We start from the raw sequence: 72,089 nt of genomic DNA on the forward strand, positions 1-72,089 counted from the left end.
GAAGGTTGTAGGACATACCCTTTAGGATATTTTTGTTGTTGGCAAATGAAAAACGAACATCTAAAAAAGTCATGTGATTGAGCTGAGATTCACAAAGTATAAACTGCTAGAGGTTCTTGCACAACCAAGATGGTGCACCCTTTATTTTGGGTTATGCAGAAGGGTACATGTTGAGTCACAGTCACATTAATACTAGGTGGCATTTCCCTTTGCTTTGAGACAGACTGCTGCTCTGTCATGGCAACAGTTATACAGATGCTGGATGTCCTCATGTGATATGTCAATCCATACTTTCTGACCTTGGACTCCATACTTTTTGAACATGGTTCAGCCAAGGTGGATATTGACTACTGTGCATGGGAGATCCATCAGCACACCCAGTCCCAGACACTCTCATGGAGGAAACATCTGTCAATTGAGCTGGCCACGGTAACTGGATACCCTGAAGAGCAGACAGTGTCTGGGCAGGCGTTATCCTGTTGGAACACCACGTCTAAAGTAAAAAAAAAATGCATTAGGACTGGCTCCACAATGTCCTGGAAATACTGAAGGCTGGTCAATGTTCCTTCCATGAATAACAGATGGAAATGACCATGGTAGCTAATAGCATCCCACACTACTCCTGGTGTTAGTCCCGATATCGGACGCTTTAACTTCCTCTTAGCTTGGACTTTTAGCACAGCAGGCAGTCTCACACCACTGTGGGCATCTTTATTTAGGCCTGTCACACTGCCACCCTAAATGTACACCTACTGTTATGATGATGATTACCTTGCAGAAACATCATCCCCTCACAGCAGCAGTAAACTGACAATGGATTATGAGGGTCATTTATTAAGATCAGCGTTTTAGATGCCGGTCTTAATAAAGCCCCTATGCTGGCGGTGGATCTCATAAATGTAAGCCAGCTTTCTAAAACAGGCGTAGAAAATGGTAAATGAGACAGGCCTCCGGGTCCATCGCCTTCCCTGCCAATGCCACACCCACTTTTTTAGATCTGTCGTGAGTGGGAGAAAAGTCACCTAATATAGGAGGATTTTAGGTTAATAAATGACCCCCTATGTGTCTATATAGGACACTCTCTTGTGCTGACTGCTGCAGAATTTTTAATTGCACAGTACTGCCAAAATTAAACAAGCAGCAAAAAATTTAAACAGATTTGTTTCTGTGAATATGGAGTCTAAAAAAATATACCTTCTTATGGAAGTGTACAAACCGGATTCCCAAAAAGTTGGGACACTAAACAAATTGTGAATAAAAACTGAATGCAATGATGTGGAGATGGCAAATGTCAATATTTTATTTGTAATAGAACGTAGATGACAGATCAAACGTTTAATCCGAGTAAATGTATCATTTTAAAGGAAAAATATGTTGATTCAAATTTTCACTGTGTCAACAAATCCCCCAAAAGTTGGGACAAGTAGCAATAAGAGTCTGGAAAACGTAAATTTGAGCAGAACGAAGAGCTGGAAGACCAATTAACACTAATTAGGTCAATTGGCAACATGATTGGGTATAAAAAGAGCTTCTCAGAGTGGCAGTGTCTCTCAGAAGCCAAGATGGGTAGAGGATCACCAATTCCCACAATGTTGCGCAGAAAGATAGTAGAACAATATCAGAAAGGTGTTACACAGCGAAAAATTGCAAAGACTTTGCATCTATCATCATCAACTGTGCATAACATCATCTGAAGATTCAGAGAATCTGGAACAATCTCTGTGCGTAAGGGTCAAGGCCGTAAAACCATCCTGGATGCCCGTGATCTCCGGGCCCTTAAACGACACTGCACCACAAACAGGAATGCTACTGTAAAGGAAATCACAGAATGGGCTCAGGAATACTTCCAGAAACCATTGTCAGTGAACACAATCCACCGTGCCATCCGCCGTTGCCAGCTGAAACTCTACAGTGCAAAGAAGAAGCCATTTCTAAGCAAGATCCACAAGCTCAGGCGTTTTCACTGGGCCAGGGATCATTTAAAATGGAGTGTGGCAAAATGGAAGACTGTTCTGTGGTCAGATGAGTCACGATTCGAAGTTCTTTTTGGAAATCTGGGACGCCATGTCATCCGGACCAAAGAGGACAAGGATAACCCAAGTTGTTATCAATGCTCAGTTCAGAAGCCTGCATCTCTGATGGTATGGGGTTGCATGAGTGCGTGTGGCATGGGCAGCTTGCATGTCTGGAAAAGCAACATCAATGCAGAAAAATATATTCAGGTTCTAGAACAACATATGTTCCCATCCAGACGTCATCTCTTTCAGGGAAGACCCTGCATTTTTCAACAAGATAATGTCAGACCACATTCTGCATCAATCACAACATCATGGCTGCGTAGGAGAAGGATCTGGGTACTGAAATGGCCAGTCTGCAGTCCAGATCTTTCACCTATAGAGAACATTTGGTGCATCATAAAGAGGAAGGTGCAACAAAGAAGGCCCAAGATGATTGAACAGTTAGAGGCCTGTATTAGACAAGAATGGGAGAGCATTCCTATTTCTAAACTTGAGAAACTGGTCTCCTCGGTCCCCAGACATCTGTTGAGTGTTGTAAGAAGAAGGGGAGATGCCACGCAGTGGTGAAAATGGCCTTGTCCCAACTTTTTGGGGATTTGTTGACACCATGAAATTCTGATTCAACATATTTTTCCCTTAAAATGGTACATTTTCTCAGTTTAAACTTTTGTTCTGTGATTTATGTTCTATTCTGAATAAAATATTAGAAGTTGGCACCTCCACATCATTGCATTCAGTTTTTATTCACAATTTGTATAGTGTCCCAACTTTTTGGGAATCCGGTTTGTAATTTAATACTTAATGATATATCATTTTTTTTATCTTTTTTTATCTCTGCATTTCAAAAGCCATAACTTTTTATTTTTCCATTCATGTAGCCTTCATTTCTATGAGACGAGTTGTATTTTTAAGGTACATACACTATATTGACAAAAGCATCGATACCTAGACATTACACCTAATATGGAGCTGGTCCCCCACTGGTAGCTAAAATTTCCACTTCCACTCTTCTGGGAAGGCTACAAGTGTGTCTGTGGGAATTTTTGTGCTATTCAATCAAAAGATTATATGTAAGTTCAGACTCTGATGTTGGACGAGGGACCTGGCTTACAATTTCCACTTCACTTCACCTGAAAGGTGGGGTTGAGGTCAGTGCTCTGTACAGGTTAGTCAAGTTCTTCTACACCAACCTCACCCAACCATGCCTTTAAGGACCTTGCATTGTGTATTGGGTCACAGAAAATGGCCTTCCCCAAACTGTTCTAACAAAGTTGGAAGAGTACGATTGTCCAAAATGTCTTGTATGCTGAAACATTAAGATTTCTCTTTATTGAAGCATTCATATGACATAGGCCAGCCACTGAAAAACAACCCAATAGCCTTATCCCTCCTTCACCAAATTTTACATTTAGCAAGGTCAGGCAGGTATCGCTCTTTGCCAAACCCAGACTCATTCACCAGACTGCCAGATGGTTAATTAATCCATAGAACATGTTTCCATTGGTCCAGAGTCCAGTACCGGCATGCTTTACACCATTCTAATCCCTGGCCAGTCAGCAGAAGGGTGAATCGGCGTCACCTGTGTCATCCTATGTCCTTGCTAGGACTGTACTATATGCTGTTGACTGTTGGTTATACAATAAAGTCTTCCCGCAGAAAGAAGCATGGGTGTTCAGTGGTATGAACCCTGGCCCTGCGCAGTCTTTATAAAGATAGCCAGGACAGTGAATGACAGCACCCACCGACCCTCGTGTTTCCATGGTACATACAACTTACTGATTATATTTCAATTCTCTTTTTGGAGTTTTTTTTTTTTTTGTTTGCAGTGTTTATCTTTGTGACACTTTCATAGGTCAAATAGTTACACATGAGACAATATAAAATGTGTATTTTTTCCATAATAAAGCTTTTTTATGAAGGAAATTTTATTTATTTTTAACGTAGAAATTTTAATTTTGTTCTGTAAACTATTCATTTTTTCATGTGAGGGCCATCTGATTATTTGATCACTGCTTTAATGCCAGTAATCTACTGAAAGACAGCATAGGCCTTATAGATACCTGGCCATGGCAGACCTGTGAACCAATCTTAGATCCCGATGGACACTGACGAGGGGACAAAGTAAAATCCTACCTTCTAACAATATAGATGCCATTGTCAGCACCGATGACAACATCTAAGGGGTAAAACATCCAGGATCAATGTTATTTCTGATCTCAGACATTATATAGGGGTGCCAACATTTACGGCTATGACTGTAACTACGCTGTACCATCATTTGTGGCTATATCATACACCTGACAGTTCTATATAATGTCCGACACCCTGGCACTGAGCTTCTGTTTTATGAAATGTTTTACCAACGGACATTATATAGAACTGTCAGGTGTATGATATAGCCACAAATGATGGTACAGCGTAGTTACAGTCATAGCCGTAAATGTTGGCACCCCTGGAATTTTTCAAGAAAATGAAGTATTTCTCACAGAAAAGTATTGCAGTAACACATGTTTTGCTATACACATTCCCTTTTAGTGTGTATTGGACCACTCTTCCTTAGCAAACTGGTCCAGGTCTCTCTCATTGGAAGGGCACCTTTTCCCAACAGCAATTTTAAGATCTCTCCACAGATGTCTTAAAATTCCCTTTTTGTGTGTATTGGACCACTCTTCCTTAGCAAACTGCTCCAGGTCTCTCTCATTGGAAGGGCACCTTATCAATAGAAACATAGAAACATAGAATGTGTCGGCAGATAAGAACCATTTGGCCCATCTAGTCTGCCCAATATACTAAATTCTATGGATAGCCCCTGGCCCTATCTTATATGAAGGATGGCCTTATGCCTATCCCATGCATGCTTAAACTCCTCCACTGTATTTGCAGCTACCACTTCTGCAGGAAGGCTATTCCATGCATCCACTACTCTCTCAGTAAAGTAATACTTCCTGATATTACTTTTAAACCTTTGCCCCTCTAATTTAAAACTATGTCCTCTTGTAGCAGTTTTTCTACTTTTAAATATTCTTTCCTCTTTTACCTTGTTGATTCCCTTTATGTATTTAAAAGTTTCTATCATATCCCCTATGTCTCGTCTTTCTTACAAGCTATACATGTTAAGGTCCTTTAATCTTTCCTGGTAAGTTTTATCCTGCAATCCATGTACTAGTTTAGTAGCTCTTCAATGAACTCTCTCCAAAGAATCAATATCCTTCTGGAGATATGGTCTCCAGTACTGAGCACAATACTCCAAATGAGGTCTCACTAGTGCTCTGTAGAGCGGCATGAGCACCTCCCTCTTTCTACTGGTAATGCCTCTCCCTATACACCCAAGCATTCTGCTAGCATTTCCTGCTGCTCTGTGACATTGTCTGCCTACCTTTAAGTCTTCTCAAATACAGGTCCTTCTCAAAAAATTAGCATATTGTGATAAAGTTCATTATTTTCTGTAATGTACTGATAAACATTAGACTTTCATATATTTTAGATTCATTACACACCAACTGAAGTAGTTCAAGCCTTTTATTGTTTTAATATTGATGATTTTGGCATACAGCTCATGAAAACCCAAATTTCCTATTAAAAAAAATTAGCATATTTCATCCGACCAATAAAAGAAAAGTGTTTTTAATACAAAAAAAGTCAACCTTCAAATAATTATGTTCAGTTATGCACTCAATACTTGGTCGGGAATCCTTTTGCAGAAATGACTGCTTCAATGCGGCGTGGCATGGAGGCAATCAGCCTGTTACACTGCTGAGGTGTTATGGAGGCCCAGGATGCTTCGATAGCGGCCTTAAGCTCATCCAGAGTGTTGGGTCTTGCGTCTCTCAACTTTCTCTTCCCAATATCCCACAGATTCTCTATGGGGTTCAGGTCAGGAGAGTTGGCAGGCCAATTGAGCACAGTAATACCATGGTCAGTAAACCATTTACCAGTGGTTTTGGCACTGTGAGCAGGTGCCAGGTCGTGCTGAAAAATGAAATCTTCATCTCCATAAAGCTTTTCAGCAGATGGAAGCATGAAGTGCTCCAAAATCTCCTGATAGCTAGCTGCATTGAGACTGCCCTTGATAAAACACAGTGGACCAACACCAGCAGCTGACATGGCACCCCAGACCATCACTGACTGTGGGTACTTGACACTAGACTTCAGGCATTTTGGCATTTCCCTCTCCCCAGTCTTCCTCCAGACTCTGGCACCTTGATTTCCGAATGACATACAAAATTTGCTTTCATCCGAAAAAAGTACTTTGGACCACTGAGCAACAGTCCAGTGCTGCTTCTCTGTAGCCCAGGTCAGGCGCTTCTGCCGCTGTTTCTGGTTCAAAAGTGGCTTGACCTGGGGAATGCGGCACCTGTAGCCCATTTCCTGCACACGCCTGTACACGGTGGCTCTGGATGTTTCTACTCCAGACTCAGTCCACTGCTTCCGCAGGTCCCCCAAGGTCTGGAATCGGTCCTTCTCCACAATCTTCCTCAGGGTCCGGTCACCTCTTCTCGTTGTGCAGCGTTTTCTGCCACACTTTTTCCTTCGCACAGACTTCCCACTGAGGTGCCTTGATACAGCACTCTGGGAACAGCCTATTCATTCAGAAATTTCTTTCTGTGTCTTACCCTCTTGCTTGAGGGTGTCAATGATGGCCTTCTGGACAGCAGTCAGGTCGGCAGTCTTACCCATGATTGCGGTTTTGAGTAATAAACCAGGCTGGGAGTTTTTAAAAGCCTCAGGAATCTTTTGCAGGTGTTTAGAGTTAATTAGTTGATTCAGATGATTAGGTCAATAGCTCGTTTAGAGAACCTTTTCATGATATGCAAATTTCTTTAGATAGGAATTTTGGGTTTTCATGAGCTGTATGCCAAAATCATCAATATTAAAACAATAAAAGGCTTGAACTACTTCAGTTGGTGTGTAATGAATCTAAAATATATGAAGTCTAATGTTTATCAGTACATTACAGAAAATAATGAACTTTACCACAATATGCAAAATTTTTTTAGAAGGACCTGTAATGATCCCTAAATCCCTTTCCTCAGATACTGAGGTTAGGACTGTATCACTGATTTTATATTCTGCTCTTGGGTTTTTACGTCCCAGGTGCATTATCTTGCACTTATCAACATTAAATTTTAGTTGCCAGATTTTTGACCATTCCTCTAGTTTTCCTAAGTCCTTTTCCAATAGAAAAGGACTTTCCCAACAGCAATTTTAAGATCTCTCCACAGATGTCTTAAAATTTGTGTATTTACTTGGTAAAACATTATATAGAACTGTCAGGTGTATGATATAGCCACAAATGATGGTACAGCGTAGTTACAGTCATAGCCGTAAATGTTGGCACCCCTGAAATTTTTCAAGAAAATGAAGTATTTCTCACAGAAAAGTATTGCAGTAACACATGTTTTGCTATACACATTCCCTTTTGTGTGTATTGGAACAAGACCAAAAAAGGGAGGAAAAAAAGCAAATTGGACATAATGTCACACCAAACTCCAAAAATGGGCTGGACAAAATTATTGGCACCCTTACTGTAATATTTGGTTGCACACCATTTGGAAAAAATAAGCTTCTGACACCTCTCACCCGGAATTTTGGACCACTTTTCCTTAGCAAACTGCTCCAGGTCTCTCTCATTGGAAGGGCACCTTTTCCCAACAGCAATTTTAAGATCTCTCCACAGATGTCCAATGGGATTTAGATCTGGACTCATTGATGGCCACTTCAGAACTCTCCTGCGCTTTGTTGCCATCCATTTCTGGGTGCTTTTTGACGTATGTTTGGGGTCATTGTCCTGCTGGAAGACCTCGGACGCAAGCCCAGCTTTCTGACACTGAGCTCTACAGTGCGACTCAAAATCCATTGGTAATCCTCAGATTTCATGATGCCTTGCACACATTCAAAGCACCCAGTGAGAGGGTTATACAACCAAGCATGCTCTTTAGGGCTCTGATACATACTGTGGACTAAAGTGTCATGCAGGTTATGACTTCGACGATTTATTCCCTATTAACATATTACTATGTAGCGCTAGTGTGCTTTCTCCTGAGCACATCTTCGTTCGTCCTATTCGTCAGCTGACCGGCTCGATATGAGTGTTTCTTCAGCCGGGTTGGCTGGTGATGGGAGGTGCGCTCATGGGGGTGTTGTGTCTGCCCTTGAAATCACTGCGTTTTGCTGGCCGCTTCGCAGCCATCACAGTGCTGGGGCTATGTTTGTTGATGAAGCGCGCCGTCTCCCACACTAGAGTTTCGGCTTAGGCAGATTCAGGTGTACTGCTACTTTGGCTTCTGACGAAGTGCACGAGATATGTGCACAGAAACGCGTTGAGCCGTAGCTAAGTGTTGTTAGGGACTGCTGGTAGCTGGTGGCACAATAGCCAGACCAGCAATCACCTTTTATTGTTGTGCACCACACGAGTGTCAGTGTTTGATGGGCGGTATAGTGCACAGCCATCCCTCTTGCTGACTACAACTGCCCAGTGACTGACTATGTACTGGACAGTTTGGTAATGCTGCAAATGTTACCCCACTGGGTTCCTCTTTGTGAGATACCACATCTCTCTGAGAACACCTGTCAATGCCAGTGGTGATACTATTCCATTTATTCCACTATCCCACCATCTCACTATTAGTGCAGTGGCATATATTCTGCGCTTTGGATATCCAATCACTAGTAGCGGTGGGATTTGTATATTTTAAGATCTGGGTCCTTATCAATTGCAGGGTGTTCACAGTGTTCCCCCATATCACACACTAAGTGGGGACCTTGACCATATTTCTGTGCACCCTATTGAGCATTACTGGACCATTTATTGGCCCAACACTACCATATTTAGGTAATTCACCTTATATGTTTTTCTACCTTACGCAATGAATAAAACGTTTTCTTTTTTTTGCTCATTTTAATGTCCCTTCATATATTTGCTCTCATTGTAACCAATGTCTAGGGACGTATTCCTTCACTATCTTTTGGGCTGTGGGCTGGCATGAGGAAATTCAATTACACGTGGTCGTCAAAGGTGTTGAATTACTCCGAGATCCATGCCTCATTCATTTTTAGAGATAGTCCACACTGTCGTGAGCTAGGCGAGTGCGCTTATCGATCATGATCCCCCATGCTGCGCTAAACGTCCTGTCGGACAAGACACTCAACGAGGGACAAGCCTAGAGTTCCATGGCAAATTGTGCCAGCTCTGGCCACAGGTCAAGCCTGCACACCCAGTAGTCCAGTTCGGAGATTCCTTGTTTCTCAGAGCGTCTAGATCGGCCGTTAACCCAATGTAGTCGGACACCTGTCGGTCTAAGCATTCCCTGAGGCTGGATCCGTAGGGCGGCTGTCGATGGGTTGGTTGCAAGAATGATCTCATATCCAAAGTGACCAACACATTTTCAAACCGCCCTCTTCTTGCAGGCGCGGTAGGATTGGTACCGACACCTATTCCGCTGTGGGTGGAAAATCCTCTGCCAACATCCGCAACAACAGAATGCAGCATCTATCGCAGCAAGGCCTGTAAATGTTGCATTCTGACAACCCTCTGTGATGCTGGTAACATTTCCGCCATTTTGTGTTTGTACCGGGGGTCTAAGAATGTTGCCACCCAGTACTGGTCCTTGCCCTTTATTCTTTTTAATTGGGGGTTCCTCTTCAAACACTGGAGCATGAAGGCCCCCATTTGCACTAAATTGGAAGCAGTGGAGCGCCCTGGCTCCTGCTCATTAACCAGGAGAAAGTCCTTCTCGGTCTCCTCCCCCCAGCCATGGACAACACCAGGGATCCCCAAAAAGTTTAAAGTCCCCCTCAAAGCCTTCTCTTCTTGCTCCTCCTCCCCCAGCCACCATCCTCCTCTGACTCCTCTTCAGACTCCTTCTGACTTGTCTCAGATGGAGTATCCCCCCTGGAAATTCATTCAGCATTGCAACTTCCTCATCTTCCAGCTCCTGCTCTTCACCTGAATCAATATTTGGTGGAAGAGGGCATATTGAACCCCTCAATCTATATTTTGTGGAAACAGGTATATCAAACCCCATAATCAATATTTTGCGGAAGCAGGTATATCGCACTCCTCAATCAGAACTTGTGGAAGAAGATATATACAACCCCTTAATTAGTATTTTGTAGAAGCAGGTATATCGCACCCCTCAATCAGTATTTTGTGGAAGCTAGTGTATCGCAGGCCTCAATCAATATTTAGTGGAAGCAGGTATATCGCATCCCTCAATCAGTATTTTGTGGAAACAGGTATATAGAACTCCTTAATCAGAATCTTGTAAACGCCCTTAAACGACACTGCACCACAAACAGGAATGCTACTGTAAAGGAAATCACAGAATGGGCTCAGGAATACTTCCAGAAACCATTGTCAGTGAACACAATCCACCGTGCCATCCGCCGTTGCCAGCTGAAACTCTACAGTGCAAAGAAGAAGCCATTTCTAAGCAAGATCCACAAGCTCAGGCGTTTTCACTGGGCCAGGGATCATTTAAAATGGAGTGTGTCAAAATGGAAGACTGTTCTGTGGTCAGACGAGTCACGATTCGAAGTTCTTTTTGGAAATCTGGGACGCCATGTCATCCGGACCAAAGAGGACAAGGACAACCCAAGTTGTTATCAACGCTCAGTTCAGAAGCCTGCATCTCTGATGGTATGGGGTTGCATGAGTGCGTGTGGCATGGGCAGCTTGCATGTCTGGAATGGCACCATCAATGCAGAAAAATATATTCAGGTTCTAGAACAACATCTGCTCCCATCCAGACGTCATCTCTTTTAGGGAAGACCCTGCATTTTTCAACAAGATAATGCCAGATCACATTCTGCATCAATTACAACATCATGGCGGCGTAGGAGAAGGATCCGGGTACTGAAATGGCCAGTCTGCAGTCCAGATCTTTCACCTATAGAGAACATTTGGCGCATCATAAAGAGGAAGGTGCAACAAAGAAGGCCCAAGACGATTGAACAGTTAGAGGCCTGTATTAGACAAAATGGGACAGCATTCCTATTTCTTAACTTGAGAAACTGGTCTCCTCGGTCCCCAGACATCTGTTGAGTGTTGTAAGAAGGGGAGATGCCACACAGTGGTGAAAATGGCCTTGTCCCAACTTTTTGGGGATTTGTTGACACCATGAAATTCTGATTCAACATATTTTTCCCTTAAAATGGTACATTTTCTCAGTTTAAACTTTTGTTCCGTGATTTATGTTCTATTCTGAATAAAATATTAGAAGTTGGTACCTCCACATCATTGCATTCAGTTTTTATTCACGATTTGTATAGTGTCCTAACTTTTTTGGAATCCGGTTTGTATATCACACTCCTCAATCAGTATTTTGTGGAAGCAGGTATATAGAAACCTTTAATCAGTATTTTGTAGAATCAGGTATATCACACCCCTCAATCAGTATTTTGTGGAAACAGGTTTTTAGCACCCCTGAATCAATACTTGGTGGAAGCAGGTATATCGCAGGCCTCGATCAGTATTTGGTGGAAGCTGGTATATCGCACCAGTAAATCAGTATTTTGTGGAAACAAGTATATGAAACCCCTAAATAATTACTTGTTGGAACCAGGTATATCGCAGGCCTCAATCAGTTTTTGGTGGAAGCCGGTATATCGCACCCCTTAATCAGTATTTTGGAGAAGCAGGTATATCACTCCCCTCAATCAATATATTGTGGAAATAGGTAAATATAACACCTTAATCCATATTTGGTGGAAAAAGGTATATTTCACCCTTCAATCGATATTTTGTGGAAGTAGGTATATCAAACCCCTCAATCAGTATTTTGTGGAAACAGGTATATAGAACCCCTGAATCAATATTTGGTGAAAGCAGGTATATCGCACCCCTCAATCTGTATTTTGTGGAAGCAGGTATATAGAACCCCTTAATCAATATTTTGTAGAAGCAGGTATATTGCCCCCCTTAATCAGTATTTTGCTGAAACATATAGCGAAATTGAGGCACACAAATTTTTTGTGTCGCAATCAAACTTTTTTATTTTTTATTTTTGCAGTAGTTTCATCCAATTGCCCAATATTTATCTTCAATGTACAAACAGAGTATCTAGACCGGACGTTTCAGTCATTTCAGACCTTCATCAGCGGTCATATTTTTTATCTGTAACAATATATAGTACAAAATGAGTTGGGATGGAAAACACAGTAAAAAAAAAAAAAATACATAGATAAATTGACACACAATAGAATATCCACAGATGTCATGGAGGGGAATTGAGTCATACAGTGTTGATGAAAGTCAGGATATATAGAAATGATATATAGAACAGAGAGTTGACAGTGGTGAATATATACAGAATATGATCAGACATATGTAGTCAGAGAATCCCAGGTGGTGTATCTATGATATGTGCATGCCATCCTTATTGGTCATAAGTGGAAACCCATAGTGTTAAAGGGAGCAATGTATAAAATTATATACTTCGTGCAATTACGTACATAGTGGGTTACTGACTACATCTATCCGTATACTGTATATAGAGTCTATCATATATGGGTAAGTGGTAGCATACCCATATCTGAACGGGATTTGCTGGATACATAGGAGAATACTATCACAGATTATCAATAGATGGCTGTAAACACATATGTAAATCTCAAAGTATTCCATGCTGGGTACATCCAAGAGAATTGCTTAGATATAGGTTGTATAAAGGTGGGTGTACCGGAGTGGTGTACATTAATTACCTCTATGGACGATGCTATGCAATAAAGTTAAGTAAATGGCTGTACATTTTCTGGACACATATGAATAATATGAACAATATATGCCAGGTACATTTTCTGAATACAAACGAACGATATGAAAAAGATATATGCTTGTTACATCAACAAGAGACAGTGCTCCATTGGGTATAACAAGTTTAGAACAGACTTGGTGCCGCATTGTATTATAGTTCCAAACTGGGGTTCACTAATGTGGAGGTGTCTAGTATTGAGGATGCCAGACTTGCTCGTCACCTAAAAAAGACATATATTTAGCCATTTACCTGTTCTGATGGAAAGATTAGGTAATCTGGGCTCGGATGTATGGCGTCTGTATCGCGCCCATCCGTACTTTAAATGTACTGGCTCTCTGTAGTTCCGGTGATGTAACTGGAAGTCACGTGGTGCCTGGGACACAGACATGCGTTCCACAGAGGCATCACGTGATCGGAAAGGAAACGGTGCGCGTTCCACTGTTGAATTCTCCGGTCACAATATACAATAGGCCATTGCAATCTACAAGGGCACTATTTATACTGCAAAGAGGACAATATATAGTATCAGGCATAGTCATCTTACCACTCTATTTATCTATAGAGACAAAGGCTATATATATCGCTATATAATATAGTATAATACAGAGCCCTGATCTATTATAGGAGATTGAGGTGAAGGGGGTATTTATAGATGGAATAGGAGGACATAGAGAGGGAACATGAAAAATTAATGATTGAAAAATTAATAATGGAAGAAAATGAAAAAGATATATGCATTTTAGGGATAAAAGAAGAGTTAGTGGAGGGGTTGGGGAAGAGATAATCTCTCCCTCACCAGATGCAGACATAATATATTCTCAGCGGGTCTGTGTGAAAAAAACAAAGTAATGTTAAGGTCATATACACCCATCATTGTCTTACAAGTTAAAATATTGATGAAAAAGTCACATTCACGGTTCAATCCATTAGGCGAAAGTGTCCCTAGTTAGGCCTCTTTCACACGGGCGTCATATTATTGGCCCGGATAAGAGGCGGGTGTATTGCGGGAAAATGCGCGATTTTTCTGCGCAAGTGCAAAACATTGTAATGCGTTTTGCACTCGCGTGAGAAAAATCGCGCATGTTTGGTACCCAAACCTGAACTTCTTCACAGAAGTTCGGGCTTGGGATTGATGTTCTGAAGATTGTATTATTTTCCCTTATAACATGGTTATAAGGGAAAATAATAGCATTCTGAATACAGAATGCATAGTAAAATAGCGCTGGAGGGGTTAAAAAAAAAAAAGTTAACTCACCTTCTCCTCTTGATCGCGTAGTTCCCGGTCTCTTTACTTCTTGAATGATGAGCTGTGGGCTAAAGGACCTGTGGTGACGTCAGATCACATGCTCCAATCACATGGTCCATCACCGTGGTGATGGAGCATGTGATCTGATGTCACCACAGGTCCTTTAGCCCACAGCTCATCATTCAAGAAGTAAAGAGACCGGGAACTACGCGATCAAGAGGAGAAGGTGAGTTAACTTTTTTTATTTATTTTTTAACCCCTCCAGCACTATTATACTATGCATTCTGTATTCAGAATGCTATTATTTTTTCCTTGTAACCATGTTATAAGGGAAAATAATACAGTGTATAGACTGTCACCTAGCAACCGTGCGTGAAAATCGCACCGCATCCGCACTTGCTTGCGGATGCTATGCGATTTTCACGCACCCCATTCACTTTTATGGGGCCTGTGCCGAGTGAAAATCGCACAATATAGAGCATGCTGCGATTTTCACTCAACGCACAAGTTATGCGTGAAAATCAACGCTCATGTGCACAGCCCCATAGAAATGAATGGGTCAGGATTCAGTGCGGGTGCAATACGTTCACCGTACGCATCGCACCCGCACGGAAAACTCGCCCATGTGAAAAGGGCCTTAATGGTAAAAAGAAAATTTACAGTGTTTTTCATCCCAACTCATTTTGTACTATATATTGTTACAGATAAAAAATTTGACCACTGATGAAAGTCTGAAATGACCGAAACGTCCGGTCTAGATACTCTGTTTGTACATTGAAGATAAATATTGGGCAATTGGATGAAACTACTGCAAAACTAAAAAATGTAAAAGTTTGATTGCAACACAAAAAAATCTGTGCGCCTCAATTTCGCTATATGTACATTGGCTGTTCTCTGCCATTGATTGGCACCAGAACCAACTGAATTGAGTGCGGTTCTTCACTCCACTACATATTTTGCAGAAACAGGTATATAGAACTACTGAATCAATATTTGGTGGAAGCAGGTATATCTTACCCCTCAATATGTATTTTGTAAAAGCAGGTATATCAAAACCCTTAATCAGTATTTTGTGGAAGCAGGTATATTAAACCCCATAATCAGTATTTTGCGGAAGCAGTTATATCGCACCCCTCAATATTTATTTTGTGGAAACAGGTATATAAAAACCCTGAATCAAGCAGGTATATGGCACCCCTCAATCAGTATTTTGAGGAAGCAGGTATATCGCACCTTTTTCAATCAGTATTTTGTGAAAGCAGGGATATAGAACACCTGATTCAATATTTGGTGGAAGCATGTATATTGCACCCCTTAATCAATATTTTGTAGAAGCAGGTATATCACACCCCTTGATCAGTATTTAGTGGAAACAGGTATATAGAACCCCTGAATAAATACTTTGTGGAAGCAGGTATATATAACCCCTTAATCAGTATTTTGCATAAGCAGGTATATCGCACCCCTCAATTATTATTTTGTGGAAGGCGGTGTATCGCTAGCATCAATCAATATTTGGTGGAGGCAGTTATATTGCTCCCTTCAATTAGTATTTTGTGGAAGGAGGTATATAGAACCGTCTTAATCAGTATTTTGTAGAGGCAGGTGTATCCCACCCCTCAATCAGTATTTTGCAGAAACAGGTATATAGAACACCTTAATCAATATTTTGTGGAAGCAGGTATATCGTACCCCTCAATCTGTATTTTGTGGAAGCAGGTATATCAAAGCCCTTAATCAGTATTTTGTGGAAGCAGGTATATCATACCCCTCAATCAGTTTTTTGTGGAAGCAGGCATATGGAACACTCTTTATCAGTATTTTGTAGAAGCAGGTATATCCCACCCCTTAATCAGTATTTTGCAGAAAACAGGTATATAGAACACCTAAATCAATATTTGGTGGAAGCAGGTATATCACACTCCTCAATCTGTATTTTGTGGAAGCAGGTATATCAAACCCTTTAATCAGTATTTTGTGGAAGCAGGTATATCGCACCCCTCAATCAGTATTTTGTGGAAGCAGGTATATTGAATCCCTTAATCAGTATTTTGTAGAAACAGGTATATCGCTCCCCTCAATCAGTATTTTGTGGAGATAGATAAATAGAACCCCTGAATCAATATTTTGTGGAAGCAGGTATATCACACCCCTCAATCAGTATTTTGTGGAAGCCGGTGTATTGTAGGCCTCAATCAATATTTGGTGGAAGCAGGTATATCAAACCATTCAATCAGTATTTTGTGGAAGCAGGTATATAAAAACACTTAATCAATATTTTGTATAAGCAGGTATATTGCACCCCTCAATCAGTATTTTGTGGAAACAGATATATAGAACCCCTAAATCAATATTTGGTAGAAGCGGGTATATCGCACCCCTCAATCATTTTTTGGGGGGGCAACAGGTATATCACACCTATTGCAAATAGTTGTTCCAATAATGCTTGTCCCTCTATATAACTGCGTTATTGCAGCAGAACAACACACAACTGCTGCACAATACACTACACTATGTTAGAAAGTATATTATAGGCATATCATACCCCTCAATAAGTCTTTTTGGGGGCAACAGGTATATCACACCAGTTGCAATTAGTTATTCCAATTGCGTTTGTCCCTCTATATAGCTGTGGTATCGCAGCAGAACCTCACACAACTGTTGCATAATACAAATGCACTATAATATACTTTAGAAAGTATACCACACCCCTTAGTATATCACACCTATCGATAGCACATCTATACCAGTCCTTAAAAGGACTTTTGTGGCGCTATTAGCTAGCGTTTGGTGTCCCTAACAGTCTACCTGCTCAACAAAGCAACCTCTCCCTACATTGGCAAAACATAGAATGTAAAATGGCTGCCAGATCGGGTTCTGTTATAGGGTGGGGCTGTGTCTATGTGTTGAAGCGTCTCAATTGGCTGTCCTGTCCCACCTGATGGATGTGTCATGAGTCAAAGTTTGGAGAAATGCAAAAGAATATGGAGCATGCGAACATCGCCATATGCTCGCATGTTCGGCGGATAGTGAACGACCAAAGCTCGTCGTGAAACGGCCGCCGAGTGAACACCAAGCCCATATCTCCCTACTAAGCCAAGACCCTTCATCAGGCGAGTTGGAATGGATTATTGTTTTTTGTTATATATTTTTATTTTTATATATTTTTATTCAATTGTCATAATTTTTATCTGACAATACAATACAAATTTTCTACTCTTTATAAGTGAGCAGTGCAACAAGTGTATTTTAGCGCGTCAACAACATTGTATGATATTATTTGGTTGTACCTAGGGGACACCCTATTGCGCCTGTGTTATTATTATTATTTTTTTTTTAAACGTGTAATTTTTCTACAGTGTCTATATGGTCAAAGAACTTAAATAAGGATATTTTAGTGCATGATCAGCAGTTTGTATATTTTGGTTGCCCCCAGGGGACGTCCCATACTGCTTTGGTTTTTAGTTTTTTCAAAACCCTGTTTCAATTTTTTTAGTTTATACTTGTGAAATAAGTATATTTTAGTTATCAGCAGCAGTGTATAGTATACTGTATTTTGGTCGCATCCAAAAATCCATGTATCAGAGTTGGACTTTGTCTAATTGAATTTTTTTTATTATTGTTGAAAATTGTCTTGTCTTCTAAAAAAATCCATATGCCTGCATACCAAAACATCGCCAAATTGTTTTCAGTTATCAGTTTAGGAACAAATGTAGGTAGTATGGCTATCCAACACATGAACCTGCATCACAAGCTCACATGGGGATATCCAGTTGTGTGTCTGACCAGCTGATTTTTGTTCCTGAAACGCTGCTGATTTTAACCTTTTCATCTGAAAGCATGAAATCTGCGATGTAAATTTGAGGTATAAATTGCAAGTGCAATTTCCGCTGGCGATTTTTTTTCTTGTACATGTGAATGAGAATTGCTAAAAACAAATTCACTTTAAGCTACATTCACACGTCAGTATTTTTCTATAATCCGAATTTCGGTCCGTTTTTTGCGGATCCGTTGTTCCTGAAAATGTTTCCGTATGTCATCCATACATGTATACATTTCAATAATCAAATAAAGTTGTTTGGATTTCTTTGAAAAAAAATAAAATAATATTTGCTATGTGTTTCCAGGAACGGATTCCGCAAAAAACAGAAGACATACGGAATGACATCCGAATGTCTTCCGTTTTTTGCGGAACCATTGACTTTGCATTGTACCAGGATCCAATTTTTCAGGAACATAATAGGACATGTTTTATATTTAAACGGACATGCGGAACGGAACAACGGAAACGGACAGCACACATTGTGCTGTCCGATTTTTTCCAGGACCCATTGAAAATGAATGGGTCCAGATCTGGTCCTGATCTGTTCCGCAAAAAACGGAACAGATCAGGAAAGAAAAAACGGACGTGTGAATGGACCCTTACTAGTAATGTACAATGCTGCAGGTTTGCCGCTTGCCGCAATCTGCAGTGGAAAATCACATGTGGATATAGCCAAAAATTGTCACTGAGTACCTTGTCTTCACCTAAATCGATACAAATTGTTTTTTTTTTTTTTTCAAAAATCTGTTCTTTCCAATGTGCCTGCATATACCAAACCATTGCTGTCCGCAAGCTCTACTTTAATTTTTTTTACTTTAAAAAAATGTATGAAAATTGATTGTCATTTTCTTGTCTTCACTAACATTAAGTAAAGTTGTCATCTTCATAAAATGTATGAAAATTTTCTTTCAGTTCCTTGTCTTCAACAATATTATTTATCATTATCTAGTCTTCCAAAACTCCATTCTCTCCAATGTGCTTACATACAACAAACCATCTTTGTCTGCAAACTCTACTTTGTCCAAATGAAAATTTCTTTAAAAAAAATTGTCTCCCATCTTTCCTCATAATAAGCTATCCGTGACTTCTAATCATGTGTGGTGGAGTACATGAGTCGCATTTTGGAATTGTCGCTGTTTGGCATAACACCATGGACTATTTGGAGCAGCTGTTATGGCCAGCGACAGTACTTGTCTTTCATGGTCCAACGGGTTAGTGTTTAGCACAGCAGTGGTGATGCTGCACCACAGCAATGAGGACAGGTCCTATTGACAACCCCATGTTTGTGACAGTCTGGTTTCCAAACCAGACACTTATTCACCTCCTCCCTCCACCTCTGTCTCATCGGGCTTCCCCCTGTCCCCAACAGTAAGAGGGCAGAGTGTTGCTTCCATTCCACCCTCATTTTGCCATATGTGTAAATTGTAGCATTTCCATGCTGTCTTAGAACTGATGAGCCTGGGTGGGAGAGATTGGTTGCTAATCTGCATCTAGCAAAAAATTTCCCAGTGGATGACGCTACACCAACAACAACTAAGCAAGGTGGTCAGCAACACAGGTAGGGACACTATAACTGCGCTGCGTTTGGGGGAAATAGCACATGCTCCATGCGTGACACACATGGTAAATTTGTTGGTGCTATGCTTTTAAAAAAAAGTATCATGCAGAAGGTGCTAGCCATGTCCAGGAGAGTGTCTGTGCATTTCAACTATTCCTATGTTACTATGCAATGCTGCATTTGGGGGAAATAGCACATGCTCCATGCGTGACAGACATGGTACATTTGGTGGTGCAATGCTTTTTTAAAAAAAGTATCATGCAGAAGGTGCTAGCCATGTCCAGGAAAGTGTCTGTGCATCTCAGCCATTCTTATGCTACTATTAATGCCCTCCTAAACTTGCAGTGATTGAACAATCTGTCTTTGCACCACTTGATCTGCAATGTTTCATTTTGCTGGACTTCCACTTTCTATAAGCTGGAGCATCTGCACAAGCCACATAAAGTGGTCAATGATTGCATCATTCACCACAGCAGGGGATATGAGTTTTTTTTAGCTCAGGCAATAGCAGCTCATCAGGGATGCATGTCACATACTGTCACATACTTAGAGGTACCAAATCAGTAAGGACAATGGCAACATCAACCATGTTATCCCACAGAAATGTATATTACAGCAGACAGTCATGCTGATGCAACAAGGGATGGAAGGAAAAAAGTTTCCACATATTACTCTCCTGACCCCAAAGACTTTTGGAGAGGCAGGTTGAAACAGTGGCTGGAACTGGCCCAGTTTGCTATGAGCACACTGGCTTCTTCAGCCTACAGTGTACTATCAAAGTGGGGTTTCACACACCGAAGGTGACAACATTGTCCTCTCCAAGTGTAGAAAATGTCATATTTGTGAAAATGAAGTATGGATCAGTGAGGATTTTCACACACTTCTGGCTGATGACAATAAATAAATCTACCATTGTCTGTCCATTATGTTCAACACTGTAATCATCCTGCTGCTGCCACCATCACAGTTGCTACCGCCCTACTACTACTCCTACACAGACACACATCTCCTGTCATGTTCCATACTGTGTAGATTCTGCTTCCAAAAAGGGGGATCATTTTAGGACCGTTTGTTCAGAACAAGCCACAGTTTTTTCACATACCATCTGCCACCAGTAAGATGACATTTTCATAACTTTATTTTTATTTTAAAAATTTTAATAAATCCAATAGCTCACTGTGTTTTTAAACAGGCTTTTTCTCTGACACTATTTATTGCTTCTCTCTTTGCGTTAAAGAGCTTGAAAGGGAAAAAAGAGAGAGGGGGGGAAATTTCATGATAGTCAAGGAAGAAAAATATGAGTCCTGGAAGAGTTCAGGGTGTCGCACACTAATCCTGGACATTTTTATTCCCTATGTAGGCAGTTAAAAAATTCACAGATAGTGATATGTGTGTGCTCATATTGTGTAGTATCATTAACATATTGTGTAGTACATTGATATATTCATAATTGGATTCTTTCTTTCTTCTATTCACTGTTAGACATACACTGAAGCCATCGTTCTCTCTTTTTTTTTCTCTCTCTCTCTCTGTTTTCCTTTTCTTTCTTCCTTTCTGTCTTTCTTTCTCATACCCTTCTTACTGATAGATGTGCACCAAATGCCTCTTTCTCTCTCTAGATAACTTTCTTTCTCACACTCTTCTTCCTGCTAGATGTGCACTGAATGCATCTTTCTCGCTCTATATTTCTTTCTCACACCCTTCTTACTGTTAGACGTACACTGAAAGCATTCATCATTTATGTTCAGATAATTCTTTATTGGTGTTTTCATTCTGTTTAAACAGTTGACAATGTTTTCTCATATAGACACATTTTGACAGTAATGACAGTTGAGATCACCAGGATAATAGATGTTTTAATCTTTTTCATTTTATGTCAATTTGCCTAATAACTGTTTTCTAATTTGACAGCTTTATAGTGCAATTATTGAAAATATAGTTTCCTATAAATCACCAACATAATAATAGTAAGATTTCTGTCCCACTGTTAAGGAGTCAGGAGGAAAATTAAACGGGGCAGTAAGATTAAATGAACCCCTCAAGAATAAACTGAAAGAGTGAAAGTAAACAGCATTTTGATAAAAAGACACACTAGGGGGCACTGTTGTTATTTAACGAAAATTCACAAAGCCCCTGATAATACAACTACTGAAATGTTTCTATAAAAATAACTAATTTCCCTTACACATTCAGACTAAGATATCACATATAAATCAAAGCAACTTAAGAAGTCAAATGCTTATTTTGTTTTGAAGGAAGTCGCTCCAATTCTAAGAAACTAAAATCCACGAGGTTGGACTAAAGTCGTGCTAGTATTCTAGTATTCAGTCTATATTTTTTCATCTGCAAAATATTAAGAGAAAGATTTATTGTATAGCAATGGCTTATTTATAATTAGTTTGTGTCGTCTTCATAACTTCAAGTGACTCTAGCTATACTAAATGAAGGAGAGCCAGGTAGTGCAGGAAAGCAATTAAGATAACACCGATGTCTGTCAAAGTTATTTACTCATGTCCATATATTGATACAGACCGAATGGATATGGTTAACATATTTCTACTCATCAGTGCACTGAATGTTTAATTTCTATCTAATCTGAAGATAACAAAAAAAAGCACACATACATAATAGGAGCTCCATAAACAAACCATAAATATGGGTGCTACCAACATATACACTCCAAAAATTGTAACACCGCACAACAATCCTAAAGGGGAAAATATCATTTTTAATTAACCATGTAAAAAACATTAAAAAAATCTTAAAAACTAGACCCATATCCACATGGAACAAGATGCCATGGTGGAAAAAATTCACACAAATATATAAAGGAATCATATGCACAGTATAAGCCAATAACAAAACAACCCTAAAGCAGCACTTTGTGAGGCAATACTACGCTAGTACCCAAGTAAGAAAAATAATGGCAACTGACACCCCAATGTTGTTTCGCTGCAGCTTTTTCTGGGGAGTACTAGCGCAGTACTGCCTCACACAGTGCTGCTTTGAGGGGGGTTTATTAGTTTATACTGTGCATGTCATTCTTTTATATACTTGTAAATGTATTTTCTACCATAGAATCTTGTTCTATGTGGATATGGGTCTGTGGTTTTTAATATTGTGTATGTTTTTAATGTGATTAAAGAAAGATAATGATATCTTTACCCTTAAGATTGTTTTATGTCATTACAATTTTTTCAAGTAAAAATAATTTAAAGGGGGTTACATAATAAAGGCAGTGAACCAGTGAACAGAAATCAGCATATAAGACGTTAAGAACTTCATAAGTGTGGTGTCATGCATGAGCCATCTTTATGAGTTTTGCTTTAGCCAAAACCAGAAGTGGATGCAGCAGGAATGAGAAGTGGAAGCCCTCACTTTACATTTCTTATTCCCTTTCAACCCACTTGTGGCTTTGGTTCAACAAATGCATCTGCATCAAAAACTGCCACAGGAACTGATACCAAAAATCCACGTGTGCCACCACCAAAAAAGAGTTGCCACTAACATTCGCTAAGTACCTGTTTATGTACCAGATCAGTAGGGACATATTTTTCCAAGCAGAAATTATCTAGGGTCTTCTGCTATCAGTTATGTTGTGATTTTTACATACCGTGCTACATGAAATAAATAAAAAATTAGACTTATGAATTCCAAATTCCCATATTTATAGACTATTACTGTAGGTGCTATGACCTACGGATGAAATATTACTTTAACAAGAACATATATTAAAAATAATAAATAACATATGACCTCAGATGTGTTGATTCTGCAATTAAATAGGAATATCAAGGCCCAAGTTTAGATCAATATCTACATCAAGTATAGATCATAAAAGTTTTTAATGAATGTTTTTAATTTTTTTTCCTATTTAATAAACTTAGTAAAATTTAGTAAATCTAATAGAAATGATACACAAATTAAACATAACATAAAAATAAGACACATTACTAGCACATGCCTTGTTCTATTATTCACTAATAAACAGCATTGTGTTATAGGAATAACTCCTGCGTTTATTACAAATAAGTGTTTAATAAATGGCAGCATGAGGTAAAAGGTATGTCTGGAGACAGCGTCTGATGTGGCTAAAATGCTAATGTTCTTCATGTCGAGACATAAAGTCTGGTTCATATCTGCAGTAATATGATTAGAACTATATAATTCTTAGTAAGTTTACAAAACAGGAGCAAAGCACATTATCCTGCTCGTGTCTCGCAATGCAGAACACACAAAACCAGACACTGGTTACATTGAATTGTATCCTTCAGGCTTCAAGTACACATAGTTTTTGTAGCATTTTTTTCATGTGGCTTTTTTTTTTTATACATTTTGTATTTATGGGAAAACATGAAAATAATGTTAGGCCTAAAACCAGGATGTGATTTTAAAAGAAACGGCATTCACAAAAAAAAAAACTAACATATTTATTGTTTACATTTTTGACTTACAGCGAACATCTGGCTACAATGTTGTTTTTTGAAGGGTGGGGCAAAAAAATTAGTTTTTGAAAAAAATGGCAGCTTAAATGGGTGGCTTACAAAAAAAAAACACTTGTAATGTAGATGTTCTGTAGTGTTCCTGAGAACCTTGTGGCAAAATTGCACACATTCAAAAACTGCATTGCATAACCAAGAGAATTCACAGTAAACCTGTGTAGTTTTTGCTGTGTAGCACTACTTATTCAGAACATTAGATAGGTAGGTAACTAGATAAATGAATAACAGATTGCTCATTAGATATTTAGATAGGTAGGTGATCAGTCAGATAGACAGAAAGGCATAGATAGATAGATAGATATGAGATAGATAGATAGATATGAGAGAGAGAGATAGTAGATAGATAGATAGTAGATAGATAGATAGACAGATGGATAGATAGATAGATAGTAGATAGATTATTGACACTTGACGATAGACAGATTTGCATAGATAGATGGATAAATAATAGAAGATAGATAGATAGATAGATAATGAGATAGATAGATACATAGATAGATGGATAAATAATAGAAGATAGGTGATAGATAGATATATAGATAGATAGATAGATATGAGATAGATAGATAATAGGTAGATAATGAGATAGATAGATAGATAGATAGATAACGAGATAGATAGATAGATAGATAGATAGATAATAGGTAGATAATGAGATAGATAGATAGATAGATAAGAGATAGATAGATAATAGAAGATAGATGATAGATAGATAGATAGATAGATAGATAGATAGATAATAGAAGATAGTCTTCCTCTATACTTATATTAGCGCCCACAGTTATTAATATTTGGTAAAGCTTTTCTTGGCAGGCATCACATTAATGTTAACTGTACAGATCTTAAACTGATCTCGTAGAGGTATCTAGATGCTCAGGTGGGCTTCAGCTCTGCTACATCATTATATTTGTATAAGGCATGTTGTAGTTATTAGAACTAATCTGGAAATTCAAAAATCCCTTCTATTTATTAATTTTCTGTGACTGTGTAGAATGCCTATGGGCTGAAGCCTTGGAATTTGCTGCCATAATGGAAAAATGTGGGGAAAAACAGCCTCACCTTTAGAAAAGCAGATTACAGTAACTAATTGTATCTACGAAAGCAAAGGTGCCTCCACTCCTCGTGCCGCCTGCTTCCAGTCACTTCACCCTCATATCATTCTGTATGTCTAGGAGTACACATAGTGTAATATACCATGATATATTGTCAGATACTTCTATATGCAAACTATATGCCTATGAGCTTAACTTATGCCTTTGAGCCTATATGCCTTTGAGCTTAACTTCACTGAAAATGTAATATTGTTTTATACAGTAGATGAATTCATTTAGAGTTAGGCCTCATTCACCTATGTGATAAAATGACATATGGTAGCGCAACAAACTGCGATACTTTGCATTTTTAAGCAAAAAGTCTCTCTCTGCGATAGATTACCATAGAGCACAATGGTAAAAAAAATACCTTTTACCAGTAAGTTATAAAAGTACCTTTAATACAATTCTTTCATTTATTTAAATTTTTTATTTTTCTGAAATTCTATGGAGCACAAAAATGTACAAAAAAGATTCAAAACACCATTTAACTATTATATATAAAGCCGTACAGAGCCTATACTTTTTTTAGCTGTTTTAGGACATGTTATACAATTTGTCTTCTGTAAAGCACAATGTTAAAAAATATAAATAAAAATATAAATAAGGCCTCATGCACACGACTGTTGTTTGGGTCCGCATCCGAGCCGCCGTTTTGCTAAAAAAAATAACATGTCCTATTCTTGTCCGCACTTTGCGGACAAGAATAGGCATTTATATTGTGAGCGCCCGTTCCGTTCCGCAAATTGCGGAAGGCAACACGGGCGGCTTCCATTTTTTTGCGGATCCGCGGTTTGCGGACTGCAAAAAACGGAAAGGTCGTGTGCATGAAGCCTAAGGTGGGAAAAATACTGAAGGAATAAAGATGTAGGCAGTGCTATTTTCCCATGCATTCAATAAAGTTTGTACTTTTCCAGTGACGCGAGATACTTTAGGTTGAACATGAATATCTTGTTGCATTCACCTTATTGAACATGCACTATATATACACTTATACACTTTACAAAGCTATTTTGTCAACTATAACGTCAATTACTAAGCGTAAGTAAATGAGAATAATATTAAATCCCTGGATGTATTTCTGGAGCGTAATAATATTACAGGCTATAGCTACTAGAGAGGGGTCGTTGATCCCGGGAGTTAGTCTGATTGCCTGATTAGAGTCGGGAAGGAATTTTTTATTCCCCTAAAGTTGGGAAAATTGGCTTCTACCTCACAGTTTTTTTTTTTGCCTTTCTTTGGATCAACTTGCAGGATGACAGGCCGGACTGGATGGACAAATGTCTTTTTTTGGCCTTATGTACTATGTTACTATGAACAGAACCGTGCAAAACAGGGAAAAGACAATGGCGTCAATTGTATCGCCGCATTATAAGGATTAGGTTGCAACAAGTGATCATGAAGGTAGATAACACTGTAAAGGCTCTTTTCATGTAACATAAAGGGTCAGCATACTTTAGTGGATTCAGCTTCTTTTTTTTTTTACTCTAGGAATTTTAATCAAGAAATTATTAGAGGCAGATTGGAGAGGCTTCTGTGTGTGAACCAAAAACGTCTATCTTGTCCTAATGCTGTGTAAGCAATCTGCTTATGGATATGCCTAGTAACGCCTATATGGATAGAGTGCTATGTGTAGTTTATTACAATCAAATAGATCCTAAAAAATGCATACATATAAAAAATACTATAGACATGCAGTCAGCGCTGAACAAAGTTTGCGAATAATATGTATCAAATATATATTTGATTGGCTGCTTATGTTACTGTTCATATTAATCTCACAAAAGCCTGCCTCATAGCGGGTATTATTCATGACTGTACATGTTTTAATTTCTTTTATTTATTGTATAGATAGACACACAGATAGATAGATAGATAAACAGACTGACAGATAAAAGATACTTTTTTGGTTTATAGGGGTGTAAATTCTGACAAGCTACACATTAATAAATTGTGCTGTCACAACAAAAATCTTCAATGTATATAGAAAATGAGAATAATATACATCATTTTAATTGCTATAAGTAACATCTCTAAAGATGCGGTTATATATCACGGGTAGATTGGCATTCCTCAGCACTACAAGCCAGCACAGGTATCCTTCAGGTTCACGTTAATTCAACAGTTCATAAGTTATTATCTCCATTTTCTTGCCTGTTGTAAATCGTCGTACATATTACAGTATGTAAACTAGAAATATCAGCAACAGTGCAGATAACATTTTACATGCCAGATCAGTCCTGTATCTACACATCCATTCTTCATACCATTGACAGGGAATGTATTAATGGGAAGGATATGCCACTCAGTACACTGGGCCCATTGTTGTCTCTGGAATGATTAAGAGTGATACGTACTAAGCCAGGTGCTTCACAGTCACAAAGACTACATCAGGAGCTGTCAATCTCCAGCTACACTGAAGAAAAATGGCATTTTAAACATGAAGCTACATTTCCAGAATTAAAAAAATGCAGTGTGTGACATATTCTGTAATACAGACTATAAGTAAAAAAATGTAAAATAATTTTATTGTGAACTTTCCCCAAAACAGTTACTTCCTATTCTATGCCATGTCTCTAATCGACACCAGCACGTGAAGGTGCAACAGTACTGAGTGGTGCATGAATTTGTAAGTATCCAGTATTATTCGGAATTAACGACTATCCAGTATATTCCATTTTTTAGGTTAAAGAGACACTTTATTCAAAATATTATTAAATATGAAGGCTTTTTTCTAATCTGATTTTATTTTCTGATTACAGATTTTTTTATTCTATTTTCTGAACATGATTTTGGGGGCAGCCTTCTTGCCTGAGTTGTTCTTAACAGCATTTAGAAAGCATTAAGAAAATTGCTTTACGGCAGCCACATGGTCCATAGACAAAATGGTCAGGAGGGGACCTCGTTGACTTCTATGGGAGAGTTTTCTAGGCATGCTCTGTGACCTGTGCAGAGGTCATTGTACAAGGAAAGAATATATTAGCTTTGACAATCACCTATTGTGAATGGCAAATACTGTCTTATCTATACACAGAGGTGATATCATTACAGGCAGGATTAGAATGACAGCTAAGCGGATAACTGCAGGAAAGTGATCTCTACAGACCAAGAAGTGCTGCCAATTATTAGGCTTAGTGGCCTGTGTGAAAACTGAAGGATTCTATTGTTTTTGGTTTATTATAGATATAAAAATATGTTTAATATAAAAAAAAATATAAACAATAGGTAATTTTTGGATTACACTTTCCTTTTAACTACCTATATGTGTATATTCTATGCCATTTTTTAAAAATATAAAAATGGGTGGATGGTTTTCTGCATATACCGAATATAAGCCGAGGCCCCTAATTTTACCCCCAAAAAATGGGAAAAATTATTGACTCGAGTATAAAACTAGGGTGGGAAATGCAGCAGCTACTGGTAAATTTAAAAAATAAAAATAGATACCGTACCAATAAAATTACATTAATTGAGGCATCAGTAGGAATATTCAATTTTTTTATGCGAAAATTTGAATGCGATTTTTTTTTGCGAATTTTCGCAATCAAGAAAACCCTCCCTACTTCATAGTTGGCCAGGGAGGGGGGCTGTCCAGGGGGAGGGGGGGATGTCCCGGGGGAGGGAGGGCTGTCTAGGGGGAGGGGAGGCTGTGCAGGGGCCGGTACTTACTGCCGGTGTAAATCTCACGGTCTGCTCCCAGTGTAAATCTCGCGGCCCGCGTGTCTCGCGAGATTTACACTGGGAGCTTAACAGAGGTGCCGCGCGGACGTGCTGGAAGCTGACCGGAGCAGCTGTAAAGGTAAGTAACAGCTTCTCCGGCCCCCAACATGTCATGGTCTGTATTATGGCAATGTAAGTTGCCATAATACAGACCTAGACTCGAGTATAAGACGAGGGGGCTTTTTGAGCACAAAAATATGTGCCAAAAAACTCGTCTTATACTCGAGTATATACGGTACTTGAAGTCACTCCACATATTCTGCTTTGGCTTTTTAGTGTACCTTCCTCCTCACTTGCATACCATGCAGTCTCACTTAGCTCTCTCAGTCAGACCATTACTGTGATCAGAGACAGCCCCTCTGTGGAGACTCCATTAGAGCATCATGCATTACATTAATTGATAGGTCTATCAAGAGAACAATAGAGCAACAGGCCTATAAAGAGTACAATGGAAGGTCACTACCATTTTAATTCTGCACCTACTAATATTATGAAGATTAACCTACAGATAAAATCTTCTCCCCACAGGAACAATTAACTGACCAATGATTACATATCTATATTAAGAGATCTTGTGTTGATGGCTACAGAAGGACATTATTTTGGATTTTTATTTTCAGCGGCATAGTACTGCTGAAATTAATAACAAAAACAGAGAAAAGTTCTACATAAAGTGATTTTTTTATGAATACTGAGCTGGAAAAATACCACATTCTACTAAAAGTGTTTGTTTAAGGAATTTTTTACCCTTTCCAGCTATGGTCACAATACTATACTCAATCTCATGCTAAAATAAAGGATCTTAAATAGGGCCTATAGCAGGAGAAGTCCCTTGTTTTTAATGAATACAAACATTTAACATTTTTCAAAAAATAGTACTGTAAATAAAACTAGTAAAAAAAATCCCCAAAAATCTATTTTTAAGTTGCCATTCATCTTCCTTGAAGGCTCCGATCATGCTCAGCCCTGGAGACATTGTATTCCTACAACAATCCCAATAGTTTTCATGTGTTGGCATTTCCAATTTTCTCTTCCATGAATAGAACATAAAAAGGCAACATGATGGCAGTGACGGATCTGTCACAGAATGGACACAATCCATGGCCCGACTGATCACTGTGTGATTGTTTCCAGTATTTTTGATAGAATATAATACAGATGATCCTAACCAAGCCTCCAACACAGTAATATTTCAGTTATTTGTTCCATATTTTTCCAAATATCTTTGGGGGGACAGTAACAGCTAGTTTACGCATGGTTACAATTAGCGTTGAGTGAATCAAAGAATCTGAAGTAGAATTTGATCTGAATTTTGATTCGCCACAAAGCTGAATTTCCTCATGCTTCGTGGTAATAAATCAATTTTCCCTGAAATGCCAATAAACTAAAAAAAAAAATCATACTCACCTCGTCCATTTGTGCATGAAGAAGCCACCGAGGTCATCTTGATTGAAGCTAGTGCAGCTAGTGTATAAAGGCGTCACGCCAGCAGGCATGATGACGTAATCACGTCACCGCACTAGATTTCGCGTGGTATCTTTAATCAAGATGGTGGCAGCCTCTATGCGATCCAATTGATAAGGTGAGTTTTTTTTTTTTTACCAGATTAACCTCTGAAAGGCCTTAATGTTAATCTTAGATGCCGTGATCAACGGTGAACGCGGCATCTGAGGGGTTCAATGACGTCGTTCCCCGACATTCTGCCTGCTACATACAAAGAAATGCGCTTCATGACCAAGTAATTTGTCAGGAAGCAAATTTCTCTGTGAAATACGGCAATTTTTCAATAACTTTGCTCATCTCTAGTTACAATACTGCATACATGTCACAGTATTGGACTGCATATAAATCACTTACTATTTATAAGTACTATTTTTTTGAGTAGAGTATACTGGGACCTCCTTCTTTCCTAAAAATTATTCGAAACACGGTCTATCAACCTTTCTGACACTGATGAATTCTAGGACGAAGTGTCTATATTTTGTGTCCATTTTGCAAGAAATAAATAGAATGCTGAATTGAACATTGTTCGCTTCATAAAAGCTGCCACATCCAGTATATAAATTTGAAGAGCAGCTTCAGAGAATTATCATATTAATACTGTTGAATTAAATTCCTAAATCTCTTCTGATCAGAAGTCGGCATTCTTTGAAAATATGCAATAAAAAGACAATAATATATTTTACAGCAGTAAGCTTTTACAGTTTTGGAAATGTTAAGCTACAGAGAGCCCAAAAGGGGAATATGTAGGTACATTATTGAATACCAACCTATTTCTAAAGTCCCCATTTTGTATTCTCTCCACTGAACTGCTGAGAGGCATTTCCGAATATCCATCAACCTTTTTGTAAAATATGACTTTCATATCTTAGCTAAGAGTTCCAGATTTCCATGAAAAATATTTCCCATTGGAACTCTAATAAACCATTTATATGTGTGTGTTTCAAATTCTGATGATTATCATTTATATTTAATGCATCAAAATATTCTGAAGTAACCAGAATGAAATATTGCAACAAATAAACCAGCGAAGCAATAATGTGATACCTAACAGTACATAAAATGAATATTGCTTGTATGCCCAAAGTGAGAGAAAAGGCTCAAGTACAAGACATCTCAGATCAGCCAACAGCATCATTTGTCAGGAGGCCAACACTGTAAGTGGAGATGTGGGACAGGAAAATGAGAAGCGCCAACGTCTTTACGTCATCTTTCAACTTTTTTCCAAATTTTTTTCCATCACGTTGACAGGAGAGACCCAGATGGAAGTCAGAGAGAATACAAATGTGGTGTTATTTACAGCATGGAATGAAACATTCAAGTAAGTGATAGGGTATAAATAACATATTAAAATATTCCACAATGGGTGTCTTTACATGGCATCTAAAAATTTTGCAAATTTATAGCAAAGAAAAAAGTAAGTTTTAAACATACAGAGGGATTGTCTACTATCCACACCTCTGCAGGGACATATTCATACAGCAGATTGGAGCCTCAAACTCAGAAATTCCCAATGCTAATGTCACGGATGGTGTTACAGAAAACTAGAAGACACAAATGAAGATCCGACTGACTTGATCCAAAACTAAGGAACAGGAGGGTAAGCCCTGTAAGAGCCCTAGCTCTCTCCCTTACTGCTCAGCCTATGCAAAAATCTCAATGGTAGAAAATTGCATACCCTCCTTCCTCGACTGTATGACACCTGAACACCCTATAATAGTGAGGGGACACGACCACCGGCTCCCTACACTTAATACGGAGGGAGTCAGGGTCACCTAGGATCAAGCCCACAGGCAAACAGAAATAAAGAAAACAGACTTATCTTGTGGATGCAGCAGTAACAGCTTCTAGCATCAGCACACTCCAGGAAGTTGTATAAACCGCAAAGTGATGCAGTATGGGAGGGGATTTAAAGGGATGCAATTAGTGCAACTAGATGACAGCTGAGAGAGGGAAACGAGATGACAAAACAAAAGCAAAACAAAAGAACCTCAGGCAGGAGGTTCTGAAGAACGTCTGTCAGAGCTTCTCAGATGTCTGGCGGTGACAGCTAACCAAAGCAGAGAGCTAACACGAAGAACCACTCTCCTTCTGGTGGGCCAAGCTGGTTGATGCATTACACCAATGGCTCATTGATTCTTCTGGACCTATGAAATGCTTAAAGTATACTTCCAATGTTGACGGTGCTTTCATCCCCTCCCATAAGTTTAAAGGGGTATTCTGGTTATAGCAAAGTCGTCTTCTATCTCTAATGATGTTTGCTTTTTTATCTCCCTCCAGAAATTTAAATGAGATGGTGGGAGTCGTAAGCCGCTTGATTTAGTAGTCAAGGCTCCCATACAATGTTCAAAGCTCCTCACTCATAGAAGAATATCCACTATCCACAATACGATATAACAGTACTCAATTAAAAGGCTTTTACACAAGCTGAAGAAAACAGCATCGGGTCTGGAAAGTTCCTATCAAGTCGCACCTGTGATACTCCCGAGGACTAAACTATTGCAGTCTAAGCCTCTTGCCAGGAGCGTTGTTAGGTCAAAACATTCGGGGCTTGAGCCCTGGATGTTTTGACCAGTGCCCCGAATGTTATGCTGGCAGGGCCGGCCGCTCTGACTCTCCTGCGCTGCGCAGCGCTAATCTACACCAGCCCCGCCATCCTAATCCGTATCCTGCAGTAACTGAACTTTAAATCAGCGCTCATCTCATTACTATCTTACACACTCAGTTCCGGAAACATGCAGTGCGAGCGGCGCTCGCTCACTGATGTCACGAGCCTGCTCCTCCCACTAGGCGGCACAGGCAAGTGACGTCAGTGAGTGAGCGCCGCCCGCACTGCCTGTTACTGGAGCTGAGTGTGTAAGTCAAGATACTGTAGTAATGAGATGAGCGCTGATTTAAAGTTAAGTTACTGCAGGATACGGATTACTGAGGGGATGATCTGTGGGGTTGCCCAGATGGCTAGGAATTTCACAGTAGTTATTAACCCCTTTCAGCGGTCCCCCATTCACTGAAGGGGGGACTGCTGAAAGGGGTTCATAACTACTGTGAAGGCAGGACTGCTGAAAGGGGTTAAAGTACAAGGGGGGTGGGGGGATGATCTGTGGGGTTGCCCAGATGGCTAGGCCCTTCACAGTAGTTATTAACCCCTTAGGGTTAATAACTACTGTGAAGGGGGACTGCTGAAAGGGGTTAATAACTACTGTGAAGGGGGGATTGCTGAAAGGGGTTAATAACTACTGTGAAGGCCTCCCCATGTGATGGGGGCATGGCTTCATGGGTGGGAGCATGGCTTCACGGGGGTGTGATACAGTGGGCTTGTGCCCCAGATGTTTTCAGACCCTAGCAACGGCCCTGCCTCTTGCAAACCACCATATGCCCTCCGTGACATATGGTCTGTGAGTCGGCCATATGTCCCGGAGCAGCATTGATCGTGCACACGGAAATACACAGCATCAAAGATTACAATGATTCTGTGGACGTCGGGCCGCCCGTGGGACTATTGTCCTGCACTCATAAGATCACATGAGTACGGGACAATAGTCCCCTGGGCTGCCTGACGTGCACAGCATTATTGTAATCTATGATGCTGTGTACTCCCGTGCACACGATCAATGACGCTCCGGGACATATGGCCTGCTCACGGACCGTATGTCACGGAGGGCATATGGTCGTGTGCAAGAGGCCTAAGGCGCAAGCTATCAAACAATCACATGTCTCCTAGTGGGACTAAGAATAAGTGTGAAAAACTTATAAAAGAGTTTTTAAAAACCTTCACCTCATTTAAAAAAATAATCAATAAAAAATAAACATCATTGGAACCACTGTGTCCAATAATGCAATCCCTATTAAAATATAAAAGTATTTGTCCCATACGGTGAATATCATAATGGAAAAAAATGATTAAAATGGCCAATTAAAAAGTGATCAAAAGGTTTTACACACCTAAAAAACAGTATCAATGTAAAATACAGACCCCCCTGCAAAAAATGAGCCAAACACAGCTCTGTAGACGCAATTATAAAAAAGTTTCTTTTCTAAGTATTAAAGCAAAAGAAAAACGATACAAATCTGGTATCCCTCTAATCATACTCGTGGAAATACGATTTTTTTTTTACTAGTTCCACCCCAATTAGAAAATTGATGCATCAGGAAGGGCTTAATTCAAGCATTCCAGCACTAAATTTAGTGCTTAGAAATTCTGTTTTTTTCTATGGAACTGAATTTTAAAAAATTCACTCATCTTTACTTATTATAATGGCAGGAGTTGATATCCATGGTCTTGATGTCTATCAGGATGCTCATAGTATCACAAAGATTGTCCTAAAATCGTATTTACAGATATATATATATATAGGAAATTCTAAGTAAGTAAAAACGGTCTCAGGTACAAGAAGTGTCTCCTATGAGAACAAACCATTACCATTCAATAAGTATATTTCAAATCTCTGGATACTAGTGATTTTTATCCAAACCGTTCTAAGAGGTAAGGATGTAATTAATGAAAGACTGTACATGGGCTCTCTGAATGGTAGATGTCAGCTATTGCGTGATGGGCAATCATCAATCATCCATTGTCAGTTATTTCTGTCTCGGTGAGTAAGCCTTTATTTGAAGCATAAAGTAAGAATGCTGCCAGACCACAGGAACAAGCCCTGAGCTGTTTGCAGGTGCTGCTATTCACAGCTGTCAATTAAACCCTTGACATTCCCATAATGGCCAAGAGGCAAAGCATATGCAATTGATACTTTATACACCGAAAAATATCAAAATATAATTTTCTACCCCAAAAAATAATAATGGTAATAATGATATACATATCTATAGAGAATAATCATTAGCATAATAAACATTAGCATAATATGGTAAAATGATAACACCAAAAGACTTACAAATCCCATTCACAGCAATGTCATTATGCTACTCGTCACCTAAAACCAATTTGCAGTTCAGGTGATGATACCGGAGTGTCACAGAAATCTTTGGAATAATTGCCATGCATTTGATCACGTTTCACGTGTTACAATGTGGACTGAAGTCTGCAGCAAAATCCTACAGCAGCGCGTGCATATTCTTGCAGACTGTAATAAACAGTTGCAGACTAGTCCAGTAGTGAACTTTTTCCTTTATGCATGAATGTGGTCAAATAACTGTCATTCTGTGTCACATAAACCAAATAAATGTATAACATAAAAAGTATATGCTTATGTATACAAGCTCTGCCACATATAAACGCAGATGATAATAATATTAATGATATAAGAATATTAATTATCATTATTACTGGAAATAATATTGTCTCTCAGAAAGTACTTGTCCTACTTGTGGAGAATCTGCCTGGGAAAAAAAAGTATGCAGAGTAGATTTCCTCCAGCAGGAATAAAACTGTCTCTCTAGCGCCATCTGTTGTTAGCTAGCCTGTCAATCAATATCTGACTCTATAAAGCAGGCATCCTCAAACTGCGGCCCTCCAGCTGTTGTAAAACTACAACTCCCACAATGCCCTGCTGTAGGCTGATACCCGTAGGCTGTTCGGGCATTCTGGGAGTTGTAGTTTTGCAACAGCTGGAGGGCCGCAGTTTGAGGATGCCTGCTATAAAGGGTCAGGCATGAATTACAGGCTAGCGACCTAAAGGTGGAAACAATAAAGACAGTTTTCCTAGCAGTTTTGCATAGCAGTAGTTTTAGGAGTGTCACCAAAAATGTGACTACTGAGTTATTAAGAAATGACCATCATCAACTTTTAATAATAATACTGATATAGCTGTTATGCCAGTGGCTGTGGAACCACTGTGTCATCCTAAGTCGCTTCCTAAGTCGCTTCGTAAAAATAAATTTCTGAATAATACTGTATTGAGATCCATCTCTGTACAGTGTTAGAATGTATGGGCTCCGATGAGCCAAACTAAGTTATTAGAGAAGTCGCGCTTGACTTCGTTGAATAACTTCGGTAGTTGATTTTTAAAGTGGAAAAACACTTTAAAACTGGAAACCGAAATTGGCTTTGGTTTTGACTAGTACCTCGGAACCAAAGCCGACTTCAGTTTTAAGTGGTTTTCCACTTTAAAAATCAACTACCGAAGTTATTCAACAAAGTCACCTGTGACTTTGCCAATAACTTACTTCGGAGCCCATACATTCTAATACTGTACGGAGACGGATCTCCATACAGTATTATTCCAAAGTTTTGACTGAAGTGACTTCGGATGGAGCATCTGAAACTTGCTTTGCTCAACACTAATAAGGACATTACTTAGCAGTCCCCTAGTATTCACCCTTTAACCTCTGTACAGGTATCTGGACTTCGTTGCAGGGGAAAGACCAGGCTGCCAGCTCCTGGAGTAGTCTCTCCATAGTTGACACCTGACCCATGGGGGTCAGACACACTGGCAGCAAGCACTGAGTGTTCAGACAGAACTGTAGTCAGGGAAAGGCTAAGGTCAGGTCAGGCAGAGTGCGAGCCATCCGCTAACTAGTTCGAGGTCAGGGCAGACAGCAAAGGGTCAATATAGAAGTCAGGCACAGGTCACGTCAAGCAGTGGAGGGTCAGAATCCAGGAATCAGTCAGAAGTCACTACATGGCAGGCAAACGGATTAGTGTTGGGTGCGGATATTCGAATAGTGAATATTAATTGCGAATATCGGCACTTCTAGAATTCGCGAATATTTAGAATATAGTGATATATATTCGTATTTTCAAATATTCTAGATTTTTTTTTAGCTGAAACCATGATCCCTCCCTGCTTCTTGCTTGTGGGCCAATGAGAAGACTGCATTGTGTTTGTCAGAGCTTAGCAACATCCCTAGCAACCAATAGGAAAGCTGCCTACCCCTTACTATATAAGAACCTCCCCAGCAGCCATTTTCTGCAGTTTTTAAAAGTTCTGAGAGAGAGACAGCAGTGTCATTGCTGTGCTCTGTGCTTTGCTGTGTCATTACATTAGATAGTTAGTTAGCTTATATACAGACGTGGACAAAATTGTTGGTACCCTTTGGTCAATGAAAGAAAAAGTCACAATGGTCACAGAAATAACTTTAATCTGACAAAAGTAATAATAAATTAAAATTCTATAAATGTTAACCAATGAAAGTCAGACATTGTTTTTCAACCATGCTTCAACAGAATTATGTAAAAAAATAAACTCATGAAACAGGCATGGACAAAAATGATGGTACCCCTAGAAAACACAGAACATAATGTGACCAAAGGGACATGTTAATTCAAGGTGTGTCCACTAATTAGCATCACAGGTGTCTACAACCTTGTAATCAGCCATTGGGCCTATATATATGGCTCCAGGTAATCACTGTGTTGTTTGGTGATATGGTGTGTACCACACTCGACATGGACCAGAGGAAGCAAAGGAAAGAGCTGTCTCAAGAGATCAGAAAGAAAATTATAGACAAGCATGTTAAAGGTAAAGGCTATAAGACCATCTCCAAGCAACTAGATGTTCCTGTGAGTACAGTTGCACATATTATTCATAAGTTTAAGATCCATGGGACTGTAGCCAACCTCCCTGGACGTGGCCGCAGGAGGAAAATTGATGACAAATCTAAGAGACGGATAATCCGAATGGTAACAAAAGAGCCTAGAAAGACTTCTAAAGAGATTCAAGGTGAACTTCATGCTCAAGGAACATCAGTGTCAGATCGCACCATCCGTCGTTGTTTGAGCCAAAGTGGACTACATGGGAGACGACCAAGGAGGACACCATTGTTGAAAACGAATCATAAAAAAGCAAGACTGGAATATGCCAAACTACATGTTGACAAGCCACAAAGCTTCTGGGAGAATGTCCTGTGGACAGATGAGACAAAAATCGAAGTTTTTGCCAAGGCACATCAGCTGTATGTTCACAGACGAAAAAATGAAGCATATCAAGAAAAGAACACTGTCCCTACTGTGAAACATGGAGGAGGCTCTGTTATGTTCTGGGGCTGCTTTGCTGCGTCTGGCACAGGGTGTCTTGAATCTGTGCAGGGTACAATGAAATCTCAAGACTATCAAGGAATTCTAGAGAGAAATGTACTAGCCAGTGTCAGAAAGCTTGGTCTCAGTCGCAGGTCATGGGTCTTGCAACAGGACAATGACCCAAAACACACCGCTAAAAACACCCAAGAATGGCTAAGAGGAAAAAATTGGACTATTCTAAAGTGGCCTTCTATGAGCCCTGACCTCAATCCTATTGAGCATCTTTGGAAGGAGCTGAAACATGCAGTCTGGAAAAGGCACCCTTCAAACCGGACACAACTGGAGCAGTTTGCTCATGAGGAGTGGGCCAAAATACCTGCTGAGAGGTGCAGATGTCTCATTGACAGTTACAGGAAGCGTTTGATTGCAGTGATTGCCTCAAAAGGTTGCGCAACAAAATATTAAGTTAGGGGTACCATCATTTTTGTCCATGCCTGTTTCATGAGTTTATTTTTTTACATAATTCTGTTGAAGCATGGTTGAAAAACAATGTCTGACTTTCATTGGTTAACATTTATAGAATTTTAATTTATTATTACTTTTGTCAGATTAAAGTTATTTCTGTGACCATTGTGACTTTTTCTTTCATTGACCAAAGGGTACCAACAATTTTGTCCAAGTCTGTATATAATACAGATAGTTAGTGGGAGATAGTCCGTGTAGGTCATATCCTGATATAGTGTGGCTGTCGCAGTGCAGGGTGTTAGGTAGTGTGATAGGTTCTGCTGTCCATACATACATGCTACAGACATAGTGCTGTGATGTTACAACAATACATACTGCACCAATCAGTAATATGTAGTCAGACCGGCTAAAATATGACGTTTCACCCATTGAGCCAAAATATGTGCATCATTAATTGCCGATTTTGGCGCACTATATCTGCATATAAAGCCATTTTTAATGTTCTGTCGTGCCAACCATTTTCTCGAGTCTCAGGAAATTTCTAGCAGCTTGGAAAATGTAGCAAAAGTGACCCACGCCTGTATTGCGCGCGCTTTACGCGAATATTACATTGCCGATTTTGGCAATCAAGAAAATAATAGCGAATTCTCAAATTCGTGAATATATGATGAATATTCTACAAAATATTAGTGAAATATCGCAAATTCGAATATTGCCCCTGCCGCTCATCACTAAAACGGATACAGCACACTTTAGCAGGGAACTACAAAACTAAACAACCTATTGCTCAGGTACTCTCCCACAGTGGAAGGTGCCTTAAGTACCCAAAGGCGATCAGCCATTGAATGGTGTGAATTAAGGTATACGTGCTGATCCTTTAGGAGCTAGGGAGCGCGCAAGTGCCCTATGGGCAAAGCAAAGAGGTTTTGCTGGCAAGAAACAGGCTGCAGCCTGCAGGGACACAGATGAGTCTGGCGGCTGGGCCCGCGGGAAGGAAGCAGAGGAGAGCCTGTGGGTCTGGATTGCCGGAGGAAAGAAAGATAGTTCAGGGAAGCAACGCCTTTGAGAGTGGGGTAACGGTGGGCACGGGCTTCCAAAGTAACAATAGTCTGCAATCAAATAGTTAAGTCAAGTTTGGTTTGCTTTCCTGGATTTTGCTTAGAAGTATAATTTACTGAAAACCAATAGGCCTTAGTGTGATCCTATGATGCAATGTCAGAATATCAAAGTTCTTGAATTCTTATCAATTATTAGTAATAGATAGCTGATAAATAATGGCTTCTTTCAGTCCATATTTTAGAGCAGACCGTAACCCTTAAGGATTGTGCTGGTAGAAGAAACCACGTGTATGACTAAAAGAATGCTGCTTTAATCTTCAAATGACAAAAAGTTGATAAATGTTGTATCGTGAGCATTCTGAGCTATCATTACATTAAGACATGGCATTAAATAAGCTCCTTAAATAAAAAAGAAATCCAATATAATTTACACAGTTTTTTTTATAATAAAATATTGCATTTAAAAAATATCAAACCCGGTTATATTCCATTTTATTGTGGCATATATAATTATTTTCCTTCTATCATAGCTTTGCTTTCAGTGTTGACCCATTTGTAACCAACTATCTGTTATTGTCAAGCCTGATAATGGATGCTGGAAGGGGACACCCCGGCAGGCTGCCGGAAGATTTTAACGTTAGTACGAAACTAGCCTTAAGAGGACCTGTCACCTCTCTTGACATATTTGTTTTAGTGACAAAAAGTCATAAAATAATATTTTTTATTTTTTTATTTTTTTTATTACTCCTGTTCTCCTGTTCTTCCTAGAAATGTATGAATACATTGACAACTGGGTGTTACCATTCCTCTTGACAAAGAGGTGTATCCCTGCACATTCTGACACTGGCAGCACTTACTGGACAAAGACACAGTATGGAGGGACACACCCCAACTGCTAACACCCTGCTGTCAATTTAGTCAGAAATTTCTAATAGGAATACCGGAGGAATAGCACAATTCTAAGAAAAAATGCTTCAAAGTTACTATATTGTGGAGAATACAAATAGCTGACAGCCCTTCTATAATATTCATGCTCTTCAGGCTCATTTTACCGAAAATGTTGCCCACCTCTACTAATAAGGAAGCATTCTCTCTGTGAGTTTCACTTCCTTTTCTGTTACATCTGTGATACTCTCAATGTGAGGTACCATGATTACTACATTGTGTAGAGCTGATTCCCAAAAGGCGAGTCATAGACACAAAGCTCTTTGACATTTTATACAGAGAAACATTTTTCTATAATGTCAGATGGCATGTCACAATAAAGGGCTGATCTGAAAATCAGTATGCAACAAATGCAAAACAAGAGATTAATGAATGACACCAGAAAAAGAAATGCCATTCATAGTCAGCAAATTCCCTTAAAACCCAGTGTTAAAGGAGGGGTTGGGACAGAATAATTATTTCTACAATTTGCCTCTAGGCACTAAAGCAGCAAAAGTGTCTAATACCTATAATTATTTTAATAAGCTTTAGCTTAAATCTAAAAAAAACATAATTTGGTTAATATGCTACACAAGTACATCATTTACTTAATTGTAAGAAAAATATTATAAAAAGTAAGACGTTCACACAGCAAAAACATAAAAAAGATATCAATCTATCAATTAGAAATGAGCGAATCTTTGAAGACTCAGGTTTCCGTTTTTTGGGGGATTTCTTTAGGTAATAACACACTACATTGTCAGATTTGTTATGCTTTTTAAAATAACATTTTAAAAAACTATTGAAAAAAATATCTATTTTCGGAGGGAGATGCCTCTATCCTTGTCTTCTGATCTGTGAAATGGTGGCAGCTACTTTGTGCGATTTGTGCATCTCTAATTGCTGTCTGTACATGACTGAATAAACCACCATTTTGATTGCAAACTACTGAAGTGCTGAGACTATTTGTATATACTGTGGCCGGGGATCTTGGCCCTGGTTGCTGGCACCCAACTCCTATTTATATCATTGATGTGCTGCTTTTTTGCATTATCTATCTATCTATCTATCTAACTGTAATATGTAATGATCCTTACACTGTACTGCTGCTTTAATTGTTTATCTGCGTCACTTTGGTCTAGAGAGAACACCACTTGCAGTAGCATACTGTAATAAATATATAGATATATATAGATATATATTTTTTTAAATTCCTTTAGAAATGTTTCAGTATACCTTGCATTTTATTGCCCTTTCTATGCTAAGGAGTTTAGTGGGTGGACCACCTATTGGACATCTAAGCATAGAAAGAGTAAGGATTAAAGTTATCCTGAATGTTTTCCCCACAAAGCTATATATTAATATTCATGGCTCCTCCAGCTCTATACCATGTTGTCTGCACATTGAACTGCATGTGACAGATTCCCTTTAACTACTAAAGCTACTTTCACACTTGCGGCAGAGAGATCCGGAAAGCAGTTCCGTCACCGCAACTGCCTGCCGGATCAGGCAAAATGTATGCTAACTGATGGCATTAGTAAGATTGATCAGGATCCTGATCAGTCTTAAAAATGCCTGATCAGTCGAAAAAATGCATTGAAATGCCGGATCCGTCGTTCCGGTGTCCTCCGGCAAAACGGATCCGGCATTTATTTTTTTCACCTATTTTTCAGTCTGCGCATGCGCATAACGGAACTACGGATGTGGCATTCCGGTATTCTGAACGACAAATCCGGCACTAATACATCCCTATGGGAAAAAATGCCGGATCCGGCGTTCAGGCAAGTCTTCAGTTTTTTTCGCCGGAGATAAAACCGTAGCATGCTGCGGTTTTCTCTTTTGCCTGATCAGTCAAAACAACTGAATTGAAGACAACCTGATGCATCCTGGACGGATTACTCTCCATTCAGAATGCATGGGGATAAAACTGATCAGTTCTTTTCTGGTATAGAGCCCCTGTGATGGAACTGTGCCGGAAAAGAAAAACACAAGTGTGAAAGTACCCTAAGACATATCCAAATATTACAAATTGTTTTGAATTCCATCAATGCTATATTTACTATACATAGAAATTTTAGGTTGATCAACTTGTGTGAGCCCATCTGCCAATGACAAGGTAACTTCATCAGATAGAAAACTAACATTATTAGACTTGCCTCTCCTGGGCCTAAGCCTGCAAAATAATCAATTAGTATAGCACTAGTTAGATAGGACAGCAAAGTCTAAGGTATCACCCTGTTCATAACTTAACCCCCTCAAGGAGATACAACTTTCTTGGTTTGTTTGTCAGGACAGGGTCCCCAGAATAATATCTCTGGTACTGTGATGCGTTTCGACAATAAATATGCCTTTTTCAAACAGTGTGTAAATACATCAACAAATGCATTTAAATAGCCCGCCCCAACAAAACAATCAATCAATCAATTACCTATGAACATCACGTGACTGTGACGGCAAGGTAAACATGCAAATCAGGTGACAAAAAAAAAGAAGAAAAAAAGAAAAAACGTTATCAACAATAATGATAATGTTGCATTATCCAATTCATATTTTAGACTCTGATTATTCTGAAAATCCAGATCACTTAGCTTCAAGAGTCACCAAACTGGGAATCAGAGCAAAAAACCTATTATATAGAGAACTATTCAGTGCATACTCGCGATTCAGACCTAAGGTCTGGAGGCGGTGTATCGAATATGCTTCGCGTTTCAGTAATCAAGAATTTCTGTACCCCCTACATCTAGACTGTGGTATTTCCTCAATGATTTGAAAGCGCCATTGCGCAATGGTGTGTTTCTGTGAATGGAAATGTTGAGGAATTGGTAGTAGTAAGTTACCTTTTCGAATAGTAGATTTGTGCTTGCTAATGCGATCTTTCATGCACATTGATGTCTTTCCTACATAAAGTAATCTGCATTGACATTTTAGAGTATAGATGACAAGTTTGCTGTCACAGGTTAAAAAAAAAATGTTTTCCCCTGTGGGTGGATGAGTCCATCAGGAACCCTTAATAACACTGGAGCAATGTGTACAGTTCAAACAGGGATCGGTGCCATGTTTTGTTGTAGAGAATATACTTTGTTTCAGTACACATTTATTACTGCAATATCGGCTCTAATATTTTTATCTCCGATATTATCTGTTCTATTGTAACAAAACATGGGAAGATTCTTAAATTCCTCAATTTGCGGGTACGATTTTTGTACAATGCTCCAGTGTTTATTAATGGTTGTTCTAACTTTGTTCATCAATTGGTGATATTTCACTACAAAAGGTATGAGAGGTTGTTTTGGGGTTTTCTCTTGAATGTGAACCTCATGGATTCTTTCCCTTTGTTGTTGTAATAGACGTGGGGGATACCTCTTTGTCAGAATTTTCGAGTCATTTCATCCAATCTCATTTCATGTATAGTGGGATCACTCACAATCTGCTTGACTCTCTGGTACTGAGAGTAGGGGAGTGATTGTTTGGTGGAAACTGAGTGGTTAGTAGTGTACATGAGTAGACTATTCCGATCTGTATTTTTTACATAAAGGTCAGTTTCCAACAGACCATTCACTCCCCTGATGACCCAGTTGTCTAAAAATGGATATCTCCATTTGTCAAAATGAAGAGTGAATTGTGATTCAGGCCAGATCGCATTTATAGAGAAATTATACTCTTGTAGGGTTCGAATGTCGCCCCGCCACACGCAAAAGACATCATCGATGAATCTGTGCCAAAAGATGCAATGTAGTTGATATAGTTGGTTAGAGGAAATGAAATCTGTCTCGAATTTTGCCTAAAGGTCTGAATTGCAAGTATGCACTGAATAGTTTTCTATAGTTTTTTTTATAGGTTCTTCGCTCTGATTCCCAGTTTGGTGACTCTTGAAGCTAAGTGATCTGGATTTTCAGAATAATCAGAGACTAAAATATGAATTGGATAACGCAACATTTGTTATTGTTGATAATGTTTTTTCCTTTTTTTCTTCTTTTTTTGTCACCTGATTTGCATGTTTACCTTGCAGTCACGGTCACGTGATGTCCATAGTTAATTGATTGATTGTTTTGTTGGGACGGGCTATTTTAATGCATTTGTTGATGTATTTACACACTGTTTGAAAAAGGCATATTTATTGCTGAAACGCGTCATAGTACCAGAGATATGTGACAATAAAAAAGCAACTTTACAAACTACAGAGTGCCGGTCTTTTCCTATCATTGTTGAATTTGGGACGTCAACCCTGGGACACGTGCACCGACCAGCAGGTATATTGCAGTGCCGACTGACTATTGTTACGGTCCCCAGAATAGTCATTAATTTCAGTGTACTGCAACCCTAGTGGTCAGAAATGGAGACAAGGGTCATCACATGTCATCAGAGTGATCAGGATTCGACATGCAGTAGGATGAGGGAAAGACGTAGTCAAAGGATGGGACAGAGGTCAGAACCATGAGCAGAACAACAGAAAATAGGCAACAAATTCAAGGAGCAAGAGAGGAATGGAATTCACCATTACTCTAGAATTGTGGTGCGTTTTGATTAATACATTTGCCCTGTATGATTACTGTATTTTGCAAAAAGAAATGACTTTATGGACACAAGACAAAAAAAATCACTGGTGACTCTTGGATTCCCAGTGTGGAGTCTCATTCTGGTAGGGATTCAACTGATGTTTTCTTTTCTTAACGCCTGGTTGGATTACTTGAGAAATGCAGGGAGGAAATGTTAAATCTTAAGGGTATTTTGACCCCTGACTGCGATAACACGATAGTTCTTATGAAACACTGTTGTACTCCACATTCATTAAAGGTAGTCAGTATATCTAATTAGTATTTATGATTATTAACTGTGTGACTTATAGTTTGCCTTATGATTATTTATGTAACGCGCTTCACTTTGTACAGTGGTTATCCCTGGTTTATGGTTATTTATGTGACTTTGCTGTGATGTTCCTAATGAAAGTAATACCCAGTGCATAAGACATATTTCTTCTTCCCTAACAGTGATATCACAGGAATGAATACATTTTCTTCTGATATATGCACTGTGGACTATCTGCTTAGAATATGCACAACTTACTAAGGACTAAAGCTTTACCTCTGATGACCCTTCACTTATAAAATGAAGCATGTTCTTACATTTTTAGAACATTTCTTTACCAGATTTTGTGATCCGTGAAATAGGAAAAATAAGCTACAAGGAAATTTTAAGCCCATGATTGCTAACCCCAGTGAAATCAGCAGAATACAGGTAACAGTAACATAGGGGTGCACATAGCCTTTCTGCTGCCTGAGGCGAAAACTGAAACGCCCCCCATGCCAATTTCTTAAACTAAACACTTTGCCACAATGAAAGCGCTCATTGCCCATGGTACTTATGCTGCCCCCTCTCACCCCTACCTGGTGCTGCCTGAGGCGATCGCCACACCTGGCCTCATTGGTGGTGCACCCCTGCAGTAAGAACAACTTGTAGAGCTTTTGTGACCTCTATTGTCTAGCTAGCTACCATGCTAGCTCCTCTCCTATGGTGTCTGTAGTCAAAGGTGTCATGGTACCTGTTATTACCTGTTACCAAGATTATTCCCTTGTATACAGAGGGTGATTTGGGGGATTTAAATATTATTATGCAGTGTTTTCATTCATTTGTTTGTTGAACCAAATAATCATAGTCGTATGGCATCCTTGGCAGCCAATAAGGTTCTCATATGTGTTATTTAAAACATTATTTATAATAATGAAAATCAGACATCATATAGTCCATGACAACCTCTTTCTAACAAAGCCTGAACAAGCCCTGTACCTCACATGTATCCAGAAATCTCCCCATCCTTTGCTCTGCTAGATTTCAGATCAGGCTGACAGCTCAAGGGGAGTGTCTTCTCTGCTTCAGCTCAGGGGGCGTGTCCATTCCACTGCAGCTCTCTCCCTATCACAAGTCAGGAGGCAGTTGAAAGATGAAACTGAGCATGTGCGGCCTTCTTAATGAGCTGGTCAAAGAAATAAGAGATTAAGTGGCACTATACTGTTATCCATAGATACACAATATAACAAAACATGTGTGGGATTATATCAGAAAACCTAAAAGTAATCAAAACCACACATAGATAAATACAAAAATAACATCTTGATTAGTCAATACATTAATGAGTAAAAAAAGCAGGGAGTGTTGAATAGTAGAGAAAACAGGCAAACCCCAAAGCAGAGGTAATATGTGGTAATAAATATTTCATAGGTATATACTGTAACCATAACTTGAGACACATTGTATCACCAGTTAATCCAACACAGAAAGTACTGATCAATGAGATAAAATACAGTAACAGTAGTGTGGGGATACTAGGTATTGATAGTGGGGTAACAATAAACATAAATCATCTACCACATAAATGGATCATCCCTTATACCAGGAAAAATTTCGCTTTGCAACTCAAAACGAACAGAAAAATTCACTGTGTGCAAAACTGGATATAGCAGGGTATATGCGGTGGCATGGCCAACACCCAACACCCAACACAGCCGACAACCAACCACACCCTGAGCATAAACCACCCTGCCCGCAGTTCGAGGGTCAGGTTACACATTTTAACCGCACTTCGCACCCTTTCAGGGGTAACGCCATCCCAGACATCCAGGTTGCATCTATCCTTGGTGAGTCCCTTCATTTACTTACATTCCATCATTTGGTCTGGCGTATTGTTACATAGGTGGGACATAGGTCCAGTTAGGTCACACCATTGCCTGTTGCATGGGTTATGCTTGTGTGTGGATTATCCTCTGGTCACTACCCACATCATTTTAGCAATTCAGCCATACCTTTCATTTGGACTCATATGTAATTACATTAATGTTTAATAGATTTGTGATTTTCTATGTCGACACTGTAGAGCTGGGATGGCGTCTGTGCTCCCTACTCCCCTTGTTTTTATGGCATTTTATTATTCACTGACTAAGCATTTAATAAAGTATAATATTTTTTCACCATTGGACGTCTTCGTTCTCAGTTTTTTTCTTGTACGTATAAGCTTGTCCAGTTACCCCAGGATATTGGGTGGTATTTTTTGTATAGAGCCGCACCACTGTGTGTATATATACTAGGCTATTGACACCCTTGGTTTTGTTTTTTATTTATTTTTTTATTTCGCACCCTTTCAGTCCAGTCCTGCAATGTCATGTTTCTACCGTCATACTTTGGCAGATGACGCAGCAGTGCCCCTACAGGGATGTATCCTACTGGGCTGGCCATGTTGTTGGGGGCAAGCTGGTCTTCCGCCTATGAACCCTGGGCTGGGTCCTTATCCGGCATCACTGGCGCCGGAGGACGGTCTCCTGCCTCGTTCCCGTCCATAACGGTCGCTGTATCCTGCGGACTATGCCCAGTTGAAAGCCGTGTATCAGGGTGGGCTCCCCAGGATACGGCAAAGTCACAGACGAGAAAAGCGACACAAACTCCAGCTTTTAGTAACCAATGAAACTTTACTAAACATTGAACTTTACTAAACATTGACAACCAACATAACGATGTAGGAATAAACAAGGTAATATTTCCCCACCCTTAAGTCCTGTCCTAGTCCAGCTAGTGGACCCTAACTCGGTGGCGTGCCCAGCAGAGCCTAAAAAAAGTTGATACTGTGCCGCAAGCAATCCCAGGCAGCCTGACTAATACAAATCCTACCTATCTAACTAATGGCAGGTACAAGCTCAGTCTCAGATTCTTCAGGTACCACTAAAACAGTGCGATGAACACAACAAATCCCAGGTTCACTGACCTGTTCCCATCTGATAACAGAGGATGTCTCCCATCAGAACAGTTCCAGGACTGTAAGCACACCTGCGGCCTTGCTGAGTAGTTCTGCCTTTTCTTTCAAAGCTCCAATCAGCTATGCTGGAGGCAATCCCTACTCCTGAGGATAGGATCTGGGTACGGAATGGGTCACAGTCCCTCTCTACTATCACCCCATGACTGGGATATAACATTACAAGGGTTCTGTCTATATAGGAAAGACAGGGAAGGCAAGAAAGGGAGAGGGGTGGCCCTGTATGTAAAATATAGCATACAATCTAATTTAATACAAGTTAGTGAGACCTATTTAGAGTCAGTTTGGGTTACGTTTCAGCTTGATAATCATAAGGTAACTTGTGTAGGTGTGATATATAGACCACCTGGCCAAGTCAAAGAATTAGATGATCTACTAGTTGAGGAAATAGCTAAAATTACATTGAAAGGGGAAGTTGGCATCATGAAAGACTTTAATATTCCTGATGTAAACTGGAAAACCAAAATAGCTAGTTCTGCCTGGAGTACAGATATTCTAAATTCCTTACTGGGATTATCTCTACAGCAAATAATTAAGGAGCCAACCCGGAAGGAGGCCATTTTAGATTTAGTATTCACAAATGGGAATTTGGTATCTGATATAACTGTAGGGGAAAGCTTGGGATCTAGTGATCACCAGTCAGTGTGGTTTACTATAAGTACAGTGACTGAGTCATACCACACAAAAACAAAAGTTTTAGATTTTAGAAAAACTGACTTTTCTAAAATTAGATTAGAAGTATACGAGTCCCTATCAGATTGGAACAGTTTCAATTAAGTCCAGGAGAAATGGGACTACTTAAAAGTGGGACTATTGAAGGCAACAGATAATTGCATTAGGCTAGTCAGTAAAAGCAAAAAAATGGAAGAGACCACTGTGGTACTCAGCAGAAGTGGCCAAAATCATTAAAAACAAAAAGATAGCATTTAGTAATTATAAAAAAAGAGGATGACAGGGGAATTTGTAAGATTAGGCAGAGAGAGGCCAAACAAGTTATAAGAGCTTCTAAAGCACAGGCAGAAGATAAATTAGCTCAGTCAGTGAAAAAAAGTAATAAGACATTCTTCAGATACATAAATGAAAAAAGGAAACTAAAACATGGAATTCAAAATCGTATATATATAGTAGCTCACCCCTCCTGATATCATGAACAGGTGCTCACACTAAATGCGGTTCACCCCAACCACACAAGAAAGTTAAATAGTTATATAGAATATAGTGGGCACTCAATACCTGTAGCTACATATAGGGTACAACACATTTATTTATTATTATACAATATACATATATATAACTCAATAAAATTCAAAAAAATGGCAATTAATATACTCATAAAAGTTGCAATTAATATATTCCTAAAAAATTCCACTCCTATAAATTTATATCCTGTGTTCATATGTCAAAATCCGTATGCTGTATTAAAAATTCCTTTGAGGATTTGCCACATCAATTGGCGATAAAAAGATATTAAATTATAGTGCAGTTCACTTGATGTGCTGTATACCAAAATTAGTACGGATATACGGGGTAATGTTGAATAATTCCAGGGATGGTATAATGCAGTATATTGACGGTACTTACTGCGTTAGTCCACTCTTTTTATATCTCTGACCGTAATGGCGTCCCACTACAGATCAGGTCACTCACCCTTCTTCTTATGGGTTATGGCGTGTATCGCTCACCAGTTCGTCCCGATGTCAGTTCCCACATTCATTCAATGGCGCTCTTCCTGCTTGAGTTCAGCGTCCCACGTGTAGTGTCACGTGATCGGAGCTTTAACACTTTGTGACGTGATCTCTGCTTTGTGACGTGAACTGGTTAGGAGGCTCTAAAAATCGGAGTAGTTGTATCTGCCTTTTTTGACATCATAATTCAAAAAACAAATAATGAATTACTGCAATATATAGTGGAATATTTTAACAAAATTTTAACATAATTTATTGTTTTATGATTATTTTATTTATGATGTTTTTCAATATTGTATGATAAATATTAAATGACAATTAAGAACTAGGATAGGAAATACTTATAAACCTTTGAATATTGGATACTAATCATGTCTGTGAATAGGAAGAATTAGTAAGTTGCGAATAATATCCTGTGAACATGAATAACCGTTATAGTAAGTTAAAAAATGAAAGAAAAAATTGCGAAAAATTTCTCAAAAAAATCGCATGGAAAATTATATGCGAATATATACACATGCGAAAAAAGGCAGATACAACTACTCCGATTTTTAGAGCCTCCTAACCAGATTTTGGAGAGAATCTCAATTAGAACAAGGGGCGGAACTTATAACAGTATTTAAAGAAGGGAGAAGGATCTCATAAACCAGCTACTGATGAAGGGGTACGGAACCCCGAAACGCGTATAGCGATAGCGGATGAGATCCCAGCGTTAAAGAAGAAACTGTAGAGCATCTTAAAAGCTATTGTCAGTATCCAACAAGGACTGTTTCCAAAAAAACTGCTCACAGCACCTGCGAGTGATTCTCCGCATAGAGGTTGGTACCGCCTCTGGAACAAAGCAGAGATCACGTCACAAAGTGTTAAAGCTCCGATCACGTGACACTACACGTGGGACGCTGAACTCAAGCAGGAAGAGCGCCATTGAATGAATGTGGGAACTGACATCGGGACGAACTGGTGAGCGATACACGCCATAACCCATAAGAAGAAGGGTGAGTGACCTGATCTGTAGTGGGACGCCATTACGGTCAGAGATATAAAAAGAGTGGACTAACGCAGTAAGTACCGTCAATATACTGCATTATACCATCCCTGGAATTATTCAACATTACCCCGTATATCCGTACTAATTTTGGTATACAGCACATCAAGTGAACTGCACTATAATTTAATATCTTTTTATCGCCAATTGATGTGGCAAATCCTCAAAGGAATTTTTAATACAGCATACGGATTTTGACATATGAACTTTCAACACAGGATATAAATTTATAGGAGTGGAATTTTTTAGGAATATATTAATTGCAACTTTTATGAGTATATTAATTGCCATTTTTTAGAATTTTATTGAGTTATATATATGTATATTGTATAATAATAAATAAATGTGTTGTACCCTATATGTAGCTACAGGTATTGAGTGCCCACTATATTCTATATAACTATAAAACATGGAATTACCAAATTAAAAACAAAAGAAGGAAGGTATATGGAAGAAGATAAAGAACTAGCTGACTGCCTCAATGAATACTTCTGTTCAGTTTTTACAAAGGAAAATGAAGGAAAAGGACCTCAGTTAGGGAGGAAGACTAATGGATCTTTTGATGCATGTGTCTTTACAGAAAAATAGGTTCTAAGTCAGCTGTCTAAAATCAATACAAATAAGTCACAGGGGCCTGATGGGATACACCTAAAGCTATTAAAAGAGCTTAGCGGTGAACTAGCAAAACCATTAACAGATTTATCTAACCAATCACTGGTAACAGGAGTCGTCCCAAAAGATTGGAAATTAGCAAATGTTGTGCCCATTCACAAGAAAGGTAGTAGGGAGGAATCGGGCAACTATAGGCCAGTAAGCCTGACATCAATAGTGGGGAAATTAATGGAAACCATACTAAAGGAGAGGATTGTGGAACATCTAAAATCCCATGTATTGAAAGATTAAAAACAACATGGGTTTACTTCAGGGAGATCATGTCAAACTAATCTTACAGATTTTTTTGATTGGGTGACTAAAATAATAGATGGCGGAGGTGCAGTAGACATCGCTTATCTAGACTTTAGTAAGGCTTTTGATACTGTCCCACATAGAAGGCTTATGAATAAATTGCAGTCTATGAGCTTGGACTCCCATATTGTTGAATGGATTAGACAGTGGCTGAGGGAAAGACAACAGAGGGTTGTAGTCAATGGAGTATATTCAGACCATGGTCTTGTTGCCAGTGGGGTGCCTCAGGGATCTGTTCTGGGACCCATATTGTTTAATATCTTTATCAGTGAATCTGCAGAAGGCCTCGATGGTAAGGTGTGTCTTTTTGCTGATGACACAAAGATTTGTAACAGGGTTGATGTTCCTGGAGGGATACACCAAATGGAAAATGATTTAGGAAAACTAGACGAATGGTCAAAAATCTGACAATTAAAATTTAATGTTAATAAGTGCAAGATAAGGCACCTGGGACGTAAAAAAACAAGAGCAGAATATTAAATCAGTGATACAGTCCTAACCTAAGTATCTGAGGAAAGAGATTTAGGGGTCATTATTTCAGAAGACTTAAAGGTAGGCAGACAATGTCATAGAGCAGCAGGAACTGCTAGCAGGATGCTTGGGTGTATAGGGAGAGGAATTACCAGTAGAAAGAGGGAGGTGCTCATGCCGCTCTACAGAGCTCTAGTGAGACCTCATTTGGAGTATTGTGCTCAGTACTGGAGACCATATCTCCAGAAGGATATCGATACTTTGGAGAGAGTTGAGAAAATAGCTACTAAACTAGTACATGGATTGCAGGATAAAACTTACCAGGAAAGATTAAAGGACCTTAACATGTATAGCTTGGAAGAAAGACGAGACAGAAGGGATATGATAGAAACTTTTAAATACATAAAGGGAATCAACAAGGTAAAAGAGGAGAAAATATTTAATAGAAGAAAAACTGCTACAAGAGGATATCCTTTTTTAATTAGAGGGGCAAAGGTTTCAAAGTAATATCAGGAAGTATTACTTTACTGAGAGAGTAGTGGATGCATGGAATAGCCTTCCTGCAGAAGTGGTAGCTGCAAATACAGGGAAGGAGTTTAAGCATGCATGGGATAGGTATAAGGCCATCCTTCATATAAGATAGGGCCAGGGTCTATTCATAGTATTCTGTATATTGGGCAGACTAGATGGGCCAAATGGTTCTTATCCGCTGACACATTCTATGTTTCTATGTTTGTACCCCGATCACTGCCGGACACTCCAACGCCGTGATGAGACCAGCTTGTGCCTCACACACACCATCCTCCCAAGATGTCTGACACTCTCTCCTTCCTGTTCTTCTCAGCAACACAGCTTGCATGAATCATAAGCATGAGTCATCAGCTCCTTTGCATATTCAAATCCAGCAGTCACTTTAGCTGTGTGTGGAAACAGCGGCATCTAGAGCCCAAAATGCCAAATGACAGTTCCAATACAATTATGCACAAACATTATACAGGAAGAGCTGCTCCACAATCTCACACAGCCTGAAACCTCTCCATCTCTCTCCTGTAGGGAATACACTCCCTCTGGCTCCTAAAAGGCCAGTGCATGTGATCTAATCTTCACCAGCCAATAGCTGGCAGTCCTGGGGTATTTAAGGCACCTTACCCTGCAAAAATTTGCCTGAGCAATATGGTTCCTTAGTGTACTAAACTCTCAGCAAAGGTGTTCTGATCTGCTGTCTGCCCGTGTATTGATCTCTGCTCATTTACCTGTATTGACCATTCGCAACCTGATCCGTGTCTGTTACCTGTATTGATCCTGCGCTGCCTGCCCTGATCTCGGACTTATTACCGTATTGCACATACTTTGCCAGCCTGACCTCAACCTGTCCCTGACTATGATTTTGCCTGACCAATTAGTGCTCTGCACTGGTGTCTCTGACCCCTATTGGGTCAGCTGTTAATCACACAGAGACTACTCCAGGAGGCAGCAGCCTGTTGGCTCCCCTGTAGTAAAGTTCAGATCCCTGTTTAGGGGTTAGAGGGTGAATACCAGGAACCTGTTAGGACAATGCTCTTAGGATTAGCCCAAAGTCAAATCTTTGGTTAACACATTAGTTCCATACCCACTGCCATAGAAACTTAGCTCTATATGAGCAGAGAAATAAATTAATAACTGATAAATTATGCAGAATATTTTCCCATTATATATCGATGTGCTCAGCTCCTTCTCCTTTATCACATACTGCCTGCAAATCACACAGCATTTTCTTAGAGTGTATGCAGTATACATTTCTCCTGCATCTTATTTGGGCTTATAACTCAGAATAGATTGGGGGTTAATGAAGCAGAAACAGACACTATTGCACACAATTCCTCCTTGCTTCAGGAATTTGCACTGTTTGCTTATATATTTCCAGTTTCCTTTTGTTTTGGCTCTAGTACAGCATTATATGAACCGCAAGTAGCCATAAATCAGGATCATATTTTCTTCAATTGTTCAGTCTGATATATGTTGAAATGTGTTGACTGTTTAACTAGTAATAAGCCCATCCGGACTAATGGTAGCATGTTCGGAATTAGCTTTAATCATATCTTTCAATTGGCTAGTAAATATAACTCTGATATAAATGATGTGGGTGGGATGGATTTTTCGGAACATTTGTCAAACCAAATCCATCCAAATAAGTGTTCTTATTATGGACAAGCTACACCTGAAGAAACATACATGAAATCATACCAGAGTATAATATTTATAATATATCACCTTGATAAATGTGATAACTTGTAATGAAAATGTATCTTTTTGTGTTACTTGGCCAGGCAATGCAGAAACTAGATGAAGAGTAGAATATTATAATAGGCAGCCACAGCTGAAATTCTATCCGCAAGAGCAATTAAAGTTTAAAGTTAGTCCCAAATTGTACTCTCTTTAAATGAGGTCAACAAATGCAGCAATATATCTGTGAGGACGACATAACCCTAATGAACTCAACTGTGATCTCAAGAGTCAGTTGTTCAGAGTCAGGTTACGCTCACATCCTGTGACCTGTCATCTTGGTCTCAGCAGTAAAAAAGACCAGTACTCATTGTTAAAATTCATTATGATCAAAGAGGTGAAGGAATTGTGCATGTATTATAAAAACATCTATTCCGAGACTAAAGAACCCAACGTACCATCATGGCAAGATATTAAAGTGCTTCTGTCACCAGTATCAACTGTATTAAACCAGACATACTGGCTGGTAGAGCTCATCATGCTGATTAAAACTACACATTTCTTTTGTCTGTACGATAAACAGCTGCAGAGAAAACAGCATTTTTATTTGTATGCAAATGAAAAGTTTGAGCACCAGGAGGCGGGGGTGAATCCTTTGAGCACTGCTCTGTAACACCCCCTGTGCTCTGCAAACACCCCCTCCCCTTGATTCAAAGGACTAGACACGCTGATGGAAGAGCTATGTCCTAGCATCTACATATAATATACTCAATGTACTATAGCTTCATACTATAGTGGTTTACAGTTGCTGACCTCACTCCAGTGAATGGAGGGTGCACCCTTTCTTTACTTGGGGCACAACCTGGACTTTCTGCGGCTCCTGCCTGATGTTAGGTAGGGTACCCTATATGTTAGGTGGATGAGTGCAAGGCATCAGTCCCTTGAAGTGAAACAATGCAACAATGCAGCAGTGCAGGTGTTGGGTGCAAGGCAATAAGGAGACCAATGTAAGATAACAGGTCCAACAAGCTTTATTGATGTATTCTTGGCAAATTACACTTGTGAGAATAAGTTCAGTCTCTCTAGAGTCCGATTGACCAAAGGTGTGCAAGGCTCTCACAATATCACACTGCAATTCCTAGACTGCAAGATGCAGAAACGCAAATGGATTGACCAGTCCTTTAAAGAAGTGTGGTGGGCGCTGAAGAAATATACCCTCTCCACAAGCAGTAAGGTCTGTTGCCATAAATGAGAGATTACCTTACTAACTGGCCTTGCACAAGTCCTTATAGTCCTAAACAATGTATAGATTATTAGATTTTTTTTTTCTTTCAGAGGTTTGGCACTTTTCCTCAGCATGAAGAGATGGCCTCACACTGCACAGATCCATGCAGCTCCTCACACTTCAGCTACCTAGGCCAGACTTACTGGCTGATGCAATCAGATTACACAGCCCTTCTCCTGAGTACGGCACCATATCTTAGCAGTTTTCCCATGTTCAGCTCTTGGAATCAAATAACATACCAGTGAAAATACATTAAGCCTTTTAGCAGTACATTAGCCCTTTGCAGTGATCCTCCGAGTCCCAGCATAATAATCATGGAATAACCACTTTATTCTTAAAACATTTTTTTGTCAACTTGATGGTATGTTTTGTTGAGATGTTTGTACTAGACTTATATCAGTGTCAATCACTGACAGCAGAATAGAGGCAATCGGAAAAGCACTGGTAGGTGAAATCTCCAAAGCTGAATATAGACTAAAATACAATGGATTGAGTTGACAATCAGGGGCAGACTGGCCATTGACTCTACAGAGAAAATCTAGGTGGACTGGTCAGATTATGTGTCATGAGGCTGTCCGCCCCTAAAACATTTTTGTAGCTGTGTACTCCAGGACTGCATGTCACTGATGATCCATTAGCCTTTACACTATGTGGCATCATTAGTACTGCTCCTCATCCGTACAAAACCCTTCCCAACCAGCTCCATACAAGTACAGAGCTGCGGGAAGTGACTTCCCGACCAGTGACGTAAATGTATGGTGTGGGTTAGGAGGGCACAGGAGCTGTGCTTGCCCGATCAGGAGGCAGGGGTCTGGCTGTTACTGTATTCGCCGGCATTGCTGAAAAGTCTGATGCCAGCGAATTAACCCCTTAAATGTGCCGGTCAATGCTGGGAAATCCATCTCTCACCCATCGACTCCCCGTAATGCGATCGCAGGGTGCCGATGGTGGTTACAGAACCCTGAGAGTTACAGAAGTCTATGAGGCCCAGCCCCAGTGCAAAACTGACAGTTCCAATACAGTACACTACAGCATTGTACTGCATTGTAAAAGGGATCAGACCCCCAAAAGTTAACATTTCATAGTAGGACAAAAATAAAAAAGTTTAAAAAAAGTTTAAAAAGTGTTTTATAAAAGTAAAAAAAATAAAAGTTTCACATAAAAAAGCACTCCCCCACCTTTAAGTTATTTACAACAAAAAAATAAAAATAAATTACTAGCCCTATAAACATATCACATGAACTTCCCCACCAGGTGAATGCAGTAAAAAAATAAGCAAGTAAAAATTGTGCCAGAGCAGCTGTTTTTTTTTTGTTTACCTCACAAAATGCATAATATTGAGCAATAAAAAAATTAGCCCTTACACAAGACCATTGCCAGAGGAAAAAAAAAAAAAAACATGGGCTTTAAAAAATGGCAACACATTTTATTGTGTAAAACTGAATCCACTAAATCACCGACAGGCGAACCTAAATATTTTCAGATTTGTTTTGGACAAATCCACTAAAACAGCTTATGGGGTTATTTTAGTGCACATGTCAGCGGGAAAAAAAGCACTATCGAGAAAGATGAAGGGTTCTCACATGACCCTCAGAGGAAGTGGAGGGAGGGCTTGCCCTGATTGGCTCCTAGGCTGACAGACAGCCTGGATGAGCCAATCCATGCTCCAGCAGGCAGAGAGGTGCCCTAGCAGAACACTGTGCTGGACTGTGAATGAGAGTGGTTGGGTCTTACAGTGTTTGCCAGGAAAATGATCTTAGGGAGTCAGGAAGAGTGAAAAAAAGTAGGAGAGTCAGAAATCAATCAAGCTTATTGCCAGGGAAAGTGAAAAGAAAGGCTAGGATTCCAATGAATTGTGTGTGTTGTATACAATAGGGAGAAGCAGGCAGCTGATAGCCAGGGAGAGAGGAGACAGGACCTGAGGCTGACCGTGCCTGCTATCAGAAGTGCAAGTGCACCTCAAAAGCAACTACTTGCAAGGAAATACTTTATTTCTCCCCCCATTTTCACAAAAATACTTTTTTGTGGGTTTCAATTTAGTTAAGCTGCATATATACACATTATATACACATGATTATGTGACATGGTGCCCGAAAACCACTGTAGTAAAATCTGCCCTCCTGAAGCCCTATAGTGCTCCTTCCTTTCTGAGCCCTGTTATGTGCCCATATGGAGTGTTGCTGTACTCAGAAGAAAATGGGTAACAAACTGTGATGTGTTTTTCTATTGTTATCCCTTGTGAAACAATGGAACATCTGTTAGGTCAAAGCATTTACTACACCCCTTCATGAATTCCTTGAAGGGTGTAGTTTCCAAAATAGGGTCACTTTTTGAGGGTTCACATTCTAGGAATACAGTGTCTCTTCAAATGCGACATGGTGCTGGAAAACCATTCCAGCAAAATCTGCCCTCCAAACACCATAAAGTACTTCTTAGCCCTGCCATGTGCCCATACAGCAGTTTATGATCACATGTGGGGTGTTACTATAAACTGTAGAATAAGAATAATAAATATTGAGTTTTGTTTTGTTGTTAACCCTTGCTGTGTTACAAGAAAATAGATTAGAATGGAAAATCAGAAAAAAAATGACATTTTTAAATTTCACCTCTGTTTCCTTTAATTCCTGTGGAATACCTTAAGGGTTAACAAAAGAAAAATCAGTTTTGAATCATTTGAGGGGTGTAGTTTCTAGAATCGGGTCATTTATGGGTGCTTTATATTATGTAATCCCCTCAAATTCACTTCAGAACTGAATAGGTCCCATAAAAAGTAATTTTTTTATTTATTTGAAATACGAAAAATTACTTATAAAATTCTAAGTCTTACAATGTCGTAAAAAATAGAATAAAATTATATTTACAAAATGACAAAGTAGGAGAATGTTATTTAATAACGTCAGTGGCCTGAAAAAGCGTGTGTGTCTGCGCGAAACGGCTGTCGCCGCTACTATGTGTGGGAGGAATGCATGCCGCCCCAGTATGTCGTACTGAAGTTCTCTGAGTACAAATAAAGAAATACTTTTAAGGATTTACATTTCTTCATTTTTATGGACGTTACATGTTTCTGGAGGGCTAGAGCACCGCAAAACTGTTTGTGAATGAGGAGGTACGGTGGATCCATGGTGGCTGTGGTGTGTTGCATTTGAGAAATTTATTCAGCTGTGCTGCTGGACTTTTTCTTCCTTTGCTGACTTATTTAATAAATATACTGTGATGTATCACTGTCTGTCTTAAAAGCAGAGAAATTTAAATTTAGAAAATTGCAAATTCTTCTAAATTTACCCCAAAAATGTGGGATTTTGCTATAAATAAAGAGTTGGAGAGCTCTGTCCTCTTTTCTTAAAGGGGTCGTCCACTGTATTTTGGCATCTTGCTACCACCAATGTGGCTACAGATGACTATTTTTGAATCTGTCTACTTGTGCTGGCCCCCATCTGCTGCCAGTTTAGACCCAGCTACACTATGAGGCTAGTTTGAGATTTTTTTCCCAGGCTCACCAGCGTTTCTAATCTGCCCCTAGTGGTAACTGTGTTGATAACTACAGTGATCATTGGCTGCACAATAAATTCTTGATAGAGAGGAGTCTAATGCCTCTTTCACACAGGCGTTGCGGGAAAATGTGCGGGTGCGTTGCGGGAACACGCGCAATTTTTCAGCGCGAGTGCAAAACATTGCAATGCGTTTTGCACTCGTGTGAGAAAAATCACGCGTGTTTGGTACCCAAACCCGAACTTCTTCACAGAAGTTCGGGTCTGGGATCGGTGTTCTGTAGATTGTATTATTTTCCCTTATAACATGGTTATAAGGGAAAATATTAGCATTCTGAATACAGAATGTATAGTAAAATAGCGCTGGAGGGGTTAAAAAAAATAAAAAAAATTTAAACTCACCTTAGTCCACTTGATCGCGCATCCCGGCATCTCCTTCTGTCTCCTTTCCTGACAGGACCTGTGGTGAGCATTCATTGCAGGAACAGGACCTGTGGTGAGCATTCATTGCAGGAACAGGACCTGTGGTGACGTCACTCCGGTCATCACATGATCCATCACATGATCCATCACTATGGACTGCTATTTTTGTAATTCATGGATGAGTTTTTACCGCAAGCAAAATAAATCTACATTCCTTTATTCAAGTGGAGCTGGATTTCTTTCAACCTCTTTTCGCATTTGCTGCCCGTTACCTGACCCGGGCGTTCCGTGCTCACAGCTGAAGGAGGGGCAGGTGAGAGCTGCTGAATTTCCTTTTTCTTCACTATGGTAAAAGATCATGTGATGGAACATGTGATGACCGGAGTGACGTCACCACAGCTCCTGTTCAGCAAAGGAGACAGAAGAGATGCCGGGCAGCATTATCAAGTGGACTAAGGTGAGTTACATTTTTTATTTTATTTTTTTAACCCCTCCAGCGCTATTTTACTATGCATGTTATAAGGGAAAATAATAATGATCGGGTCTCCATCCCGATCGTCTCCTAGCAACCGTGCGTGAAAATCACACCGCATCTGCACTTGCTTGCGGATGCTTGCGATTTTCACACAACCCCATTCACTTCTATGGGGCCTGCGTTGTGTGAAAAACGCACAAAGAGGAGCATGCTGCGATTTTCACGCAACGCACAAGTGATGCGTGAAAATCACCGCTCATGTGAACAGCCCCATAGAAATTAATGGGTCTGCATTCAGTGCGGGTGCAATGCGTTCAACTCACGCATCGCATCCGCGCGGAATACTCGCCCGTGTGAAAGGGGCCTAAGAGATGGAGCTCTAGCCAGCCATAGTTTCAGTGAGAAATTTAATTAAGACAAGCTCAGAGGTATTTGTACATTGGACTGTTGGACTTCTGCCCATACCATCATCCCATACTGTACTGCTAGTACCAAAAAGGCTGATGGTATAAGCCAACATTTTTATTTTCTGTGAGAAAAAATAAAGACCAGATAATCCTAGTTTTTAGATATTGACTCAATGTATTCACAAACAAGGACCACTTGAATATGGACAGTTTACAAGTTTAAAATCTGCTCATGGATGGCAGCATACAGTAATCCCTCTCAATATGAACATTGCAGGAATAATCAACCATACATTTATTTCTATCCTAGGCATTTGACAGAGTTCAGAGACCCTGGATGAAAACCACAATTTTTGTTAACCCATTAATGATGAAGCCTATTTTGAAATTTTGAGCACAGCATTTTTCAGTCAACAAAGCAATTTGCACTGATGAGCAAAAAGGTAACAATGTTCTGAACTTTTGACTTTCAGGCTCCATATCTCACCATCCACTACAGTTTGGAACCATCATTTTATAGACAATCATCTTGGCTATCTCATACATAAATTGGACTTGCAGCTATTTAGCATATGATTAGTTATGCAGATTCTTGTCATGTGGAACAATCTTTTTCTTCTTGTAAACTACAAATCAGAACCTGTTCTCAAATTCCCTAATAGCTCAGTGTGTTAGATTGATTCCCAAGAGAAAGGTCACTGGTTAAAATCCAGGAGCAGCCATGAAGAATATTTCCCAAGAAAAGAGAAACAGCGTCATCTAGCTCATCGATTGCGGTATCTCTGAAAATAACTGCAAACTGCATCATGTGAGTGTCATGACAGTTGGACAAATATGAAATAAAGTCCATCCATCCATTCCAAAGCCAAGAGGTGGACGTCCAGGCAAAATATCTAAGTCAACAAGTTGGTTCACCACAAGGTCTATCAGTTCTGGTGTGACAAACGTGGCAGTGGAGGTGGCTTGTATGCTTCATAGTACTGAGATCACAGACGTCCATGCAAGCACCGTGCAATGCACATTACACAAGTTTGGAAAGGTGTCCCGAAAAAAGGTGAAGAAGCCTCAACTTTAATATTGTCATAAGAAGTGTTGGCTCAAGTTTGCAAAAAAGTACGAACAGTGGACAGTAGTAGATTGGAAACGGATGATTTAAAGCGATGAGACACAAGTCAATAGACTGGGCTCTAATGGGTACAAATGGGTCTGAAAGAAAGAAGGGAAAACGGGGCTAACGGATCAAGAAATTGAAGAAACTGTTACATTCGGCAGAGGAAGTCTGATGATATAGGGTTGTTTCACAACTAAAGGCGTTGGATACTTGACCAGGATTGATGGTGGTTTCAATGCTGAGCTATATGTGATTTATCCTACAAGATGAGTTACTCGTACACTCAAGTACTACGGGTATGAAAAGGACGACATAGTGTTCCAACAGGACAACAACATGAAGCATACGTCGAGATTGGCTTATAAATGGTTCAATGACACTGAAATAGAGGTGCTGGATTGGCCCCCACAGTCCCCAGACCACAACCCAATCGAACACTTGTGGGTAGAGTTGAAGAAAAAGCTGTATCTGTACCCAAGTGAGTTGACCAGTATGCACCAACATTGGGAATGTGTAGAAGAGACCTGGGAACAGATTTCGGTCGAGACAGGCTTAAATATGATCAAGAGCTTGCCCAGAAGGATTCAGGGAGTGTTGAAAGCCAAAGATGGATTTACAAAATACTAACAAAATAATAAAAAAATTGAATTTTAGGAGCAAAACAGTAACAATGCAGTAACATGACAAGGATCTGAATAACTAATCATATGCTAAATAGTTGCAAGTCCAATTCATGTATGAGATAGCCAAGATGATTGTCTATAAAATTATGGTAGTCTCACGTTCAAAGCTGTAGTGGATGGTGAGATATGGAGCCTAAAAGTCAAAAGTTCAAAACATTGTTGCCTATTTGCTCGCCAGTGTATATTTTCTATTGGCACCATTTTGGAGTACATATAATCTAGTGTATAACTCTGATAAATATTTGTAGAGGATTATTAATTGTTTGTCTTTTTTTTAAATGGATAAGTACAACTGCAAAGTTACCAAAATTATATTTTTAAAAGATGTTTTTCTACATTTTCACAATAAAAACACTTTGGCCTAGATTCACTAATCCTGTAAATGGAGTAAACCTAGACCGGCTGTCTAGACCTGCACCAAATTTATCACAGGGGCTTAGGCTGGATGATAAATGTGGTGCAGGGACATACACTTTTTTCTGACTCTAAACAGATTAGAATTGCACCAACATTTTAGAGCAAAATGGTACATTTTAGGCCACATCTCTTTCCTGTGAACCTGGTACCATTATTATTATTGAGGGCAAAAAAATATGTATTATTATTATTGCTGGAGGCACCATAGGGGCATTATTAACACTGGAGAAGTATAGGAGCCTTATTATTATTGGGTACATAACAGGGACAATATCACTACTAGGGGTCATTATAAGGGGCACTCTCGCTACTGGGACCATTATAGGGGCATTATTACTATTGGAGTTACTAAAGGGGGCATTATTACTTCAGGGTGCATTATAAGGGCTCTTTATGACTACTTGGCCACTATGGTAAACTGTGGGCCAGATTTATCATTACACTTACATCTTACTCCATTTTTACATATGTCCAAAGTCACTTTTACCTAAGTGAGATTTATTAATGGTCATTTATTACTGTGATAAATGTTGTTTGACGGTAGCAGTTTATGCTTCAGTAAGCAGCTTTACAAAAGTCGCACGTCTTTACGAAAAAGTCGCAGAAGATAAGCATGGTCCTCACTGGGGTGAAATTGCACAATTTTTTGTGACTTTTTTAAATTGTCATAATAGTAAATCTGTCTAGAGACTCATTTACATAAGAAAACAAGCCCACTTTCAGAAAACTGGCGAGCATAGCGCAGAGCCAATAAAAGTCACAAATTTTTGCGCAGTTTTAGCGATTGTGCAAAAATTTTCGACTTTTTTATTCCATTATTTTGACTTGAGCTAATGATAAATCTGGTCCTGTTTTTTATACTGGGTGCAGATTACTACTGAAGCCACCATAGAGTGCAATAATACTACTGGGAGCACAGTATAGGGAGTGGTGCTGGGGTACCAGAATGGGGGTTTGTGTTGGAAATGGGGAGGATGATGAAAAACTGAGGAACTTATAGGGGTTGGCCACCCTAAGTATCAAAAATCCAAAGTGCCCCAGACAATAGCCAAAACTATGAAGTATTAATATCTAAAGCTAAATGTACTGACTATATATCATTTTTCTAGCCTGTTCACCATGACACACTTCCCTAAAGGAGCTCCTCAGACTGGGGAGGAGCAGCTGTAAAGTGAAAGTAAAAATCCCAGCATGCACTGCAGCAACCATCTTCAGAGGAGCAGTCACATGACATCCCAGCACTCCTGTGTTCCTATAGAGACAAGAGCCCCTCAGACATTATCATAAACTCAGTCATCAGTAAATAACTGCCGTACAGACATAGCAATAGAAGGAACTCCCCAGTCCCAGCAGTAAGCTGTACAGACATAGCAATAGAAGGAACGCCCCAGTTCCAGCATTAAAGGTAACCTGTCACTGGGATTTTGTTTATAGAGCTGAGGACATGGGTTGCTAGATGGCCGCTAGCACATCCGCAATACCCAGTCCCCATAGCTCTGTGTGCTTTTATTGTGTAAAAAAAACGATTTGATGCATATGCAAATTAACCTGACATGTGTCCTGTACGTGAGACGAGTCCAGCGTGAAGGAGCCCAGCACCGCCCCGCATTCTCAGAATCTCCTCCTTGCTCCCCGATGTCAGAAAGCTAGAGCGCCGTCATCTCGCGATGCGCGAGCTAGCGCATGCTCAGTTCTTTCCCTGAGGCTGATGCCAGCACAGGGAAGGAACACTATGATGACACTGCGCTAGCTCGCGCATCACGAGATTACGGCGCTCTGGCTTTCTGACGTCGGGGAGCAAAGAGGAGATTCTGAGGATGCGGGGCAGTGCTGGGCTCCTTCACACTGGACTCATCTCAGGGACTGGACTCATCTCAGGATAATTTGCATATGTATCAAATAGTTTGTTTTACACAATAAAAGCACACAGAGCTATGGGGACTGGTTATTGCGGATGTGTTAGCAGTCATCTAGCAACCCATGTCCTCAGCTGTATACACCAAATCCCGGTGACAGGTTCCCTTTAAGCTGTACAGACATAGGGGGGGAATTTGTCATTAGGAGAATATTTGAAGTCAGTTTTGCTTGAGTCTGTGTTGGAGCACTTTGTGCCACATTTATCAAATGTTGCATGTTGTTTGACAAATGTGGCTTGTCCTTAAACCACACTTCTGTCTAGAGAAGCTACTTCAGTTTTCCTACTCCATCCTGCTCTTGGAGTAAGATTGCGACTTATTTGCGACTTAAGGCTAGGTCTACACTACGACATTTGTCGCGTGACATTTTGTTGCATTAATGTCGTGTGACAATTTTTATAATGGCAGTCTATGGTGTCGCACTGCAACATGCAACATGCTGCGACTGCGATGCAACAGTCGCAGAAAATCCATTTGAGATGGATTTTTCTGCGACTGTCGCATCGCAGTCGCAGCATGTTGCATTGCGACACCATAGACTGCCATTATAAAAATTGTTGCGCGACATTGCTGCAACAAAATGTTGCACTACATATGTTGCAGTGTAGTTGTGCACTATCTGTCACGCAACTTATTGTCGCGCGACAAATGTCGTCGTGTAGACCTAGCCTAAAAAATTTTTCTCAATGATAAATCTGGAGTGAAACTCATTAACATAGCTCACCACGCCCACTTTTCCACCCATATTACAAAACTGGAGTGAGTGGTGTACACATGCAAAAAGTTGCTACATTTTGCGCTAGTGAGTGTAAAAAGTCGCAAAAGCCCTATTTTGCGTGTGATTAGAGACCAAAAAGTCCTTTTAAGGACTATTGTTGTATCTGGCAGCAATATATATTTTTAGCACACCCTGCGCTAAATAGCTTGCAATTGTTTGGCCGCTGCAGACATTACCTGCGCTACATCTCTTGTGTAACGTGTGCACAGCCTAAAAATATCTGTGACATCCAGTGTACTTTTTCGGTAACGGTGTTCGCTGCGGACAGTGACATTACCTGCGCTACATCTCCTTTATAACGTTTGCGCATCCTAAAAATATCTGTGACATCCAGTGTACTTTTTCTGTAGACACTGCCGACAGTGACATTACCTGCGCTATATCTCCTGTATAACGTTTGCGCATCCCGAAAAAATCTGTGACATCCAGTGTACTTTTTCTGTAGACTCTGCGGACAGTGACAATCCCAAATAGCTGTGACATTCCCTGTAATTTTTTATTAGCCACTGGAGACAGCAGAAAAATTACCTGCACTACAGCTCCTGTATAACTTTTGCACATCATAAATATCAGTGACATTGAGTTAAAATTATTTGCGCATACACTTACAAAACCTGCGCTAGTGTATGTGTGACATACTTGCAAGCATATATACCATTTAATATGCAGAAGGCGAGCAGTAAGAAACAGGGAAGTGGCCATGCTGCTGATGGTGGACGCACAGCCCGTGGCCTTGGGCGCGGTGAAACTGTGCCTGCTGCCAGAGCACAAGAAGCACACTTATCCACGATACCTAGCCTCATGTCCCAGTTTGCAGGGCAGCGCAGGACACCACTCTCGAAGTCAGACCAGTGCGACCAGGTGGTCGGTTGGATTGCAGCAGATAATGCATCCAGTCGGTTAAGCACCACCCTGTCCTCCACAAAGTCTAGTCTCAGTAGCCAAGAGTCTGGTCAAAAGAATCCTCACCCTGATCCTCCTTTCTCCCACCGTGGAGAGTCTTGCCAAACAAGTGATCCCACACTTGGATATTGGAGCTCTTTTCATCGCCATTCCTTAATTTGGGCCTCTCGCCAAGCCTGCTTGAAGAGGGATATGAGGAGATTGTGTGTACCTATGTCCAAACTCTTGAGCATCCACAGTCACAAGAAGATGATGGTGGGGAATGGCAATTAGTGTTTCACGAGGTGGATGATGATGATGATGATGAGACACGGTTGTCAATAAGTGAGGTTGCTGTTAGGTCAGCAAGTCAGGAGGATGACCAGAAGGAGGAAGTGGAAGAGGAGGTGGTGGACGATGAAGTCACTGACCCAATCTGGGTAGGTGGCAAGCCGAGCAAGGACAGCAGTACAGAGGGGGAGGGATCCGCAGCACCACAACAGGCTGGAAGAGGCAGTGGGGTGGCAAAATGTAGAAGGCAGGCCACATCAAACAGGCCCGCAACTGTTCCCCGAAGCAATCTCCCTTGCCAAGGGGTAGGTGTTCCGCAGTCTGGCGCTTTTTTAAGAAAAGTGCAGACAATAAAAGAATTGTCATTTGCAACCTGTGCCGTACCAAAATGAGCAGGGGCGTGAACACTAGCAACCTAACCACCACCAGCATGATCCGCCACATGGCATCAAAGCACCCTAATAGGTGGGCCGAACGCCTGGGTCCACAATCAGTGTCTGCGGTTCACACCACTGCCTCCTCTCCCCCTGTGTTACGCGCTGGCCAATCCCCTCTCCAAGACGCAGGGCCGGATGCCTCCTGTCCTGCACCTGGACCTTCGCAAGCACCATCAGCTAGCACATCCATTTCTGTGTCCCAGCGCAGCGTACAGATTTCTATACCCCAGGCCTTAGAACAAAAGCACAAATACCCAGCCACCCACCCACAGGTCATAGCACTAAATGCGCACCTTTCCAAATTTCTGGCACTGGAAATGTTGCCATTTACAGTCAGATCCATAAATATTGGGACATCGACACAATTCTAACATTTCTGGCTCTATACACCACCACAATAGATTTTAAATGAAATGAACAAGATGTGCTTTAAATGCAAACTGTCAGCTATAATTTGAGGGTATTTACATCTAAATCAGGTGAACGGTGTAGGAATTACAACATTAAGCATATGTGCCTCCCACTTGTTAAGGGACCAAAAGTAATGGGACAGAATAATAATCATAAATCAAACTTTCACTTTTTAATACTTAGTTGCAAATCTTTTGCAGTCAATTACAGCCTGAAGTCTGGAACGCATAGACATCACCAGACGCTCTGCCAGGCCTCTACTGCAACTGTCCTCAGTTCCTGCTTGTTCTTAGGGCATTTTCCCTTCAGTTTTGTCTTCAGCAAGTGAAATGCATGCTCAATCGGTTTCAGGGCAGGTGATTGACTTGGCCATTGCATAACATTCCATTTCTTTCCCTTAAACAACTATTTGGTTATTTTTGCAGTATGCTTTGGGTCAGGGGCGTAACTATAGGGGAAGCAGGGGAAGCGGCTGCTTTGGGGCCCTGACCCAGAAGGGGCCCATCCAGGAAGAGGAGGACTAAAAGATTTGGTCAGGGCCCTCTCAACAGTATTACACAATGAAATTCTATACACTGACAGTATAGACAGTGTATAAAACAGATGGAACAGCTGCCGGCCTTGGTCTGAGAGAGCGATCTTTACTAGCCACAGGAATGGGGGTGGCATGAAAGGAAGGGGTCGCTAAAAAATTACTGGGGGAGGGGGGCCCTATTCAAAAATTTGCTGTGGGGCCCAGTCATTTCTAGCTACGCCACTGCTTTGGGTCATTGTCCATCTGCACTGTGAAGCGCCGTCCAATGAGTTCTGAATTTGGCTGAATATGACCATATAATATTGCCCGAAACACTTCAGAATTCATCCTGCTGCTTTTGTCAGCTGTCACATCATCAATAAATACAAGAGAACCAGTTCCATTGGCAGCCATAAATGCACACGCCATGACACTACCACTACCATGCTTCACTGATGAGGTGGTATGCTTAGGATCATGAGCAGTTCCTTTCCTTCTCCATACTCTTCTCTTCCTATCACTCTGGACTCTGGTACAAGTTGATCTTGGTTTTATCTGTCCATAAGATGTTGTTCCAGAACTGTGAAGGCTTTTTTAGATGTTGTTTGGCAAACTTGAATCTGGCCTTCCTGTTTTTGAGGCTCACCAATGGTTTAGATCTTGTGGTGAACCCTCTGTATTCACTCTGGTGAAGACTTCTCTTGATTGTTGACTTTGACACACATACACCTACCTCCTGGAGAGTGTTATTGATCTTGCCAACTGTTGTGAAGGGTGTTTTCTTCACCAGGGAAATAATTCTTCGGTCATCCACCACAGTTGTTTTCCGTGGTCCTCCGGGTCTTTTGGTGTTGCTGAGCTCATCGATGCGTTCCTTCTTTATAACAATGTTCCAAACAGTTGTTTTGACCACGCCTAATGTTTTTGCTATCTCTCTGATGGGTTTGTTTAGTTTTTTTTCAGTCTAATGATGGCTTGCTCCACTGATAGTGACAGCTCTTTGGATCTCATCTGGAGAGTTCACAGCAACAGATTCCAAATGCAAATAGCACACTTGAAATTAACTCTGGACCTTTTATCTACTCATTGTAATTGGGATAATAAGGGAATAACACACACCTGGCCATGGAACAACTGAGAAGCCAATTGTCCCATTACTTTTGGTCCCTTAACAAGTGAGAGGCACATATGCAAACTGTTGTAATTCCTACACTGTTCACCTGATTTGGATGTAAATACCCTCAAATTAAAGCTGACAGTCTGCAGTTAAAGCACATCTTGTTTGTTTCATTTCAAATCCATTGTGGTGGTGTGTAGAGCCAAAAATGTTAGAATTGTGTTGGTGACCCAATATTTATGGACCTGACTGTAGGATTGTGGACACTGACCTTTCCGCAGCCTGATGTCGGCATCGATCCCTCGTTACTCAGTCCCCAGCCGCCACTATTTTTCTCAGTGTGCCGTCCCCGCCTTACACCAGCATGTGTCCCGTAACATCACCCATGTCCTGACCAACGCAGTTAGGCCTCTTTCACATGAGCGTGTCTGGATAAGGTCCGGATGCGTTGCGGCAAACCCGCGCGAGTAGGTACCCAATTGCAGTCAGTTTTGACTGCGATTGCGTTCCGTTGTTCAGTTTTTATCGCACCGGTGCAATGTATTCTGCACGCGTGTGATAAAAAACTGAATGTGGTACCCAGACCCGAACTTCTTCACAGAATTTCAGGTTTGGGTTCAAGGTTGTGTAGATTGTATTATTTTCTATAAGGGAAAATAATAGCATTCTGAATACAGAATGCATAGTACATCAGGACTGGAGGGGTTAAAAAAAATAATAATAATTAACTCATCTTCATCCACTTCATCTCTTCTGTCTTCTTTTGCCATGATGATGGATCATGTGACGGACCATGTGATGAGCATAGTGACGTCATCAAAGGTCCGATTCCTCAAAGAAGAAGACAGAAGAGATGCCGACTGTGCGAACAAGTGGATTAAGGTCAGTTAAATTATTATTATTATTTTTTTTAACCTCTCCAGCCCTATTGTACTAAGCATTCTGTATTCAGGGAAAATAATAAAGATCGGGTCCCCATCCCGATCGTCTCCTAGCAACCGTGCGTGAAAATCGCACCGCATCCGCACTTGCTTGCGGATGCTTGCGATTTTCACGTAGCCCCATTCACTTCTATGGATCCTGCGTTGTGGTTAAAACGCACAATATAGAACATGCTGCGATTTTCACGTAACGCAAAAGTGATGCGTGAAAATCACCGCTTACGTGCACAGCCCCATAGAAATGAATAGGTCCGGATTCAGTGCGGGTGCAATGCGTTCACCTCACGCATTGCACCCGCGTGGAAATCTCTCCCGTGTGAAAGAGGCCTTATTAGGAAGGTCCACTTAACGACTGACACATGGACAGGTGCTTGTGGCCAGGGACAATGTGGAGGCCGGGAGTGAGTCGTACCCTGGAATGGCACAGGTGCTACCAACGCCAAGGATTGCGGTCCCTACTTCCATCAGGATTTCTGCCACCACCTACAATAGTGGCGGTTTTGGAGCTCCTCAAGCTAACACACATATCATGCCTAGTCCACGTGTTTAACTTAGTGGTTCAGCGGTTTCTAAAAAACTACCCCAATTTTCCTGAGCTACTGGTGAAGATGCGCTGCGTGTGTGCCCATTTCTGAAAGTCATCTACATCTGCCCCCGGTCTGAAAATGCTGCAGCAATGCTTGCAATTGCCAGCTCACCGACTGTTGTGCGACATGAGAACGCTCTGGAACTCCACCTTCCACATGTTGGCCAGGCTTTGTGAGAAGCAGTGGGCGGTAGTGGAATATCAGCTGCAACATGGTTGTCGCCTTTCCAGTCAGCTTCCGCTCTTCACAAGCGACTAGCGGGCATAGATGTCTGACCTCTGTGAGGTTTTACGCAACTTTGAGGAATCAACATAGATGGTGAGCGCCGATGCTGCTATTATCAGTGTAACAAACACAGAAATATAGTGGCAAATCTGGGGGAGCTGCTCAACCCCTAACACTGTAGCGTGTTTGTCATTGGGGGAGCAGCCAACTTCTGTGTCTACTGAAAGACTTGCTGCTCTCAATGAAGAAGGACGCTTTGCATGTGGAAGAGGTGGAAATGGGGGAAGACAGTACACAGGGTGATAGTCAGACTACCCTCTGTTCGTCTTCTCAGTGCGAGTTGGATGATGAGGAGGAGGAGGAGCAGGAGACGGTTACCTCCGCTACAGAGGGTAGTACCCACAGCAGGTTTATTCCATCTGTTCAGCATGGATGGGCCGAAGAGGAGGAAGAGGATGACGAGATTGAGAGTCATCCTCCTGATGAGGACAGCAAAGTCTTGTCCGTTGGGACTCTGGCACACATGGCTGACTTAATGTTATGCTGCCTTTCCCGTGACCCTCGCATTATATGCATTTTGGCCAACACCGATTACTGGTTGTTCACCCTTCTCGACCCCTGCTACAAAGAGAACTTCTCATCTCTCATTCCTGTGGTGGAAAGGACTAGCAAAATGGTGCAATACCATAAAGTCCTTGTGGAAAAATTGTTTCAAAAATTTCCAGCTGACAACACTGGCAGCAGAGTACGTAATTCCTTGGGCAACCGAGGAGGGGAGACGAGGTGAACACACAGCAGTTACAACAGAGGCAAGGCAACACTCTCCAAGGCCTGGGAGAGTTTCATGACACCCCACTAGCAACCTCACCCTGATGCGCGGCCTAGTGTCACAGGGAAATATTTTGGAAGATGGCGAAGGTGTACATAGCAGACCGTGTTAGCGTCCTCAATGATCCATCTTTG

The sequence above is a fragment of the Bufo gargarizans genome, chromosome 4 (genome assembly GCF_014858855.1).
Source record: "Bufo gargarizans isolate SCDJY-AF-19 chromosome 4, ASM1485885v1, whole genome shotgun sequence".
Lineage (NCBI taxonomy): Eukaryota > Metazoa > Chordata > Amphibia > Anura > Bufonidae > Bufo > Bufo gargarizans.